Below are 66,615 nucleotides of genomic sequence, written 5' to 3' on the forward strand. Positions count from 1 at the left end.
AAAACATACACTATGCTGGTATCTAATGTATGAATATTGCATTTACAATGATAAAGCTGATTATTCAAAACGAGACCAGCAAGCTTCATGATAGCTGCAGTGACAATATTCTGCCTCTGCCTTTGCTGCTGTCATTTTACTGCAAAAGAAATATACCACGCAGTGTCTATAGTTCAGCCTACATAAACATATTTGCACAACAACTGCTCAGAGACAGTATAAATGTAGTTCTATGATTAATTAAATGGCTCATTGTCAATATTCTGTTTCAGCCTCATGAAGAAAAAAATGGCAAAGTATTGTCTTCTCCAATGAGGTACCATAGGTGATATGATAAATGCTGCCAATGGGTTTCTGGTTCACTGAAGTGCGTGGTCAACGTCAGCATTTGAAAATATGCTCATTTAAGAAATATCAGTGCCAGAGGAGCATTGGTCTGTTACAGCACCAGGTGTCGTAAAGGGGTGATTTCTTAAAATGACCCCTGAAACATTGAGATGAATGTACCCTTTTACCATTTCAAGTCTAAGGCTTGTTGACACTACTTTACGATATGTCTTAAAATCATGAACAGACACTATATTAAAAATGAGATAATTACATTGTTAAGTTAGTGTGTATTTATATATGTGATGGTTCTAGGTAAAAGAAAACTACTTTATCTATACAAAGTGCAAACAATACAACATTCCTATTCAGTGATGCATACAGTAGTAGACTACAATGTTTCCATGTCCAGTACTGAAAGGCGCTTAAGATAATTTTCATCTAGCTCATGGAAAGAAAAAAAAGGGCTATATACTATATATTTACCAATATCTGTACAGATATATATATATATATATATATATAAGTTTGTGTGTGTGTGTGTGTTAGTATTTCTATACTTTGATTTTAAAGGGTTTCATTCCAAAACACACCATCCTTTTGAGAAAAAAGTAGTTAAACTTCAATAAGCATTTGATAAAATACATTTCTATCTAAAAGCACTAGTATTAAACAAAAATAAAGTTTTAAAATATTGGAAAACTTGTCTCAATGTGTGTACCGATTCTAATCCTCTCTCATTTCAAATCCTTTTCTGTTTTGGTCCAGGGCCTGCCATCACCTCTGTGTTTCTATTCTTTTAATGTTCATAATCAGGAAGTTTAAAATCATTTCTTATTTGTCTTGTCAGCTACGTATCAATCCTCAATACTCTCAAGACATGAAACATGAAATTACTCATCAGTACATATAATTTATTAATGTCTTTTCCTCCACAAAAAAAACACTCATAGTACCCCTATTAACCAATGCATGAGGTGTAAGGAGAAAGTGTTTGAAAAACAGATTGCAGGTTTTACTTAAAACAATCAATGAAAATTTCTACGCTTAACGCTTAGCCACAATTATTTCGGAATGAAACTCTTTTGTATGTGTGTGTGTGTGTGTGAGCATATCAACTCAGTTTCAGTATTTGTCCAGAGACTATTTTTGATGTTAAGGTTCTGTTCTCACTGCTCTCCAAGGGAGGTTTAAGCAGCAACAGCCAGCTTATTTCCATCTTAATTGCAAGAATGTATGTGTGTATCTATATAAGTTCAAAATGTCACTCTATAAGACACATCATGTACTGTTGGTGCATACAAGGTGAAAATGTTTCTTACCCCCTTAATTTCTTGTAATGTATACGCTGCTGCATTTCAAATCAGGTTTTGCTGGCACAACATTTTGCAAGCAAACTAAACTTATTGTTTGCAATGATGCAAGGATGTAACAAGTCTCTTGCCTGAAGAAAAAAGATAATTGGATTTCATGATTCCAATAGGGAATTCTGTCAGCTGTCATATAGGCCTCCAGTACACACAATCAAATAGGTCCTGTTGTACAGCTGAATGCATATGGCACGTTCATGTACCCTCCATGCCAGAAAACATCTGTGTCAAGCGATCACCCTTCACTCCATTTCTCACTCGCATCAAAATCATACCTAATGCTCAAAGGTGTAACTGGAAACAATATACACTGCTTAAAAAAATATGTAGATGATGTTAAGAACTTTACTCTTTATCACGTACAGCTAAAAATACTCAAAGCTGGCTGCCAATATTCAAACCTCAACTCTGATGCCAGTGTACAAAACCATAACATCAAAAAATGTCTCTTTACAAATACATCTGGTGCTCACTGAAACTTAGGCACAAAGAAAATAGCTGCATTATCTAAGTTAAACATAACTACTATGGATATATCATTGAGGCCTCTGTGTTGTACGTGCAGGAGATTGCATGCTTGATGACAGCTTTCGGGAAGAAGCCAGCCTTTCAAGAGGCTTCTTCCCGTTTGTGGGAGACTTGAGACTTACTTCAGAAGTGGAAGACTTGGATTTGCCAACGTTTAATAGAGTGCGACTGAGAGAGCTGGGGGGCTTGGAAGACGTCTTTGTCTCTGACTTTGTCTCACCTGCATGATTCTCAATAGATTTCTGTGAAGAGACAGCATCTCCTGTCTTTCCATTGTCACCACTGATGTCCTTGGCTTGCCCATTCTGCTTGCATGTCCTCTCAGAGGCCTTTTTGGCAAGCATGGTGCTCTTTCCTAAATCAGCCGACCGGCGGCTTTCCCTTTGTCGGAGGGCGCTCTTGAAGAAAGACAACCCTTTTTCCTCAGGTTTGCTACTGCGCTGCAGGTCTCTGGTGGATACGCTGGGTGAGCGCAGGCTAGTGACAGAAGAGCTGCTGCTGGCGCTCCTCACAAATCTCCTCTCAGATCGGTTGTTTTCCCCACTCTTAGACAGTGAAGAGCGGGCTACCAAACTGCCTCGGAGATTGTCGGCCAGCGGGCTAGTGTGCATAGAATCTCTGCTGTAGCTTCTTTCTACCAGCTTTTTCCGACTACTCGTGGAGCTTTTCTCAGTGGCACTGGAATTCTTCTTTGCAGTTGGCGAGGGAGAAGCTGAAGACTGAGGTGTGGAGCGGACGCATGGCTTATGTTGTGGCGTTGCCTCTAGAGGTTGAGTTGCCTCCTTTGTTTTGGAGGGAGTTCCACTGGGTGTAGAGGTGCTTTTCTTGGCATTTACACTCTTTTCTTTAGTATTGCTTATTTTTTTGCCTTTCACAGGTGCGCTGGAAGACGTCTCAGAAGCAGAGGTCTTAAGGGTAGAGCACAAACGTTTTTTGGAGGTTTTCTCTTGCTCCACTTTGCTGGAACTCTTTGTGGAGCCTGTGCTTTCTGTCTTTGAGGCAAATCCTCCGATACTGCTCTTACGTTTCTGTTCTTTGGAGGGAGTAGTTTGGGTGGGTAGAATGTTTTGGTCTATAGCTGTTATCTGGTTGTTGTTTTCAGTTGGCTCATTTTTGGTGCTCTTTTTTTCCACTGGAGTGGGAGCCCTGCAGTACATCATGTCTAGGAACCTTTTATTGTTGTCCTGGTCACTCAAATTGCTCTCCATCATAGACAGGGGAGACCTGCTGCCAAAGTAGCGTTCGTGTCTACTGTAGCTGCCAAAACAGGAAGTGGAAACTTTGTCATCACAGGCCTCTCCTATCCTCTCTAGAGGAGGAGAGCATCGAGAGTCGAGGGAGAAACGTGAGGGTGAGTTGGATCGCATGTGCAGCTTTGCAGAAAGAGACCAAGAAGGCTTTATCCCACTGTCGCTGAAGGCTAAAGGGCTAGCGATGGAAGACCTAGAGGACAAGCTCTGACGCTGAATGCTCCTCACAAAAGGGCGGACCGAGAATCCTCCTAAAAACAAGGAAACATTTTAGAAATGTATTTTTTGTGAAGGACGCTCAACTGGACTTAAAGAGCTGGAAAACCTGTTATATGCCTCTTTTTTCCATAGATTGGATTTTGCTGATTAAAAAGGCGCATAAAACAGCCAAATCATGATACATGTCCAAGTCGTTGTGCTGTTCTAAATTCTACTTCTATTTATGTGTTAGCATTTTACTGTTGCATTGTGTTAATGTGTTGATGTACTCTCACTGACCACAGGAGATGAAAAGTACATTTACCAACTACATTTTGTAATTTGTACCAAAAGATATTTGAACAGCTTTAACTAACTTACTAAGTGTGTAAATAAATTCAATATATTTGTGAATGACCACAAACAACTTAATAATAAAATAATCACTAGTTTTATGATGAGTATTGAGTACTGAGTATAAGTATTGCCACAATTAAATGTTTAGGTACTCAAAGATGCAAGTAATAAAACATTGTTTGTTTAGAAAAATACATTACATCTTTGACATACATACATTATCCATAGTGAGATCTGTGAAAGTTGTAGTTAAATACCAGTTTGCCTGGTCAACATATTTGGGGACTATGCCAACCCTGTATTCTAGAGGGTTAAACAGAGCCTACATTTATATTAACCACAAACAGGAGTCCAAGCCAACATCTGTCTCAATTTGGATTCACTCTGTATGTGAGGTTTCCCACAGTACAGAGCTCTGTCAGGCATGTCGTCTTGCTCGCCCCAGTCAGATGTGACACATGTCAAGTCACTTTCTGCCTTGTCCCTACAATATTCTGCCTCTTTAAAAATGTAATAATGGAATTTTGGAGTTGGCGTTTATATGTTCAGGTGGGAGAGTTCCTGACTATACAGAACTCCGGGAAACCTTGGTGGTATCTTTGGTTTCCAACGGAAATATTGTCAGTGGAAGGAGTATGGCACACAGAAAGGTTTGTTTTGTTCATTTTAAAAGGTGGAATGCACTGAGACACAATGAAAGCAAAGCTGTCTCTTTGAAGCCATTTCCTTTCGTCATTTGGGTCTATAACTGATGGTTTGCCACATGTATTCTCTTTTATATTGGTTTTGGTCTTCTGAATTTAAAAAAGTCTAGTCTCATCTGGTGGGTGGATGGAGTTACAAATGGCATTATTCTAACATAGTTTTGCATCCAAAAATTTTAAAATAAAAAGCTAACTCTGTCCTTCTGTTAGAACTATGACCTGCAATTTAAAATGTGAGTCAGACAGCAGCAGTTGGGGATGGGCATGTCATGAAAATGTACATAAGGCAGCACCACAAACACCTACAATCTGACACCTGTAAAATCCAAAAAATTAAAACAAATATAAGCACTGTCTCACCATCATCTTCAATGCGTTCTCCTGGAAACTCTACTGACTCAGCCAATGATGCCAGAGAGGTGCGCCTGGATGAGGCTCCAGAGGCCAAGCTAGCAGGCCTACTGCCAGGTAACCTGTTGACCCAGTGGTCACACAGGGATGAACTGGTGGAACCTGCATAAAAGACAATAAAAACTCTAGTTTCTTTTAAAGGTTTAGAGCCACAGTGAAGCATATTATCTAGTTATTTTACTAAAGTAAAAGGATTTCCCAAAAAGGTCTGACTTGTGTGGTAGGGACATGCACATTAAAATCACAATAGCTATAAACCAGAGTAAGGCTTTACTCTAATTAAGATGTTTGCATTGGTTGCGTTTAGGACCATTACATGAGTAGTCCTGTTCCCATGGTTCAAAACACGCTTCCACTTTACAGTACATTATTAGTTTCTCTACAGTATTCAATCTCAAACCCACACCTTCTGTCACAATGGTACTGTGGTATACCTTTGTGGCTATGTTCCTGCAAATACTGCAATAAAACTACACTTTACTTTCACACCAGTCTTCATCAATATGAGTGGAATTCTATATACAGCAGATATTAGACAGATATAAATACTGACCAGCAAGAGAGCTGTTGGCCGACCAGGATGGAATAGCTGTCCTCCGCTGGTAGAAGAGTATATATGCCATCTGCTGACACACATCATCGTCAGCTACTGGTGAAACCTCACTGTCATCAAAGCAGTACCACTGACCATCAATGGAGTTCTTACAGTAGGCTGTGAGTGCAAAGCAAAGGGAATAATAGATCAAAATGGATGATGAACACAACTATACAGACTAATTCTATATTCTGATAATTCTCACATACAACCTTTGAACTAGAACAATTGTTTACAGCATTACCTGTGTAGTGGCCTCCATGCATGTTCCCATGGTGGTTGCACACAGCATACAGGTCATACAGGTAGTCATCTGGGTTTCTTCCCAGGCCATATGGCCGTCTCCATGGCGACCAATGGGAAGGTAAACTCCAGCTGCTCTGGCTTCTCTTAACCACATGAGGTGCCATGTCCATGCCCACCAGTGGGAACTTCACCATGTTCTGCATTTTTACCCTCCGGTCCCCCTCCTGAAACAGAGGCAAAGATCAAGATCAGATCAACATTTAAGGAAGGACTCCAGCCTACCTACTGGTTGCAGCCTATACCACTTGTGGTAGGGTGATATGTTATCCTGTTTTTTCGATATTGGTGCCAACATGATATCAGAGTTTCAAGTACTGATATCAAAATGAAAATTTTTCTATATGTTACAGTACTTTGAGAAATATAAACAAATGAAGCCATATATCTTAAATGGTAAAGGTTTTCTAAACATGAGCAACCGTACAAGAACTGCAGTTTTCGATAATTGGTGCAACAGACACATTTCAGTCAGTGCCAATAAAGTATTGACGTTGATACCAACCCTTACTCCAAATGCTTATCAATAACAGCAATTAATATTAAGTCCAGCACAAACTAAGATAAAGAAAAGCAACAACTGGATGCAAAATAAAAACAATAGTGATTCTTGCTCTTGATACTCAGAAAGTAGATCCAGTTTAACATCTCTATTTTCTATTTGAACAGTGTTTGGTTGAGCTGAAATACCTGTCTGAACCTCTTGAGATGCAGTATGAGCACATCCGGCAGCGTCCACAGGCTGAGCTTAATGCGGCCCTGCTGCAGCTGCTTGCAGTGGGGACAGCGCCAGGCATCGTCTGGGGCCAGCTGTAACACACACAGCCAAGGCAGCAACCATCAAGGACAAGTTACAACCACACTGCTTATAAAATAGGACTCACACAGGATGAGGCCCTGAGTTTTTCTCTCTATTCTCATTCAGAGCAATCGCAGGCAAGTCAAACCACAATGAATATATAGGTCTGTGCTCAGAACTCCAAACATAGCATTAGGAGCCAAATACACAGTAAAACCACAGAGAGTGAAAGACTTATTGAACTTTAGCAGAAGAATAATAAACCAGTAGGCAGGAGACAAATATGAGGCTATACTTCAAAATATACTTACCACTGACATGTGCGAAGGGAAATCTAAGATTTATTTTCTAATGTCAAACTACTCACAGTGGAGTAATCAACTGGGTGTGTGTATTGGTGTATGCATGAACCAGCTGTGTGTGCGGTCAAAATGTTACCTGCTCCTCCTTAGTGTAGAGCTGAAAGCACTGAGCGAGGGTGCAGGCCTGCGGCTGATGATGTTGTTCCCTGTGCAGATACACACTCTCAGCATCAGGAATGTACTCCTCCTCAGTGTGTCCAAACAGACTGTGGGAACATGAAGCACAGTCGTCCATTCATTCAACAGCAAAGTCATGTGAGGATCATACGATCTTCCTTAAGACTTTGGTCAAACTACTTCCTATATCAAAGTAAAATATTTCAAGACAGTTGATTAATTGTTCAACACATCAAAGTAATCAAATTTGTCCTTTTATATAATATCTTATATATGTATATGTATATCATATGTATACTTATGATGATCATAGTCCTACTGTATGTTTTTCTTACAGTAGTGGCTCTTGCCTAGGGGTGCAGCAGCATTGAAAATGGCTGAGAGAAGCTTCACAAACAATACCTGCACAAACATTAACTAAATACAGGTTTGAGAGTATTCATGTCTTGCAGGGATTTCCTGCCTGTTACTTTAGTGCCAAGCTAGAAAACCTGTCATCAACACAAAACTTCTGATGAGGACATGACTTCCATTTGACCGGTAAAGGGTGTGTGGGTGTGTGTGTGTTAACCACACAACATACTAATTAGCTTAGTGAGGAAATAAGAGCAGACATGTCGCTGATTGTGTAGGTGGAACTTCAGGCTCTGGTGTTTACTTGGTTTAAAACCACAACTGTTTCAAATTAAGCACATTTGTAAGTAGATTAAGCAAGTTTATTTTTCAAAAGCAAATAATATGATGAATAGCCTTTAGGGAAAAATAGTGGGAGGCACCTACATTCAAGGGCTCAAAATAGGTTAGTCCTGTAAAATAGCCGTTGTTAAGTTCGAGGTGTTGCTTAACTTGGCAGTTAGTCTTTTCAGAAATCCTGCACAATGCAACGACTGTCATTATCAATTTTACTGAAATGTTGCCTCACCTTCAACTGCAAAACTTTAAAACTGATTCTGTCATCTTAATTCTGCTTTCTACATAATCGTTTATACAAGCTTGTTAGCCTGCCTGTAAATGAATGGCCTTCAATAAAATTACAGTAAATTACAATAAATTACACATTCAATGTCATATGTACAAGGTAAGTCATTAAAATGAGTGGCTTAACCCGTTCTTCCAAATGAACACCATGGTTTAATCAAATGTAATTTGGTGAATGTATGTCTCCCAAACAGTTTTACAACAAACATTATAGCTTTTTGAAATCCAATATATGGTTCCCAATGAAGATTATAACAAACAAATGTCAAAACCTGGCTTCTTTTCATTCTGTGCTGAACAAACACACTGCAGATAAAACAGACCACAGAACTCTAGCAAATATTAATATTTTTTACTCACTATTCCTTGGTCTCTTTGTCCCACTCTACCACAATCTTCACATGTGGTGGCCCTCCTTGTCCACAGGACTTGTATGCTCTGTAGTGGAAACAATAATAGTGGGAAACAAATAAAGTCATTTAGGCAGGTGTCATTTATAAATGGGATTTTATACCCCTTCATTTATGTCACTGTAGGCTATAGTGAAAAGCTGGGAAAGTTCTGTGTTACATAATTCATATGAAATCACATGCAATTTAAAAATTTTCCTTTAAAAAGAAAAGGAATTTTCTTTCGAGGATGGGTTAATTCAATATAACCATAAAAATAATCATTCAGTTACTCTTAAAGAGCAGACATAAGTTAAAAGTTGAAATATATTTCTGAGAAATTCTAGTTGTCATGAAAGAAACTATTGATCAATCACTGTGATTGATGACAAAAACAACTTTGATTTGACTTTGATTCATGCACCTCTGCGGAGCAACAATGTTGTGGTTTTATTGCTGCGAACTTCGGGGCGAGCTGCGAGCAATAAGCCAAACTGGCATTTTAACAGTCAAAATCATGTTACGGCATGTCACCTAAGCAGGCCTATAAGAGGAACAGAATTGATGGGGCATGTGTGTAGAGAGAAGATTAAAGGACAAGATGGATGTAATTTTGATCTCAACCTTTGTTAACAAATGCACATACTGTGTTTGCTTGATTTCAGCCTAGCTCACTTTCACCTTTCACTGAAATGAATACTGAGAAAACACTCGGTTTCAAATAGCTGCATTTCCTTGGTTGCATTCCATTGGACAAAACGTCTGGCTGACTCTGACTGGTCTTGCTTTGCAGGAAGAGATTAAGACCATGATGGAAACAAGTAAAATCTCTTTCAAAAATTTGATTCAATTTGCCCAGTAGCATTCAAATCATATTGACTGTTTTTCTTCCTTTTCAACATGAATGGCTGTGAAAGCATTATGTCAGGAGATTTATAAAAGCATATATTGTATGCACAGTTACATGCTGCGTTAAAGACAGGTACATGTGTATAACTGCAATACATTTTTGGTTGTAACACCTAATTAAGCAGTAAACAGATATTGTATAAAACAGACACCAGAACTGACCTATCCACAGTTTGGTGACACAGTGGTCGTTCATCTTGAGGAAGGAGGTAGGTGATACCAACAACGCCAACCACCCGAAGACTGAAAGGTCCAACCTACACATAGAGACACCACTGTCAATACTTCTGTGAGACTAGTACATCTGGCTTACTAACAAGGAGTAATCAGAAAAACAACAGGGATACCTATTAATAATTTTACAATAATGTGACTTGTTTCACTCTTTTTGGAGGCTCAAAGTACAAATGTTCTTATTCATCGTCTGTCCAATTTTTAAACCAGCTTTCCATGTGCAGCATCAACTTATTTACTGTATATTCAATATATAAGGCAAACTGATTTCTCCTCTTCCTACCTGAATGTAGACCCCAGGCCTCAATAGATGACGCATTTTCTCCAGAATCTCTTTTTGTAGAGCATCCCAGGTCACAGTGCGCTCCATGTACAGTACAAAAGGGAGTCCGAACCTAAATCAACATAATGTGCGGAGCTTTGTTAGCTGTTATCATCTTCTTCAGGAAGCTGTGAACAATACCAATAGCCCATTTACCAATTACTACCATTTGTGGGAACTACGAAAAACTAACTGGATATTGTCTTAATGATAAACGAGTCTTTATTATTGACAAGAACATGAGAAAATGGCGTGCGTTTCACAGTCATAAGAAGGAGGACAAGTTAGCATCACAGAACAGAAAATATTCAGATTTTAGTACCTCTTTCCTTGGTGGCCGCTACAAGCTCTGTTACACACCAGAAGGATTATTTTTTCTGGTCCCAGGTTTTTATTGGGTGATGCAGTTAAAGGAGTCATGGCCCCCTGCATGAAAGATGGAGTCCTGCTGATTTCTGTCCCATACTTCAAGTTGTTATGATTCAGGTTTGCCAGAAGACTTCCTGTGAAAGATACAAACAAGTCTCCATAGATTCCCTTCTATTAAGGTGATGTGAAAAAAGCTGAATATTTGCAAAAATATTAAGTATGATTTACCTCTTTTTGTGCGTATGTTTTCCAGTTTGAAGGTCTCTGGTGTCTCAAAGGCAAATATGGAATCACTCTCTTGAATGATGTCAAGATCATCATCATCATCACAAAATGAACGATGAAAGCCATCATAGTACATTTCAGTCAAAACAAACTGAAAAAGAAAAAGGAGAACATTTAAAAACTAATGGTGTCATCACAATATCACTCCTTATCCTGCTTCAGCCCTCATTTACATTTACTCTTGTGGCATGTTCATCCTGCCAGCTTTAATTAATGTTATCACTCAGTTGTTGCAGCCCTAAGGACAACTGTGTTTAAAAATGTCTAACTCTCCAACTGTATATTGAATCCGCTTCATAAAAAACCTGGGATTTATGGCAAACTACTGTTCAGAGGTAGAACTGGCTTTAGGAACAGTGAGCTAACACTGTGTGACTGTAACGTAGTCTCACTGTATCAGACCCTGAGCTGATAAGAGACAGGAATAGCACCTGGTCCATTGGGATCTTGGTCTCACGTGACACAGCATCTCTGAGGCGATAGACAGTGCTGTTGAGGGGAACAGCAACTCCAATCCTCATGCAGTGAGAGTACTTCCCCTGGTAGACCACTGTCACATACAGGGGCCTGGCAAAAACAGTTAACACAAATAAAAATTCTGACATATAATCGTAACATACTTTACTATGCAAGCAGGATTTATCCTGCTTTAAAGTCATGGTTTACATTTATTACAGTGTAAAGACACTATACACACACACACTTCTTTAACACACACCAGGTTACATTCCTTCTTCTGTAACCACACACACTGATATTGGCTTCAGGTTCTCATAAACCTGACAACACACACACACACACACACACACACACACACACACACACACACACACACACACACTCCTTTAACACACACCAGGTTACATTCCTTCTTCTGTAACCACACACACTGATATTGGCTTCAGGTTCTCATAAACCTGACAACACACACACACACACACACACACACACACACACACACACACACAGTTTGACCTTCAATGAACATTGATTGCTTAAATGGTAGAAAATCAGGTAGAACAAACATACCGCAAGCTTTTTAAAAGCCTTACTGTGCCAATACATGTTTGCTTTAGTTATGCACAAGCGATTACTGTATAAACCTTGCAAACTAGTAATAATTCACCATGAACATGTAAAAACCTGTCAATTGAGCACTGTTAACTTTACACACCTCCTGCTGTAGCACAGCTCAAGAGAGTAACTCACCGCGTGTGTGGCAGTGGAATTGGTAAGGAGATGCAGAGGAAGGGATCAAAGGTATTGCTCTGCTTTTGGCAATGTGGACAGGTAAGAGAAGACCTTTTGGGAAAATATGAAATCTTTTAATATAGCAGAGAGATAATATGGCCATACTGGAAAAACATGAAACTGTAACTGGACATAAAGCCTACCTGTACTGAGCCTGAAACAGTTCTTGTACAAACGACCCAGCAGAGAGGGGAGGAGATGGCCCCTCTATGCTTTGGTCATCTTCTTCAATAGGTGGCTGAACAAACACAAACAAGTTTTATTAGTCAATTTATAAGTCATAAATAACACAACTATCTGGGTTCATAATAGGGATGGGACGATATACAATTTTATCGCAGCTCGGGATACAAAACACTCAAGATAAGTTGATCGTAGTAAATTTCCATTATAATTAATAATAATATAATATATATAATGACTTGAAAAGCCCAAAGTCAATGCCAAATGGACTTTATTTTTGTTAAAGAATTCCCGTATTTCTTAAGTCGGGTAAATTATATATACACTGAGGCAATTGAGGAAATTGTTGTCTGTACCATTTGACATTATACAGGACTTATCATGTAAGAAAGAAGACTCACACAATGTTGCTATTTTTTGTTATTTATTTATTCTTTATTTATGCAGGGGGACGTTATGATTTATTATTACCGTATTTATGCCTTAACGACTACCGCCTTGTAGCACTCACACTCATTGTTATGAAGTGCTTTGAGCAGCTGGTCCTGGCAGACCTAAAGGACTTCCTCCCATCCACACTGGACCCATACCAGTTTGCCTACTGCAGCAACAGGAGCACAGAGGATGCAGTCTCCATGGCACTGCACTCTGTACTCACACTTATGCACGAATGCTATTTGTTGACTTCAGCTCTGCATTCAACACTGTCATCCCTTCCAAGTTAATCACCAAACTTGGAAACCTGGGCATTAACACCTCCATTTGCAATTGGATTATGGACTTCCTGACAAACAGACCTCAGCTTGTTAGGTCAGGCCACAACTGCTCCACCACCATCACACTCAACACTGGCGTACCACAGGGCTGTGTGCTGAGCCCCTTCCTCTACTCCCTCTTCACACTCAACTGCAGCCCTGTGCATGGATCTAACGGCATCATCAAGTTTGCAGACAATACTACGGTGACTGGTCTTATCAGCAACAACGATGAGACTGCCTACAGGGATGAGGTCCAGCACCACAGCCACATGGTGCTCAGACAATAACTTGCTCCTTAACACCTCCAAGACAAAGGAGCTCATTGTGGACTTCAGGAAGGAGAGAGGAGGCACACGTGACCCCATCCACATAAACAAGATGGCTGTTGAGCGTGTCTCCAGCTTCAAGTTCCTGGGGACCCATATTTCGGAGAACCTGTCCTGGACAACCAACACCTCCTGCCTGGTCAAGAAGGCTCACCAGCACCTCTTCTTCCTGAGGACACTGAAGAAGAACCAACTGTCCTCAGCTATCCTGGTGAACTCCTATCGCTGCATAGTAGAGAGCATCCTAAACAACTGTGTCACAGTCTGGTATTTATGCACACACTTTATATCCTGCACTTGCTTATTGCACTTCTGGTTAGACCTAAACTGCATTTTGTTGCCTTCTACTTGTACATGTGTAATGACAATAAAGTTGAATCTAATCGAATTTAAGATTGTTTGATTGTTTGTTTTTCACTAAAAAGATGTTTCCTACCTGTGATGCAATAAAAATATTTGTTTCTTAACAAAATGTAAGGTAAAGAGATTCCAGTATGTTTTAGTGCCATTTTAAGAGTTTTAAGCATATTTTGATAATTATCGGGATAATATTGTGAATCGCAATTATTTTGGCCAGGATAATAGTGACATGAAATTTTCATATCGCCCCATGCCTAGTTCATAAGCTATTGTGAAAGCCATACAGCTTTATTGACTTGTTCCACTGAATAAAGAGGAAACAAGACCAGGCAAGCCTAGCTTAGCAGGACTGTAAATACAGCTCACTTGTAAGATACACTAAGTAACAGAATAATTTACATACCTGTGAGTTATAATGCAATGTAACAAAATAGGCCTGCAATAAAAACTGGAACAACTGTTTTCAGCTTTCCAGACATCAAGGACTGTATGGCTGAGCAATAAGGGGGAAATGTCCAGTTATCAATTAAACTTCAAGCTTGAATTGGTAGACCACATACATTTTTTTTTTTTTTTCAATAAAACACCAACCTATGCCCGTAACAACCCCCCACATGTCCTCTAAATTCACCTTTATAGCAGGCCTGCTGTTGGGGTTGACTGTGTTGAGGTCCTCGTGTACTCTGTCCAGCAGCCACAGTAGAAACTCTTGAGCATCGTGCTGAGCATTCCCTTTAAACTGGGTGGCGTTTTTTGACACAGCATTCTGCAACAAACAGCATGGCCCACAGGTTACAATGCATGCAAGGCTTCAATTTGTTGGTCGTGAAGTTTCATTAACTGCAGATCCTAAACATAATTTGTGTAGTCTTGTGGGTCAGTACTGGCATTTTCAGCATGTGTTGGCAAAGTACATTTTTCCACAGACAGTGCACCAGTAGGATCTGTAAAGATAATGATTTACCTTAAAATCCCTGCTGTGCTGGGGGGTATACTCAAACGTCCATAAAGCCCGCACAAGTCCTGACAATTGCTCTGTAACCTCTCCTTTGGCCAGAGGACCCTTCTTCTGTAGATGTATACCATTTGTCTTTGGTTTGTCTTCATCCAGCTCCTCATCTTTATAGTGCTCCAGAACGAGGTACTCCGCAAAGAGTTCAGTGTTACTGAGGCACTGCAGAATTGCATTCATGAAGCAGGTATTCCCGTGGTTTTTGAGACCTGACACTCCAGGAACTCTCTCTCCAGAGAGGAAAACCCCGAGGTCCCCATCATCCATGGGCACATCTTTACTTCCAGATTTAAAAGTGGAAAATCCTCCATCATCTTTGTCATCCTCTGTTTGCACTTCAGATCCAAAGTGGGATAACGCTGTCAGTGTCCTCAGGATTCTGCTCATAAAACTGCCCACAGAGCGCACAGAGCCTCGCCTGAACAGCTTCTTACTGAAGCTCGATTTCTTGTCCTTGGTTGCGGCTTTGCAAGACATGATTTCTCTTTCACAGACGTACAACTCAGACAGATGTGTTGCGAGGAACGAGAGCCATCTCACTGGCTGCTATCTGCTGCTCCATCTCAAAACATGTAACGTAAGACAGTTAACAACTAGTTAACGTTAATGCTTACTCTGCTGGTAACATTAGGCGTGTTAGCAAACCTTGACTAACAATAACATTTGAATTGAGGTGTCTTCTTCGGCAGATGTTAAATTTCACGTTAGTCAACGTTAGTTGTCAAATAAAGTTAGCATATCGTGCACTAACGTTACAACCTTGCCCAAAATACTGGCTAATGGCAATTACGTAATGAGTTAAGAAGCGTGACATAAACATTGGTCAGGTCACTAGTTTATGCCTGCAACTTGCTCCAGAGTTACCTTGTTTTTGCGGTTTACTGCCCCGCAGCAATGAATCAACCTCGGTTATACTGAGAGCGAAGACAGCAGTGTTAACTTTAGCTAACTTAGCTAACGCTAGCGCTAGCTACAATAACAACAAGAGCAACAAAAACAGCAACAGTCCTTTTCGGCTGAGATGTCCATGTACAGCGGAAACTGATAACCCGCCATGGTATGCAGGTGATGGCAGTTAAAGTAGAGAGTGTGTCCGAAATGTGGTTAACCTCACAATTTGTCACATATTTGGAGGCATAAGCTACCAAAAACCAGAATCGTTTTACTTCTTCTTCTTCTTTTTCTTCTTGTTTGTGTTAGCACCTGGTAAACTGCTTTACAACTACATTACCGCCACCTACTGGACTGGAGTTAGAGCAGCAGCCTGGCAGCAGTTTTCGCTGACCCTGTTTCTTAAGTAGTTTAAATATAGACCTAGCTATCCATTTTAATTGCCAATAATTCAATTGTACATACTGATAAATAAACAAATGCTCTCTTTTTAACAGCTACATTACTTTAAGGAAGGAAATGTGCAGCACTTGCTCACCAGAATCAGGACAATCAATGAATATGAATAGCATATCCACAAAGAGTTTCAAGTTTCATTTGTTGTCATATGCACAACAATTAAAGTGAAGCAGTTATTGGCAATGACATTTTTAATTCTCAGGCTCCCTCCAACAATGCTCAATCAATATGTATAAAAAGAAAATCATGCAAGTAAAAGGGAATCTAAGACATAAAATAGTGCAGAGGTTAAAGTTGAGGAGGAGCTCGAGACACGGCAGCTGTCCCCGGTCCCATCTTCCTAAACAAGAATTCATCAGTATAACTTTGAACTATTCTCCATGCAGATAGACTCAAATATCTCCTCTTATTTTCAGGTGCAGATATAGAAGGGGTTGATATCACAGATACTGATGGCAGTACTGTTGATTAATAATTGATTTATTAATCTAGCATGCCTGTTTTCTGCTTTTGCAGTGCATTACGAATCAATAGATGACTTCTAAAAATAGATCTATTATGCTCTCAATATTCTTGTGAGCTTGCCTTTGTGGGGTGTGTGTTGTAGTTCACCTGAAGGTTAACCCAGGACACAAACATTAGTCTGACTCTACTCATCATTTGTGTAATTTCCATCATTTCCATCTGTATTGGAGAAACTGAATTGATTTGAATGCACCACTACAAATTCAAAGTGCATGCACCTGTTCAATATACAACCTTTCAGGACAGTTGTTTCTGCTTTTCATAGGTCGGCTGTACAGTAATACGGCACCTAGCGACACAAGCAGCTGTGATCTTACAGCAGACATCACTTTTTGTAGATTTTATCAATGAGGTGATAAGGTGGCTTGATGAATTTACAAAAGATCTGAGGTTTAATTAAGGATGACCATATTAAAAGACCATTCATGTGTATCAAAACAAATAACAATGATTAAAAGCAAAAAAAGTAAGTATGTAAGAATAAATTCATTGTGTCACTGCTCTTTGTCAGTTCACTCTTCAGGCTGAGGGAGGCATAATTAGCATGGGAAGAGAAAAAGAGACATAGAGGGACGGGATGTGTCTATATGTGGAAATACATGCGTCTAAATATTGAGTACCTCACTGCAGTGATTTTAGAAGGTGATGTGTGTGTAAGTTTGCATATGTGTGGGGTTTTAATGGTCATGCTATAGTGATGTGTGTGTACAGTATGTATATATTTGTATGTGTCTTAAGAGAGTGATATGGTGATGAAGTGTAAATGCACTACTCTACTTGTATGTCCATGTTATTTTTTTTTTAAGTGTGAAACAAAATGGTCCAAATATTGCTGCCTTAATTGTAGGGTATGTGTGATTAATTAAAGTGGACTTGAGAATGTGAGAGTGGAAATGCTGTGAGTAAGTGTGCATTGTAAGTATTTTAATCAATATGAATCATCCTTTCGAACAGACAATATAATAAGTTTTCCTTTTCAGGTAAGTGGGTGGAGAAGTTGGATAACGATAGAAGAGAAGAGAATATACGCCCCCCAAATATCACAAAGACAGTTGGGTTTAATGATGCCAGATGAAGCTAATATGAAAAAATATACACTTGTCTTTTACAATCTACTCAAGCTAGAAAATCCTAGTGATGCTGTAATATTCATATCAGTTTTACAGTATAGCTGGTTTGGATTCAGCAATAGAAAACAAATGATCAAGTGAGTGATAATCTTAAACATTAAGGAAGAGTTGTGTCATGATGGGCTTGTTGCTCCACAGCACTGACTCACAATCTAGTTCAAATGCCTGCTAGTAGTTCAGATGCCTAAATTAATACAATCCTTCAAGTATCCAATTCAACATATCAGTTAATTCATTGGGAACTACAGTTCCAGTGACATTGTCCTTCTGTAATGTTAGAGGCAACATTTTGAAAATCTCTCAGAATGTGCATATCAATAAAAAAAATCTAGGCAAATTGTGATGAAGAGACAGTATATAACATATTTGAAATATGCCCATAATGTCAAGATTTTCAACATCATATGCTGCTGTTGTATTATTGTTAATTTCATCACTGTGTAGTAACTCAACTGAAACTAAAGTGCTGTTGTTATGCTCGTCATGTCAATAACTACACAGCACATTTTCTGGAGATAATACATTTTGATTCTTGAGTGACAATTGTTTTGTGTCAAGTGCTGATTAGCTGCGTGTTCTCACTGATGGAGTGAACTGTATACTGTAACACTAATTGTTTTGCTGTGTAAAAATGAACCTCTGTCAGATGTCAACAGTCTTGGCATGCGCACAGAGATCAATACAAGTAGAAGAAAATGTAATATTTGTCTTCAAAAGGAAAATATACTGTCTAGCAGCGATGCAGGTGGACGCCCCCCTTGTGTCCTGGATTGTGGACTACCTGACTGGCAGACCACAGCACGTGCGCCTGCAGCACTGTGTGTCAGACAGCGTGGTCAGCAACACTGGGGCCCCTCAGGGGACTGTCCTCTCTCCCTTCCTTTTCACCATCTACACCACAGACTTCAGCTACCACACAGAGTCCTGCCACCTTCAGAAGTTTTCTGATGACTCTGCTGTGGTGGGATGTATCAGCGGTGGTGATGAGACGGAGTACAGGGCTGTGGTGGGTAACTTTGTTTCATGGTGCGAGCAGAACCATCTGCAGCTCAATGCAACAAAGTCAAAGGAGCTGATTGTGGATGTACGGACGGCCAAGGCACCAGTGACCCCGGTTTCCATCCAGGGGGTCAGTGTGGACATTGTGGAGGACTACAAGTACCTGGGAGTACACTTAGATAACAAACTGGACTGGACCAAGAACACTCAGGCTGTTTACAGAAAGGGCCAGAGCCGCCTCTATTTTCCGAGGAGGCTGAGGTCCTTCAACATCTGCCGGACAATGCTGAGGATGTTTTATGAGTCTGTGGTGGCCAGTTCTATCCTGTATGCTGTTGCATGCTGGGGCAGCAGGTTGAGGGTAGCGGACGCCAACAGGCTCAACAAACTGATCCGTAAGGCCAGTGACATTGTGGGGGTGGAGCTGGACTCTCTGGCGGTGGTGTCAGAGAGGAGGATGCTGGCCAAACTACACGGCATCTTGGACAGTGTCTCCCACCCACTCCATGACGTGCTGGTCAAGCAAAGGAGCACCTTCAGCGGAAGACACATCCCCCCAAAAAGCACCACAGAGCGCCAAAGGAAGTCATTTCTGCCTGTGGCCATCAAACTATTTAACTCCTCCCTCTAAGGGTTAGTCTGTTTGACCCTAGGTCACTAAACTGGACATTGAGCATTACATCTCCGCCATAATTAATAATAACTGTGCAATGTTCTGTGTACTACTCCCGTGCAATATTAGTTTTCCCTTGTTAGTTTTCCTTATTTATTGTTACTGATACTATATACCTCAATTACTCTCGACAGTACATGCACCTCCGCTTATTACTATTATTTATTACATAATTAGTTACATTGTATTTAGACTGTACTTTCATCATCAACCAGTAAACCCACTTGGTACTCGACACTTAGTTTATCTTATACTTATACCGACATGATACTTAATTTATTTCTGATCTGTTTTATAGTGTTTATAGTGTATCATATCGTTTTCTAGTACTTTCTCCTGTGTGCACTGACGTAAACGTTTCCCTATGGGGATCAATAAAGTATTTCTGATTCTGATTCTGATTCTGATACCACCAAACTTCAAATGAGCTACTCATCTGTGGAGGCTCAGAATGGTCATGAGTGTGTGATGTAACCATGTAAATGATGTGTTTTACATGGTTAGTTTTAGGCATTGTTTTGGAAATATAGAAGTAACAATACTGTAGGATTAATGCATGACATTAATTTGTGTGCCCCAAAACGCATCCAGACGCATTTATTATGCACAGCTGTGTGCCAAACACTGAGGGTAAAGTACATACACACTACTCACCACTGGGTGGCTGTACATGCATTTCAAACCCCCTGTCTTTTTTGGTCATTTGTACTGCTGTTTTTGGAATATTTAGAAACAGCTTTGTGCTGCTTATCGCTGAACAAAGTGGGTCAAATTTGAGTGGGTGCATTTTTGTCAACAGTTCTCTGAATCCAGTTTACATGATCAGAACACTGAAAACGTGTCGCTACCATGTTGCAAGTTTGGGGCTGAGCTCAGATTCGAATGGCAGGATCAGCAGAATGCGTTGCTCTGTACTGAGGTGTAATGTGAGTGGTAAATACTGGTGAACATGCCATTTGGGAAGTATTCAGTGTGCACATGCTCATTCTGCCACTTCTACTTACAAGGAGTTATGGTTGGGACAAAATAACTATCTACTGTACTGCAAAATCATGCAATCAAAACATACATACATCATAATAAACACATATACATCTTATACTAGAGAGAAGAAAAGTATAGAAGAAAGACTGATTTCCATCTCCATAACTTTCTGCAGTAAGACCAATGAATACAGTAAGGGTCTGCATGACCTTTGAATGACTCAAAAATAAAAATTGAAGACATGAGTGTGATTTGAAGGTAACAAAGTGCATTGTGTTCTGACATTGATTGGTACTGCATTCTTTATAGGACTGGAGTCCATCAAAGTAGTGATAAATAATTTAAATAAATTAATTTAAAAAACTGAAGAAATAACACAACTACAAAAAATAAACTTACATAAATAAACATAGTATTAAAAAAGATCATTTCCAATAAATCTACTATAATTGTTCCATTATGTCACAGTATGACTTTAATTAGATTGAGTGTTGGACTTAGTTAGTTTTGCATTTGTCTTGGTTATAACTAAATCCTTCACTTGTTATTTGCCATCGACACTTCAGGCAGTTGGGGCCAGCTGGGGAAGTTCTCCAATGATGTGTCCATGGAAACAAGGCAAAGGATCACATGTGTCTTATCACTCACCACGGGAAAAGCCTTCTGTTCAATTTAGCTGAGATTTTGAGATGATGTCAAAACGTATCAAAATCAGAGAGATGTCTACCTTTTGTTTTTCCTCATTAGTGAATTAGAGAAGGTTTCTGATGTAATTCTCCAGACTCAACCTTTAGACTACTTGTGAGTCTGTTTCTGTGTTATTTTCCCCTTATTCACAGCTCAGGAGGCACTCACAATCAGTCATAAGGAAAAATCCCCTCTCTTAAAATGCATTGGTAAGAAAACACCAAACAAAGTCGAAAAACAAACATCACACAGCTCGAGCCCTAAACATTGGCGATAATCCAATCCAAACCCACCTAAGGATCAAGTATGAATTAGCGTTAGCTTTGAATTTACAAACAGTGGATGTAAGATTAATTTTGAACACTGAACTACAGCTATTGTCTTCTTGAATGCTGAAGTGTTTGCTCAGGGTACAGCTGAAGTGCTGTGGTATTGTTTTGACTTTCACAGGAATGTGAAGTAGCTCCAAAATGGTTTTTAAACCTATTGAGCAGTCAACGGAGATTTGCAATACCACGCTACATTATTTCCACATCAGATTTGATTTTATGTTATCTGTGCATTATAAACAAATTTCACTCTTAGTAATTGATTTCAATTGCTCATGACATAATGAAAGCTTTAGCATTGGCTCTTGTCGATTCTTGTAGGTAAACAGTGATAAAAACAACTCCCTAATCGCAGGATGTTGATAAGCTTTGACATTGTTGATGCTGATGAAGGGTTCCATTCATGAATTGTCAGTCCTGCACTATGAGATGATGCCCGACTGCAGCTTCTGTTTTAATGGCCATGTGTGAAATAATTTCTATGCTTAGAGAGAAGCACCTCTCCCCTACAAGCATATAATTAATGTTCCTGTGTCTATTTAAAGCATTTGTGCACATGCCCTTCCATTCATGTGTCCTAATGTGTATACAGACGAGTGAGAAAATGCCTGATGTGTCTTATGATACAAGGGCTTCCAAGCACTGTTTATCATCTGCTCAACCGTGTTTGCATGTGCTGCCAGTATTACTGTAAGAGTGTCATTCAACGAAGCACTGACACAGAACATATTGTTTAAACAGGTGTCAGTGTCATGAGTCAATATAGCAACAAGTAACATAAAGGAAGTTATGCTTTTTATTTCCATTATTTGGATTTTAATCCCATGCCTAATCCTCTGTCAATCAGAATTAAATTATGGTTGGAAATGTAATATTGCATAGCTCCAGTGGCCAATGTAATTATGAGGAGGATATTTGAAAAGAAATACTCAGTTTAATTTGAACATTTTTGGTTACCATGACATGCTTAGTACTGTAGTAACATGGAAACCCACATCCAAAGGCATTTACAATGATTGTATTGAGATCATACAGCTACATGTGTCAGCTGTGTAGTGCTGTAGAATACTGTATATTTGTGTCATCTTTTATGTTTTGTTGTTAACAACATCAAGCATAGCAAAAAAAAAAAAATGAATGTTTACTCTTGCTTTCAATATTTGTTAATTGTTAAAGAAAAAGAAGTAAGGAGGTTATATTTAATTGGCCAGCAGTTAATGTAGGCTGACATATTGTGAAAAATGAGAAATATTTTTTTGTTTGTTTATTTTTCTGTTAGACATAGACACTGAAACCTACTGTACTGTACAGTATGTGAACTTTGTGATGGCTTCTTGGTCTCCTGATAGCCCACTTACATATTTAGATCCTTACAGTGTTAACGAAATTAAAGCAGTGGATGAGCTCATTAGGCAGAACAAAGTAAAAGTACACGAATCCCAGCTGACTGACAGCTGAACCTGCCCTATTGCTCACTGAGAGGATTCTTCTCGGCGACATCCCTCAGCAACAGTCAAATGATGCCTTCAGGTGCACACCGTAAACTCCTATTTTTCATTTCATTCAAGTGTCTTTGGTCGGAAGTAGACTAATAATTAACTGTATCGAGCAACCAGGAGTTGAAAGAGAAATACCTTTACTGTTATTTTGATGAAACAGTCAAGTAAAATTATAGTTATAATATAGTTTATTTAAAATCAAGAACATTTGAATCTTTTACAAAATAGAAGATGTGTCTATCTTTTTTATTTACTTCTAATACGACAAAGGGACATATGAGGTGAACAAGTCTCTGAAAAATGAAAAATATAAAAGCCTCGATTGCTCTCATCTTCTCTTGGCCAGCTGGTCTAATTATTATTGATCAGCTCATGGACAGAATACAAAATCTGCAGTTTAATATTTTGACAAATTGCTTCACAATCAGTAGTCCTTACAGCTCCGCCATCTTCACGTCATAACAAAGGTTTGTCTTTATAAAAAAAATCACAATTTTTCCAGTTGCATTTGGTCTCCACCTTTTTGTGTCGCGCGGTCAACTCGTAGCCTAGTGGCGATATTTCCGGAAGTAGTCGAGGGCAGTGAAGTGTCGCTGCACTTCCTATGGCCATATTTGGGTGAGCATCAGTGGAGCGTGAGCTCAGGAAGGCATTTCGAAGGACCAAAATGAGCTTTTGTCTGTCGTCTATTGCAAGAACAATATCCAAACGTTGTTTCCACCTAAGTTGATTGCGCCACGTTCACAGAAGAAAACAACGTCCTGCTGCAGTGATCAGAGCTTTGATTCACAGGAACTCTGAAACACGCAGCAGCAAAAACATTTCACACTGGAAAACTGTCAGGAGACACAGGTAAACTGGATTTTTTGATATCATTTAACAGCATGAAAAATTACCTCTTTGCTTTAGAATAATTAATAAAGCAAAATTATGCAACAGCTGCACTGACTCATACTGCCATTATTCAGGTTGGTTGATTGGCACCTGTTGATCTGAATTTCCCTGTAGTTGAAAATAATTCGAAATTAGCCTTTTTTGACGGAGGATGAAGTTCTGTTGATGCCCAGATAACATTAATGTATGAATGAATATATGATTGACATATGGTGGAGCTCCTGAGGATTTATAACTCACCAATCCGATTTGTTCCACTTTTTGTGAGATGGAACATCATAAATGCTATACTGTGTCTGCCATATGGCCAAAAGTTCCACTTATGTTCATCATAAAGATCTTAAACACAATGCTGGAAACCTGTTCACTAGCTCAAGTTGTCTGTGAAACCAGATTTAGGCAGACAAGGCTGGCACACATTCTAGAAATCCATTTCAGTGAAATGTTAGATAATATTGGCTTCACCTAAACTTGAAAGGTGGGTAAGGTTGTACGGTTTTATGAGGTAGTTGATTTATTGTTTTACCATTTTTTGTGTGTTTTTCTAAATGTTCTCCCGCTATGTAACATAATACTCTGCATATTTCAAAAGCTAGAAACGCCCCACACCCATCAAGAATCAAAACGCACACACACATATATAGGTGCAACAGAGCAGCATCACATCAGATAAAGGTAAAGCATGACGCCGGCATTGAAGACACATTATTTTACTCATGAGCACTGGTTACAAACATCTTGAATGTACTTTCTGAAACATTTGTAGGCTTGTGTTAGAAGATGTGCTTTGCTCTGGTCTCCAGATTTCCCCCAAATAAAAAGTTATAGCTGTCATGAGAATAAAGGCAGGTGTAGACCTCTTGATCTTGATGTGCTTTTAACCCCTTTAGCAGCTTGCTGAGCTTTATACTGAGTATACATCAATCTTGTGCTTTGGAGATGCTTGTGGAGGGAGGTCTCGCTCTCTCTCACTCTCTCTCTCACACACACACAGAGACATCTCAGCTAGAATTATCTTTTCCCCCAGTGACAGCAGCAGGAATTCTGAGCCTGTAATTTACCTGTGCTTTTAATATTGGCAATGATTAAATGTGCAGCAGATTAAAAGGGTAATAAAAAGGATTATGTTCCGTTATTCATCAACTGCATGGAAATGTAGTCTAATAGAATGTAAGCTCTGGTTGGCATGTGTGGAACAAAATCATTGTGAATGTCTGATTTCTGCAGAAATGATCTTTACCAGTTTGGTTCATAGTTGAAATGATGTGTCGCTGCGTGGCTTTCTCTCCTCTTTTCTTAAGAAGCTGCCCACTGCAGATCATAACTCCACTTTAGACTCATCATTATGAATCTATTAGTCATTAATTAGTCATTACCTGATCAGTGGTCATTACTAAAAAACCTGTCTATGAAAAAACAGCTTCTTAAGTATGTTCCTTCTGCCACACATTCAACGAGACATCATAAAAAGGTTATGGTAATGCTGTACAAATATAGTAGTCAGTTGTTCTGTTCGGAAGTACGCCATTAATTATAGCATGTGTGAGCAGTTGTATGACTTCAGAGCATCACTTGTATTGTAGCACAGTGTCTTGTAGATGCAGATTGATGTTTTTGCATAAACAATGGAGGTGGCATTATTGCCTCTACATAAAGACTCAATGGCTGCTATTTTTGACAGCAGTGTTACTGCTGGAGTGAGTGTTTTTAGGGTGACAAAAGATGTATTATCTGTGGTATAATAAGCAAGGATTTGTGCCATTGTTTAAGTTTTATATTTTTTGCGTGGCTGTCAGTGGTTTCAGCTGCCTGGCTGTGGCGCCCTTTACAAAAGCTCACAACCATCAATTCCTGGGATTTTCTCCAGCAATCAATTTCCAAGCCAAAGTGCCCGTCATGTGCCTTGACAACACAGACTGGGAGCTTTTGGGAATAGATTGCTGGATGTACTGTGTTTCCTTTGGCCAGAGCCTGCTGGATTATAGATTATGTGTTATCTACAGGTGCACACAGTATTGATCACATTGATGTCTACACTTTTCCACATCCAATCCACTGGAAAGCTGGTTAAAGAACTGGCAGTTTGATCCATTTAGCCCATATGCCCCTAAGGGCCAGTCACATAATAACATCGATGGCCAATGACGAGGCTCCTGATTTTGTCTTAAAGGATATTATCGTCATGCTTTTTAACATCAACTCACAGTTATGATATGAATGTGTATCCCCTCAGGCTGGTTAAATTAAGTCCTGAGGAATATAGAGGTCAAAATGTGTACGTCTTGTTGGATGCTATCATAAAAGGAGAGGTTAAGATTTCCCTTTCATGCTCCTAATTACATTGATTGTAAGACAAAGAAATGTATAAAATCTTAATTCCCTCTCTGTCTCCCCCCATTTGAAACACTCAGCAACTCTCTAAAGGAGGAAGCTTTCACACTCAAACAGACACTTGGAGATGTTCTCAACGACAAAAGACTAATGACTTAGAAATGTGCGTTACTGAAAACCTCACTAAGACTAATCTTGAGGCATCTGTTTGAAGCTGCTAATGGCAGACTGGTGCAGAACACATTGTAAACCTTGTCACTTTATTGACCTGCTACTCTATCTCTTGCTGTCTTTTATCTGAGGTATACATTGAAAACATCAAACAGGAAAGGAATGAGAAGTAGGAACAGTAGGAACAATAGATAAAATGAACAAGCTCATTCTGGATTGATTTCCACTGTTGGGTTAAACATTGGCAGATTGAGATACTATGTTGGGGGGAAAGTGTTTTATTTGCACCTGGATTACACAGTTCTGTTAGGGGACAACATGGCAAGATTGTGGCCTGCTGTGACTGCTACACATGTCAATATGAACCGTGTTTATATATAATGCTCTCCATGTTTTGCTGCATCAAGGTGAACACATTATAACATCAAGGGTCTTTTTTTCAGCCTTTGTAGAATTCCATTTACCTGTATTTACTGGCTCCTTTTCCTCTGCTGTTACCATAGAGACACTCCATCCCTATCAGCAAGGCGCCTTTGGCTGCCGGGCTCATTGGCTCTCACAGGAGAGAGACACTGGTAAGCAAGTGTTTCCCTGGCACGACTTCGGCACCAATGTAGCAAGAAAGGCATTTACTTGGCTTTGACAGTGTTTCCTTGGCAGCCGGCGCCCCACCGACGGTGGCACGTCAACCCGTTTTGTCGCTATGGGTTGACGGCTGAGACAGAATGAAATCCAGTTGGGAGAGAGCTGCTCCTGTAATTGAAATGAGTTCACCTGGGAGACAGCTGCTCTGCGGTGCCTGTTTGCTGTCAACAGTCCGTGCTTACCAGCCTGCATGTGGTCGATATGATATTATGTGTGATATGATGATTATATGTGATTCCTGAGCAGGTTTTTCTGTCTATGACACCATTGTTTGAAGTTTCAGGTATCAGGTATGTCAGCTGCACGGCCATTTAAAGATGTCAAGAAGAGAGCATAACACTGCTAAATAGAAGTTACCCAGTAGAACGTAAACAGTGAACATCTTTACCGCAACGGCCCGGATTTTAATCCAGCCTGCAGTCCTTTGCTGCAAGTCGTCGTTCAACCCCCCCTAAAATCTATAGTATGAATAAGAAATAAAAGACCCAAATGTTAAAACACCCAATTTAAATCACCACCAAAATCTGATTAGCCTTTGTGATTCTTTGACATTTCCTCTGGCAGGAGTGGGGTATACTGTTCGTATAAAAATCACAATAATTGAAAAATCATCTAATTTCCTTTCCTTCTGACGTCATTAAAAGTTCTTCCCTTTTCCATAAACTGGACCTGCATATTTTCATACAAAACAGATGACAAAGATATGTCATTACACCAAATAAAGAACTATTAATTTTGTTTATGTTTTATGGGCTGTGCATGAACAAATATAATATATCTTTTGTTTTCCAAAAGTCATTCACAAACAAAGAAATGTACAGTATGTTATCCTACATAGAGATGTTACTTCCATAGACCCCAGAGAGGTTGAACTCTGGTTGACCTCTTAGGAACAAACTGCTAACTTCAATAACACAAATCCAAATATACTTATTTGGGATTTGGGATTTTGGGAGGGGTGGTGCTGTGTAAAAAGTACTATCAACATCAGTCACAGATATAGAGCATGATGAACATCCATCATATTTAACCATGTTTTACAGCTAAGACCCCAAACGGAAGAAACATCATGAAGCATCAAGCTGATAAAACAATGTTAAGTGTGTTTTTTAAGCTGGTAAAGAGCATTAAGGTTAACAAATCTGCTATGATTCTTTCATAACTGTGAGATGTTTTGCAAATCAGGAGACACAAAATCAGAAAGATCATGACTTTTAACCTGACCTCTTATTTAAATGGAAGGGTTGAAGTTACTCTTTGCAGTTTACCCTGCTGTTTCTTATTCCTGTGAATAAATATGTAAACTTAGCCATTATACTTATGCTGTTTCTTTATGACATATTTCCAGTTCAGCTATAGGAGATTAACAGCAAAAAGTATCAAGATCGCTGAGATTTAGTCAGACTCAAAGAGCAAGAGCTTTCTCAACACTTTCTGCAGTGACATTCAAAAAGCATACAAGAATAAATCCATCATACAAGAGGCAGCTACTCACAGCAGCTTCAATAGACCGTAATGCAGTACCACAAGACATGTTGCTATGTTGACAGCTAGTTGCCTAGCTGAATGTTTATATACACATCCACCACCTTTGATTGAAAATAGTAAGTTTACACCGTATCCGTGTCTGCCATTTTGGAAAATATAGAAAATCACTACCTGAAGTAAAAATTCAGGAAATTCAAACAGTTTCTCACTGGAGCACATTGGAAATGACACATTGATGATATCTGACAGAGAAGGAGTATCAGCACTTCAGTCTAATAGAGTAAAGTGTGGATACTCCAAGTGGATAACAGGTGTCAGCCTCCTGGATCAATAGCATACTGTCCTTTAACTCAGCCAATGATTTAACTTGTAGCATGAATTTCTGGCTTACTCCGAGCTGGAAAGCTGACTGCATGCTCTGTGCAATTGGCCTGGAGCACTGAATGATAGCGGTCATACAGGCAAATATGTTTCATTTTCTGGATCCATTTGGTGAAAGCACTTTTACAAGAGCACAATTCAAAAGAGGCAACCATCAATAGTGCCATCCAAAAAAAAAAAAATAAATAAATCAACATTGCTTGTAAAATGGGCAGCATCAGCTCAGAATCTCTGTCCACAAGCACACTCAGCTAATTGTCCTCTATTACAGTTTGGTAATAACAGTGACTATTGTGTCTTTTGCCGGCTGGAAAATCGGAACAAGCTCCCTGCCCACGGTTCATTGCTTCTTTTTCACATAGATGTGCAGACATTGGCTGTCAACTATTGAAAAGAGTGTCTGACTGTCTGAGTCTGTCTGTCTGTCTTCTGAAACAACTTCTCCATCAATCAAACCCTCTGTCTTGTGTCCTTGTCATTCCTATTTTTTTGCGTGTTCTGTCTCTTCCTTCTTTGCTGCCATTCATCGGCACGCTGACTGTTGGAGGCTCACAAAAGACTCCAGGTCATCCAGGTGGAGCGAGTATCACATTCCCAGTTATAAGAACCTCACATCACAGTTAAAATGCAATAAATTGAACAAGTAAGGCCAAGTAATTAGATGCTGTTCTTTGACAATCAGCTTCACTCTATTACTTGAAAAATGTGGCAGCTAATAATGTATTATGTTCCTGTGGGGGTTTAGTGATTGACTTAGTCGATTGTCAGGTATTTATAGACGCCCAACCTTCTGTCGAGATTAAAAGTACTGACTTTTGACAAAAGGTCAAAAGGGGCATTACACTAATAATAATGCTGATAATATTCATTCCACCACATTCATTACATGGCTCTTGAGTTGAAGTCAAATGGAATACAGTATATTCCCATTAAACCTTTTTTATTACACAAAACAGAAAGACAGTTTATATTTTTTCTTCCTGTGCCTGCACACTCAGACAGCAGACTCTGCTTTGGTTAAAGTTAATAGGCTAAACTGAGCTGATATTAAAGCAATTGATGTTGCTATTGCAAATAAACTATAAAGTTTGCTTACATTATGTGTCACAGCCTGTCATGTCCTCACCAGCCGGTAATCACATACACATCGCACTCCCTCACCTGAGTACTAATCCAAAACACCTGTCACCTATCACACACCTGCACTTAATCAGCACTCCACTCCCCTATAAAACACCATCCATCACCTCAGTCAGTGTCCGGTCTCATTCGAAAAAGGACAGATCCCAGTAGCAAGCCTAAATGACGTTACGGACTCCTACCTCACCTCATCAAGACGCCTTCTTGGTTCCTGAGCTCCCGAACCCTGCTCCGTGTATCTCCACCGCCCCAGATCTCCTGTCTTCCGTGGGTGTCTCTGCAGCCCCTAATCTCTAGTTCGACTAACCAAAGGACGGTATCATTAGCATTCCCTCTTTGCCTGTTTATCCTCGTGTACAATAAAGCCTCCTGTCTCATTCTGGTGTCTCCGGCCTGCTCTGTCCGTCACATTATGTTTTCTTTACCTTTTTTCTTTACTCTTTTACTTGGGGAAAATGCCAACACGTACAGTTTCATCAAATATCCCTAAACAGAACAGTTTATTTTATTCTTTAGCTCTTCTTCTGTGCGGAGCACTGACAGTGCACAATATTGTTATGAGGTCATATAATTCAGTTATACTTTAAAGACACCATGAAGCCTACATCAGAGTTCACTTTATGGCAAGTGGCTCTGAGAAAGACCCATTCGGCCTCAGCGAATTGCTTAGCAACACAGTGCAAATCTCTCTAAGGTCGCCAGATAGGCTCATTTTTCTAAATTCATATTCCACAGTCACGATAACCCCAGAATACCTTTCTCTACAAATGCTTAGATAACACTCCTGCTTCTGTTAAACCTTATCAAAGTGAAAAGCTGCCATATGTTAAAATGTGTAAGAAAGAAATGATTTTATACAATGTTTGTTTATTAAATATAATGCCTGTATTCCCATTTCTTCCTAGATTGCTTTCTATTTTAATATTTCTGGTTAATGCTATTAAAAATCGATAATTTATTAGTAAACGCATTCATTAATCAGTTTTTAGGCCAGGTGGGAAAAAAAAAAGTTAACATTCTGTCACTTTCAGCAGGTACAGTATTTCTGCCTCTGGAGCTGCAGAGACTGGATCTGTGAGCCACCTGCTGCCCCCCCCTTTTTTCTCTCTCCACCTCTCCCCTCCTTACCACATCTTCCAGTTTCATTGTCAGGAACTTGTGCCTCGCCAGCTTCTCAGTGTCTCTGTGCCACTAGATGTTCCTACTTATTTGGTGAAACATGGTAGCTTTGCAATTAATGCCAGTTAAATGTTTATTGTTTGCGCAAATGGTAAATGGACTGTACTTACATAGCGCCTTTCTAGTCTTTTCTTACTTCTCAAAAGTGCTTCAACTACATATCACATCAACCCCATTCACACACTGATGGTGGCAGGTGCCATGAGTTCAAAGAAAGTAAATCATTCACACACTCACACACACACCGCCAACCTTCCGCTTGGTGGACGACCCGCTCTACCACTAAGCCACAGTCGCCCCAGAGAGGATGGAGGTGTAAATTATACAATTAACAATTAATACAAGTATATATTATACTACGTATTAAGTAATTAAATATTTGTTGTTGTGCAGGTAGGTAAAGATGTTATTACTGAATGTGCTTCTCATTAAACCACTTTCTTCATTATTAGACTACTTCCCTGTAAACTTCTCAAGTAAAATTAGCCCAACATTTAGCCATCTGCAAGCCCACATTACAGTACACTTTTCCTACAAGCTCTTCTTTGGTTGACCCCTCAGTAAAAAATCTTAATATTCTCTGTTTTCACATCATCTGGCTTTGACTGAACTGTTTTTGCAACATATTCTGGGTACAGCCATTCGATCCTCTTATAGTTTTTACCCTGCAGATACTCCAGGTCTATTATTAACACATTTGGGAAACATTTCTAAACATAGCTTTTACTTAGCTCTATTTTCTTGCCATTTTATTTGAATGGTTTTTGTGACATTGCTATGATGGGGCTCTTGTGGCTCTCAGCTCTGCGAGGCTTCTTGATTTGCATATTTTGTGCAAAGTGTGGTCCCAAAAATAAAGGTCGCTTGACTGTGAACTGACCAGACTAAAAAGGTGGAAGATAAATTGCCCACCCTGCGGCATCAGACAGACTCACACATAAATAGAACTAACCTTCTGCTGAGGAAGAGTATAATTATGTTTAAAGAGCAATGGGGGGGCGATTATGCAGCTGATTAGCCCAAAATAATCCCCTGAAATAACCGGTTTTATAAATATGATCCCACAGCTGAAACTGAATGTATTTGGACTCACTTCCCTGGAACAGAGGTTGTGATTACAAATGCTGACAATCAGGGTTTGCACCAGAATCACAGTGTCTTGATGTTTGCTCTTTGTGTCTGTTCTGGCAGTGAAAGATCATGACGACGCTGCTGGACCTGAAGAGTAGTGTGCTGAGGCAGGTGCAGAGGAGCCAGTCGCTGAGGAGCCGAAGGGAGCCGCCAACAACCACCGCCAGCAGCCCCCTCACACACTGTCCTGACCCCTTATCTCGCAGGTGAGTCACTGGTGTGCACGCATACACACTTGTACATGACTTAGTAGTAGTCAGAAGTACTGTAGCTGGATTCTGGTTATTTTGAAGATTTTTCGTGGATGTGGCATTTGTGGAATTTTGCAGACACTTTGTGCTTGGGGCTGGGGTTTCATGTTTTTTAACTTTGCTGTCATTCAGAGTTTACCTGATGATAATTTAGTGATGCTGAAAATTTAAATCCTTCTGGACACACTGGATGGCAGAAGTATATAGCCTGAACTTTGTGTCTCATGATATTAGAAGTAGGGTTGTGATGCACTCTCTACTTTTGCTTTTAGATTACCTACTGCATTACTGTCAGACACAAATTTAGTCTTGCTTGAGTTTGTGCAAGAAGCAGCAGGTGGGCTGTTTATCAATATATTACTGTTTCTAGAAATATAGCTTCTAGCTACAGTTCATATTTGCTTGATTGCTGCCGTTTAGAACAAGTAATAGCTTTGATAATGAAAGTCTTTTTTTTAGGAAAATTGAATTGCAGTCAGTGTATTTCAGAAAGATAATAACAGCCTTTCGGAAATGGTGGCACAAGCTCATAAGCAATAATTCATCATGTCTGTTATTCATTTGTTTGGCTGTCCAGCTGAAGCCACAGGTCATCATTTCTTGCTGAGTGCTTTAATGTGGTTGGCATTTATTCCAGAGTTGTGACATGCTGTGAGCAGGCCATGCACAAGCTGCCCCCAAGGACACATCAACAACACTATTACATGCACAGTCAGGCTCTGACTGGGATCACAAATGCTGCTTTCTTGTATATCAGTTTACACCAAATGGTTCTGATGTCCACATGTCTCCTTCAACATATGACTGCACCACAGTACAGCACACCGCTGTTTTTCCTTTAGTGATAGACATCTCACTGCATCATAAATCAGGGGAGCAAATCATCTTGTATTTCTGTTTATGTATGTGTTTTGTGTGGGAAATCATTATACATGAAAGTTACATGTATATGGGTTTAGATGGGTGCACGTGTGTGTGCGTGTTTGTGTATGTACATGTCAATAAATATATTTTTAGTCAAATCAAAATACAACAAGCAATCATCTTCCAGTCCCTATATATACAAAGCCAATAAGAAAAACGATGTATATTGTGTATATAAAAAAAACTTTGTCTTTCACCCTCCGCGGGTGGTCTCGTCCTTCAAGCTCGGGTCCTCTACCAGAGGCCTGGGAGCTTGAGGGTTCTGCGCTGTATCTTTGCTGTTCCCAGTACTGCACTCTTCTGGACCGAGATGTCTGGTGTTCTTCCAGGGATCTGCTGTAGCCACTCCTCCAGTTTGGGGGTCACTGCCCCGAGTGCTCCGATGACCACGGGCACCACTGTTGCCTTCACCTTCCAGGCCTTCTCCAGCTCTTCTCTGAGCCCTTGGTACTTCTCTAATTTCTCACGTTCCTTTTTCCTGATGTTGCCATCACTTGGTATCGCCACGTCAACCACAACGGCTTTCCTCTGCTGTTTGTCAACCACCACGATGTCAGGCTGGTTCGCCATTACCAATCTGTCAGTCTGGATCTGGAAGTCCCACAGGATCTTGGCTCGGTCATTCTCTACCACCTTTGGAGGTGTTTCCCACTTTGACCTCGGGGTTTCCAGTCCATACTCAGTGCAGATGTTCCTGTACACTATGCCAGCTACTTAGTTATGGTGCTCCATGCATGCTTTTCCTGCCAGCATCTTACACCCTGCAGTTATGTGCTGGATTGTCTCAGGGGCCTCTTTGCACAGCCTACACCTTGGGTCTTGTCTGGTGTGGTAGATCTGGGCCTCTATTGCTCTGGTGCTCAGGGCCTGCTCCTGTGCAGCCATGATGAGTGCCTCTGTGCTGTCCTTCAATCCAGCCCACTCTAGCCATTGGTAGGACTTCTTGATATCAGCCACTTCAGTTATGTTCGGTGGTACATCCCATGTAGGGTTTGTCCTCCCATGATGGTCCCTCCTCCAGCACCTCTTCCTCTGTTCCCCATTGCCTGAGACATTCACTGAGCACGTCATCTGTTGGGGCCTTATCTTTGATGTACTTGTGGATCTTGGATGTTTCATCCTGGATAGTGGCTCTCACACTCACTAGTCCACGGCCGCCTTCCTTATGGCTAGTGTACAGTCTCAGGGTGCTGGATTTGGGATGGAACCCTCCATGCATGGTGAGGAGCTTTCGCGTCTTAACGTCTGTGGTCTGTATCTCTTCCTTTGGCCACCTTATTATTCCCGCAGGGTATCTGATCACTGGCAGGGCGTAGCTGTTTATTGCCTGGGCCTTGTTCTTGCCATTGAGCTGACTTCTTAGGACTTGCCTTACTCGTTGGAGGTATTTGGCCATTGCCGTCTTCCTTGTTGCCTCTTCGAGGTTGCCATTTGCCTGTGGTATTCCAAGGTACCTGTAACCATCCTTAATGTCTGCTATTGTTCCTTCTGGGAGTGAGACCCCTTCTGTGTGGACTACCTTCCCTCTCTTTGTCACCATTCGACTGCACTTCTCAAGCCCGAATGACATCCCAATGTCAGAGCTGTAGATCCTGGTGGTGTGGATCAGTGAGTCAATGTCCCGCTCGCTCTTAGCGTATAGCTTGATGTCATCCATGTAGAGGAGGTGACTGATGGTGGCCCCGTTCCTGAGTCGGTATCCATAGCCAGTCTTGTTGATTATCTGGCTGAGGGGGTTCAGTCCTATGCAGAACAGCAGTGGGGACAGAGCATCTCCTTGGTATATGCCACATTTGATGGATACTTGTGCAAGTGGCTTGCCATTGGCCTCAAGGGTGGTTTTCCACAGCCTCATTGAGTTCGCAATGAAGTCTATAGTCTATAGTGAAGTATATATATATATATATATATATATATATATGTACCAGCTAGCTGTAAAAAGAAAATGAATCTGCAACTATTTTGATAATCGATTAATCGTTTCAGCCACTTTTAAAAAAAAAATGCCAAATATGACGGTTTCAGCTCTATGCAAGGATTTGCTGCTTTTCCTTGTCTTAAATTATATTAAACTGAATATCTCTGAGTTTTGGACTGTTAGATGGACATAAGAGGCAATCTAAAGACGGTACCTTGGGCATTGGGAAATTGAGATGTCTATTTTTCAATATTTTCTGACATTTTATAGATTAAACGATTAATCAGTTAATCAAGAACATTGGACAAATTCACTTTTGATCTTCCAAACATTCCATCCAGATAGTAAAATAGATCTCAGCTGAGCATATAAAAATGTATACTTCGTAGATAAACACACAGCTATATCAGGCTTCTGCTACACACACAATACGTGTTATCAGGCTCAGTTCATTGATGGTTTCTGTCTTTTCATGGGATTTGTTGACAAAAAGAAAAATATATCAGACAATCCCTAACACATGCAGTTATGGTCATCATTTGCACACATGCTATACATTTAATCCCTGAGGAAGGAATACCCACAATACTGGTGTACCTTTCACTATACATAATACTGTCAGGAGTGATTTTCCTTTAGCTCAGCAATGCTTAAGCTATAGCACAATGATACTGTGCAGTACCACATTGTTTGATGAATAACATATAAGGAACATAAATCAGAAGTTCACTGCTCAGGCATTATATATCTTGTAGTCATGCAAGAGCTTTACCTTAGAGTTGCCTATTTGAAAATGGGTGAAATCCTCAGTCGGCTATTTACCTGCACAGTAGCAGTAAAACTGTCAAACACAATTGTAAAGCACCCAAGACGACCCAAGTAGAAAACAATTTCACACAAAGCTACTATTCTGTCTGTCAGCAGTTCTAGCTGGGAGACTGCTGTTACACAAGTTATTGAATAGAGAGATTCTATCAGAGCTGTTGTAATCATATCTCCACATTCGAGTCTTTTCACCTGCAATGTTTTGTTGCTTAATCAAATGTGTAATTAGAGTAAAACAAAGAGTCTTGTGTGTAGCATTGAGGGGGGATCCTTGTCATGGAGATCCTTGGTTATAATAGGAGCCTAGAGGCTGATCTTATGCACTGACAGCCGTGATGAATCAGATTAAAAAATCTTCGCATTTTATTAGAATGCATACAGACGTCACATTGGCTTTCATGCTGCAAACAACAGTGATGTCTGCACTATCAATTACTATGTATGCACTGCCATATTATATTGAAGTTTGAAGTGAGGGTTGCTGTCACCTCCAACCTCCCAATTAGTCACGTTTAAACGCATATTCTCGCACTTAGAAGAGGTTCAGAGTTTTCTGTCTTCTGATTTACTCTCCAGACAGGAGGTTGAATGAATTCTGGAAATAAATAATAATAAAATGACAACAAAAAAAGACTTGTTTCCTAGCAACATCAAATCAGTTTGTTTTTCTGATGGTGCATGTGTATACATGTGTTTGTGCATGTGTGTGTGTGAGAGAGAGAGAGAGAGAGAGAGAGAAAGGTTGAAAGATAGCAACGTCATTTTTCTTTTTTAGATGTCAAATCAGAATTGACTGGATTTGCATCGTTTGGGCATTATTTCTGCTCATAAACACGTCGTCCCAAAGCTCAAAACAAAAGATCCCAGACTGTCTGGGTAAACCCTCAAGCTGTTTGACTGACAGTAAATGGGAAAGATTTCTGGATACGAGAATGCCCTGGACGATTGAAGATGAATGTGGAGAGAATTGAGTGTCTCATTACATAACATGTATTACAATCAAATGAAGCTTATTTGTACTATATGTGCAAATGAAAACTGTAAGCTCCAAAAAGCAAAGCCTCCCATCTCTTGTCAGTGGAACATGCTTTGTTTGTGGAGTCATTCACAGATTGTAGACTCGGTTTGTGGTTTCAAGCTTTTAAACACTGACTGAAGGGTTTCATATTAGAATAACAACTCAGTTTTTGATCAGTATTTGGCAAAATCAACAAACACACCAGTGAGGCTGAAAACTAAAGGCCTGTCTTTGTTGCAAAACAGCTTTAATGCTAATAAATGAAAGGTTAAAGTCCATCCTCTTGTGAAAATAAAGGGAGTATCAAGTACAGCAGAAACAGTTACTCGAGAGAAAAGTTATCAGCAATTATTTAGATTATTAAATAATCACCTTTTAAGTCATTTTTTCAAGATTTAAAATGCTCAAAAGTCACTAGCTTTTTATGATAGTAAACTGAACATCTGGGTGCTGGTCACACAAACAAGCAATCATGACAATGATGTCAACTTCGGCTTTGCAAAGTTGTGATGGACATTTTGTACAATTTTCCGGATTTCTCTGGACCAAACGATTCATCGATTATTTGAGACAATAATCGACAGATGAAAGGGTAAGGAAAATAATCGTAAAAGAGGACCTTTTTTGAAGAGTATTCTGTATTTTACAGTTAGTCTGGCATTAATAAAAGATTTCATCCATTTAAACTGAATATAACCACACCTCAAGTTTGACTGGGTTTGACGCCAGTGGAAACCTGACCAACTCTCCCAGCATGGCTGCCATTAGTCCTCATCAATACCACAGGGGTTTGCCATCCGTTCCCCCACCAAGGCTAGAGTCAGTGGGTGCTGGGATGGTCTGCCACATGCCTGCTGTGATGCGATGACGCTAATGAAGGAGCGTGACAGGGCATCTGTGGACGGCTCTTCTGTATAAGAAGACAGAAGCTGGGAGGTGTGGGGGTGAGGAGTTCTAGGCAGACAGTGTGGCTGATCCTGGCAGCTCTGCTAGAGGGAGGAAGATGCCCAGTGAAAGATTTGGGAGGGGTGAGCATGGGAGTGAAGGTGGTGGTGGGGGGGGATTCCCAAGGTGTTGAGCCAGCTACTCCCTCCCTGAATGTGCCTGTATCACCATGACAACTGGGGCCAGTGGGAGTCCGGGGATTCACTCACACCTGGAGGAAACAGAAAACACCATTTGCATTTTGCACACATCCCTGCTCATTATAGTAGATTAACATGGTTCATGCAGAGTACAGACATGTTGGTTTCCTGAGAGCTTTGGTCCCGACCTGCTTTGGTTTTTAGAGCATAAGATAAGACGATGTTTGATAGCTAATAAGGAGCTGAACTGCAGGCGATGGAGTCCAGTAGTTCGACATAAAAAGGAAACTGATTATCTGTATTTGCAAACAGGATGCAGTGTGATCCCACCAATGTCACTGAATCCCACTTTGTTTTTTTAATTACGACTGATGAGGTGATGTATCTTTTTACCATGCAATGTATTTCACCTCACTTTTTCTCACAAATTAACATATTTTCCAAGATTTTCATGTCTATTTTTAGAGATGAATTGTCAATCTGCTACCACTTCTTGGCAGGATTTCCGAGGAGAGCGTGGAGTTCTTTGAGCGTGTGAATGCCATCCTTCAGAAACAGGAGAACATGCTGCGGGCTGCCCAGGCTGAGGTAACCCCAACTCAACTTCCACCTTTCCATCTGTAACACACTTGAAGCACGTAGCAAGTAGGCCTCCGTGCTGTCATTTAGCCCACCGTCGTAGCCAGTATGACGTTTGTAGACAGAAGGACCGGGTTGAGTTGGTTGCTCAGAAGACTGGAGGCTCAGCTGTGACAAGCTGCTCTAGATGGCAATGTTCAGCTCCTCCTGCTGCTACTGCTAACAAGGCACTGGTGCCGTATTAACATCTTTGCTGAGAGCAACTGATGTCTTCATTTCCAAATTGCTGTAAGACGGGAGTAAAAAAATAAGCAAAAAGCAAAACATCCACACTACATGTCATAACTGGCAAGTCATAATATTAACTTTTGAGGACTAAAATTTTGCCTGTTTTCTTTATTGTGGATGTCTAAATTTGGAATGAGTCTTGATAAAGTGGCTATGAATGCAGCAGTGGTGGAAAGATACGTGTACTTTACTTAAACGTAAACCCTTTTGTGCTACTTTATACTTACATTTCAGAGGAAAAAATTGCACATTTTACTCCACTACATTTATTTGACAGCTATAGTTACCAGTTACTTTTCAGATTAATATTTTACATAAAAAACATATGATAAGCTTATAAAATAAATAAAATAAAACTGGCTGGAAACTAATGGTTCTCTTTTTGGCAAATAAATCAGTGTCACGTTTGGAGCATTTGTCACGTTTTAAATGTCTAGTTGTTAGCAGGCTCATCAAAAAGTGATTTCCCCTCTGAACATCTCAGATGGTTTCATTCAAATAAGTATTTGAGGCCCAAAGTGGTAAAAAAAAAAAATCCAATATTTCACAAAAAGCAAAGATTAGAAAAAGGTAAAAAAAAAAGATGCAAATTTGTTATTTCTTCTTTCCTACCCCATTAATCATCTCACATATTAACAATCTAATAATGTTAGATATAATAGTATATCATGGGTCATTTTCTATTGAATGAGAACTTTTATTTTTGATACTTAAAGTATATTTTGCTGTTAATACTTTTGCAGTACATTTAACTTAAGTAAGATATTGAATGTAGGACTTTAACTTGTAATGGAGTATTTTTACATTGTTGTTGGGGTATGTTTGCTTAAGTAAAAACTCTAAATACTTCTTCCACCACTGGAAAGCAAACTAAAGGAAATAAGTGGAGAGGTCACTCCTTCTAAGTGATGATTGAGGGTCTACTGTCAATAATATCTTACTGTGACCTCAGCTTCTCCTCTCTCCAGTTCTTACTCAACACAGCCTTTAAAAAAGCTGATTTTGTTTTGGCTGAACTGTTTCCATCCCCTCACAGTGCCAAAGAGGGGCCTGCACAGTGCCGCCGCCCCAAGAGCATGTGGACCAGGCTTTTATCCCCGACAGAATCAGCAGGACAGAGGTGTGTCAGCTCAGCTTTTCTGTTTTCAGCGTATTTCAGCAGGGACTAAATGTAAAACGTCACAATAACTGCTTTTGATGTGCAGCAGAGCAGAAAGCATAATGGCAAGAGCATGAACTTTTATTTTTGAAGGGTTGTTATTAAGTGGAGTGTGTTTTCATGTAGCTGGACCTTCTTTATGAGGAAGCTGTGTACACGGTGGTCAACCGGGTGGGAGTGCCTTCACCAGAACATGTGAAAAGTGATGAAGAGCTGTTTGCTTATCTGCTAAAGGTAACTATCTATCTATCTATCTATCTATCTATCTATCTATCTATCTATCTATCTATCTATCTATCTATCTATCTATCTATCTATCTATCTATCTATCTATCTATCTATCTATCTATCTATCTATCTATCTATCTATCTATCTATCGCAGAAAAACTGATTCCATTTCCTGAGCTCCATTAAATCTTTGTTAGTAACACTGATGATAGCCACATAGAGAGTGTTATTTGTTGTGAGCAGGCTGTAAAAATCTGAACAGATGCTCTTGGCTCAAACCTGATTAAACATCAAAGCCCAGTCACACTGTGTACTGATTTTCTGCTGTGATATTACATCCACTCAGATGATGAGATGCTAAGGATTGTAGCCTGTCTTTTTTCAAGGTGTGCTCCTAGCTGGTCAGGTGCTGGCGGTGGCTCTGACTGAACCAAATATTTTATAAATTTTAAATTTTAAATATTTTAAATATGTTAAATTTTAAAATATTTTAAATATTTTAAATTTCAGTGGATTTTTTGTCAACTTTAGAAAGTACATGTTTCATCTGTTCAGTTCGTATTTCGAACTGTAACAAGAAGCAAGAAACTGAGTGTTTCTAGAATGTTTATTCAGGTTTCTGCTTCAAAAAAACGTTTTTTAATTGTCTGACCATCTCTCCAAGGTGTTTGATATGGGAGAAGAGGAACATGACATCATTCTCCAAAAAGTTCAAGAATCCACGGTGAGACACTCTGTACATGAGTCAATCTCCATTCAAATGTTGTCATAACAATATCCTTTAGATATACTGTGGCAGTAGAAGTTGACACTCGTTATTCATCAGTTTTCTATACTTAAAGGTAAGAATTGCCACTAATCATGTAAATTTCCAACCTGTGCTGACATAATATTATTACATTGTTGGCTATTTACAACAAACAGTTGAATGTTGAAGTTTTCATTTTCAAGTTTAAGTAGTTGCAATGTAAAATAGTTCCTATTTTGTGTCCAGTAGATTTCACACAAGCGTAAAACAAAGTGGAGGCATCATAGCTCATCAGTGTTTTGAAGATATAGAACAATGAATGCTGAAGGAGCATACAGTATTTGTGCAAGTTTTAGCTACTTAAGTTTATTTACACTTTGCAGAACATTTTTGAATGCATGCTGTACAATATTTATGTATTTTTCCTGCTGTTCCAGGTAGTCTTTGGTTCCTTTACAGTAATTTCAGGATGAAATTAGTTAACTCTTAAAACTTGTTTGAGTTGTGTAATCCAGCACACTGAACATCAAGTCTGCATTAGTTTTTGTTCATCTTTAAAGTTGTAATTATATTGTACATTATGTACAGAATGAACCGTGTGCTGTGCATTACCTTGTAACAATATGAGTACAGGATTCAAGCAAATTTAAAGAGTCTCCTAATATATTGTCATATTGTGTAATACAGAAGTAAATGGAGACCAATCGGTGCCTGCAACAATAGAAAACATACTTCAAAAACATACAACAACATGGTTCGTGGTAAATGTGCTAAAACATGCAAAACGTCTGGTACAGTCCTTTACTATAAGTCATTATCGTCTTAAGTTAGTAAAGCACATTATAGAATGAACTCATCAATGTTGCAGATTTAGAGGCATCACTAAACCTGAGCTGTGCAGCCAACGGTGGTGTTTTAGTGCATTTACTGATATTTTCTCATGCTCATAGTTTGAACAGATATTCAAATTCAAATATCTCTGTTAAGAACTGTGAGCCCTTATGATAGACTGCTGGAAATGTTGTGACCAGATTTAAAATATTTTTCCTTTTAAATATTCTCAAATCTCATATTCTCAGATATTCAGTTATTACCTTGTGACTCACAATATATAAGATACCTGATGAAGCATACAGGAATTGATTTTTTACATTCTTACACTACAATGCATGCTGCTGTTTATTTAAATGGAGATGCAGGAGAGTCAAGTTAAAGAAAATACATTGTAATGTTCCCTGAAATAACTTCTGATATGAAAATAAATTTGAATTGAATTGAATTAGAATTGATAATGTACTCAATGCATGACTTTAATTTGTTGCATTTACTGTTTATTATTGAACTGACATTTCTTTTTTCACAGCGAGCCAGTTTTTCTTTGAGGGTTTCTGTTATGAAAGCAAAGAATCTGATGGCCAAGGATGCAAATGGTGAGACATTTCAAGCATTAAATAACCTTTTTCTATTGGAAAACAAAACAGTCCTGTGAAATATGGCTTATCCAGCAACAATATGGAATTGGAAAGCTTTTCAGGGCGCTTGCCCAATAAATTACTAAATCAGCTGACATCATATAGTTGTCAGCACTTAATGGCAATAGGGTCATTTAAGATAAGCGAGGCTTACGCAGGTTTGACCAGCAGTGATGATACAATGCATGATGGGTATAATTCTGCCCAACCTGCTCATGACTTTTATGGCGTCATGATGAAATGAAAAAAATAGAATTTCAAAATATATAAATTTTTAGAGTCAGGAGCTGCAGTTGCTCTCCTCTGACAATAAAAACCTAAAAATGGGATGGCTGGGTTTGTCTCTCTATCGATTCATTTTCTGTGTATACGCATAGACTTACATTTTACTAGGTTTCATTTCTATATGAAAGTTTATTTCATTTCTATATGAAAGTTTATGAATTTTTCATATGTTCAGTATGCATGTAATTATTTTACAGCTGCATAATGTGAGGGTTTATTTTGAGATGGGAATAAGGTTGAGGTGGACAGGCTATTTACATGAAACTGCAATGAAAGAAATTAGTTAAAATATAAATCCTGCCATAGTGATCAAAATACTGTATATGCATATAATATGTTATATGTATAATATGTATACATGTTGTGTGTGTCCTCTCACACATACAACATCACATCAACCACTTTGATGAAATTATAATACCTGGTATCTAATTAAATATATTAAATATTTCATATATTAAATATATAAAAGATTAATAAAAAGCAGTCTCGCGATCTGTCAAGTACTGGACTTGTCTGTCCAAAATGGCTGGAGGATTTTGTCCCTTCCACCGACCGCAGACAACTACTCGTGTCCACTTTCCATGTGTGGTGAAATTTATCTCGAACAAGCCCATTGTCAACCAGTCGCACTCCTGACACTGACGAGAACTTTACCAAAACACAACACTGATTGTACTGTAATCGCAAATGAGCCCAAGGCTGCTGTAACAGCATCATCAGGGTGATATACATTGGTTGTAGATCTCCTTCACCTCACAGGGTGATATAAGGAGTTTCATGTGTGTGATAACCTTTTCTGCGTCACCCTGCGGCCTGCCAGGGTACAGCGACCCCTACTGCATGCTAGGAATCCTGGTGGGCCAGAGCCCGCGGGAGGTGGAGGAGAAGAAGGAGAGAAAGTTCAGCTTCAGGAAGAGAAAGGAGAAGCTGGAGAAACGCTCCAGCACCAAGGAAGTGTTACCTGCCAAGTGTATCCAGGTGACTGAGGTCAAACCAGAGACTCTCAACCCAGTGTGGGACGAGCACTTTGTGTTGTGAGTACAGCACTTAAATCTTCATCAGAGTACTGGACATGGTGATATGTGTGACGTGCAGGATTCACAGTTTCATTTGTTTCACACTAACACCAAAGCTGTTAGTTATGTGACCAGTGCAGCACATTGTCAACTCTGTGAAAGGATCGCTAAAGGATTGAGGTGTTTATTGTCAGTGTTTAGTCATGGAGATGACAATTCAATTAATGACTGCTGTATTTTTGGTTGCTTTTTTCACAGTGAAATAGATGATGTCCACAATGACCTCTTACATCTTGACATATGGTAAGATTAGTACACAGCAACACCTTGATTTCCTTGAATGTCACCTTGCCAGAGGGACAAAGGTTTTTTATAATGATTTTCATTATATTAGATTAGTCTAAATGTTTTTTCTTGCATCACAGATAACAAAAGACATACTGTATACGCAAACAGAAAACACACACGAAAGAGTCATCCAACAAATGTTTTTAGCAAACAGAAAAGGTCTTTTAGGTTGGATGAAAAAAAAAAGTGGTTTTGGTTGTGGTTAAAGTTGATAGTTTTATCCATTATGTCCTTGAGTGTGAATATTGGGCCACAGGTTGAAGAGTCATTATTTAGCTGTTATAGAAATGTATCCCTCCCCGAGGGCAGAGCTCTGTTAAGAGTTAACGCTTGACTCCAATAAAAGTTGAGTAGACTAATGTTTTTCTTGAACTACAATGGGTCTTGATTGTAGCTCTCCTTCACTTCTCAGTTCTATTAATCTTTGTGCAAAGATAATGAAACATGTTCTACAGGAGATGACAGGTTGTAATAACTTCTGAATTTACCTCTTTTCTTCAGGGATCATGACGATGACGTGTCTGTCGCTGAGGCCTGCAAAAAGCTCAATGAAGTCAGTGGACTTCGAGGAATGGGAAGGTAGAAGAAACTATGTTGTGTAATCCTGAATTACTATTAATGTAATGATGTAACTGTCTTAGATACATCTTTTTTACAAAATGCTGGATATTCCTTTAGCAGTGTTGTTCATTTTTTTGAAGGGATGAAATGCAAGTGAATCACTAATTGTGATTCTGTGCACAGTTATATAAGTTGGTATTTAGTTTATTCATCCAGTTGGCACTGCGGCAGTGGATAGATGAGTCATTCAAGCTGTCAATCAAAGGGTCATTTCCATCTGAATTAAGCCAAAAGTTGCAGTTCATGAGTGAAGGGGCCTAGGTTATCTACATTTGTTGAAAAATACTGACACCAACCTGTTTGTTAATTTAAGGGGATCATTTGGTATTTGTCCTTTAATCTTAAAGAAAGACTGACAAACAGGAAAGCCCAGTGCCAATAAAGCTGTGCACACAAAGAACACAGAGAGTTCAGCCGGGTCATGGAGAGACTTAATAATAATAATAGCAACAGACATGTCTAATGAAAATCTGGGAATGTCAATCTCAACCAAGGGACAAAGGGGTCATAAATGTGGTGGAAAATGCGCAATTTCCATTTGAACAAAAATCTGAGTAATAGCCAACTTTCATTAGGAAATGAAACTCATTCTGCCGATGCTCTAATTGTAGGTCACAGTGGATAAAAGCATTGGCTAAATGCCTAAAAATTAAACTGTTAGATTATAGTTCTCACAGTACAATTAAATGTGAATTCAACCTGTGACAAACAAGACTCCTTTTTCCTCGCACTCTGCTTTTTCTTGTCAGGTATTTTAAGCAGATAGCAAAGTCAGTGCGTGCCAATGGATCCGCATCATCAGGCTCTGAGGAGAATGCAGATGACTTCCTCGGATGCATCAACATCCCTTTGAATGTGAGTGTTCAAAGTGAACAATAGTTCAAAATAAACTCTCACTTGTCAGAGGTGTAGAGCTACTGTGACAAATCAAACACAATCATAAATAGATTCCCCGAAGGATATAATGTGAAGGATTTCCCTGAAATGCTGTTAATCTGGCTGGTTTCCTTCTTGCAGGAGATCCCAGTTGTTGGCTATGACACCTGGTTTAAGCTGGAGCCTCGATCGAGTACGTCTAAAGTTCAGGGAGAATGTCACCTGATACTGAAAGTCTTCACCTGCCAGGTCTGTAGGGTATAACAGTAATTCAGTATACAGTATACTCCTCTTCTTGCATGTGTAGGATATGAAGAATTACAACTTTTAATACTCTTTTTCTTCTGTCAGAGAGACACAGCTTTGTCTAAGAAAGACTCAAATGTCTCCATTCACAAGAAACTACTGTGTCAGATTGTGGAGTATGAGCACGCTCATGTTAAGGTGAGTTTCTTCCATGTTTATTCAAAGCAACCTTTATAATAAAACTATTTGTGATTTGTGGCAGTGACATACTCTCATGCAACAGCTTTTATTTCAATTACTTTTTAATTGTTTGTTGTCTGTTTTTAATCAATTAATCTCTTAGTTTGTTAGATTGGTTGCTTGCTTGGCCTGTCGGTTGGGACAAACCACCAACAGCATGGCCTCTAGGGGCCATTGAATGGGATTTATAATGATTAGGCTTTGTTCTGACTGATTGGAGTTGATTTATTGCAGTGTAAAAAAACAAAATAGTAAATTGCAGGATGCATTGAACAGCACAGCACATACTTTCTTGTACTTCAGAGCTCCTCGATCACACCTGACAACAGTTGCTGCTGAGGTGGTTGATGTACAAAGTCTATTTTGTGTTGCAGTCAGAGTAGCTGAACTCTGATAGTGTTTTGAAAGGAGTGTGGGTGAACTTTGGTTTTAAAAAATGTGTTTATCTGATACCAGTCTGTATAACAGAAATTTGATTTGGGCCTACTATTTTAACCTACTATAATTCAGAATCAGAAATACTTTATTGATCCCTGAGGGGAAACTCTTTTACGACAGCAGCTCACTATCACGTCAGTGCACACAGGAATAGAAGTACTAAGCAAAAAAAATATATAATACACTATAATACAGGTCAGAAAGTACCAAGTGGGTATAAGTACAAAATAAAATAAGTGTGAAGTACAAATTGGGTTTACCGGTTGATGATACGGTATAAGGTAATAGTGCATGAACTGCCAAGTGAAGTGTAGCTTATAAGATTATAATGGGACTGAGGATATTGCACAGCAGTAACAGAGGTATGAATAAATATCAATATCAATAAATAGAGAATTTTAAACTCAAAAGAGTATATTGCACAGGAGTATTAACACAGAATATTGCACAATTATGTCAAGTATTGCAGAGATGTAATGATCAATGTCCAGTTTAATGACTTAGGGTCATACAGACTAACACTTAGAGGGAGGAGTTAAAGAGTTTGATGGCCACAGGCAGGCTAATTATAGTTACATTTACTTAGTTTATTAGTAGTTCAGTAGTTTATATTAATGTTTATATTTTGTATTATTCATTGACAAATTGACATTTTTCTTACACTTGTCAAAGTATGATTGAAATTGCATGGATATATAATTCTAGAGAGAGCCCTACAACTGGAATGGGCAGGTTTGTCCCCCAGCATGGACTGTACTGACTCACCATGCTGTGCAAACTGATCTTTCACCTCTCCAACAGGCCATTATGTGAGTATTAATGGAGAAATAAAATTGATCAAATAAAATATGAAAGCTTTAGCATCAAGTAAAAGGTGCATGTTTTGTTTTTTAACACAGTCGTTGGCAGTGCTATAGCAGCCACCATCGGACCCAGAGGGTGTGCTACTCCCTGCTGCTGCGGCTCCTGAGAACCATTGATGCAGAGTGGGATCCCGCCGCTGTGAGGGGCGACCTGGTAGGTTCTCTGTCCTCTGCCTCTCAGTAGGAAAAAAACCTTTCATCATCTGGAAACATTCACCTCATTAGCTCAGCTCTTCACTGACATTCATCAAGGTTTTTGGTTAAGCCAAAAATGTCTCACTCAGTATACTTGAAGCTATAACTGAAGGCCCTTCCTGTGTCCAGGAAAGGCAGCTGTCAGACAGCTTCAGGCTGTACACAGAGCACTGCCTGTGCCTGATGAAGAACATGCGTCAGGTTTTCCCCTGCACCAGCACTGCTGCCATTACACGCTACGAGCTCATGCTGAGGTAAAGTCACACTGCCATCACATTACATCAGGCACTCGCCTGTGCTGCCATACCAGGAACACACTCAACATCTCACCCCAACAGACACAGAGAGACTTCAACCAGTCAGCCATACTCTGTGGAGGAAGCAGCAACAGAAATATCTTAATCATTGCTCATTGCTCATTTAAATAAAATTATTAAACATTTGTTCCTGATCACACGTTTTGTTGTATAAAACCTGAAAAATAGCTGTTATTTGTGCCAACATATTGTGGTCATAAGGAATAACTTACATATTTTTAAATCACGCAACATGTATTATTCCCTATATGATATTATGCATGAACATGCGCAGCAAATTGAAGATTTAGATTATAGATTTTAATATTGCATGTGTACATGTGGAACTTTTAGCCTGAGGAAATCACCAAATCATAAGCATTTATCCTTTTGAGAACATGAATATCCACAGTGAGTTTCATGGAAATCCATGCATTAATTTTTAGACACATTGTGATCGCACAATGTGTTGGCCAAAGGGTTTTCCATAAAATCATGAGAAACAATCCATGGAAGATCATAATGTAACTAAATTTGATGGAAATCTGGTCAGTATTACAGAGATATTCTGCTGAGTCAAAGTCTTTGAAAGATCGACTGAAATCACCCTCCTTTGGCCTTAGCCATGAGTTACCGTCGCACAAAAGAAGGAAGAAGGAGAGAGTTTTTTTTATAGAAATGTCCCCAGTCAGAAGTCCAGCTCTGCCCAGTGATCAACACCTCGAGGGAGATCTTTTCTACACCTCTCAGAAACACACACTCACACAAACACAGAGTGACTCACCTAACAGTTAAAGTTGCATCTATCCTCTCCTGCAGAGATAATGCAGGATCCTGCATATAATTAGAGTAGAAAGAATTATGTGAGATTGTAGCTTTTGTACTTATTTAATTCTCAGAACAATATGTTAGTCTATGATGTGAAACCAGCATTTACGTGACCTGAAAACAGTCTTGTATTGTAATTGGCTTTTCCCTATCTGTGTATGCCAGGGGGATTGGCTACATGCAAAACATGCGGGCGTTTAAGACTGTATGTCCTCTTCGAAATGAACTGCATTTGGATATCACTACTGCTGTCAAGGTAACAATGAAAGTGCAATAAAAAAACAATCATCTATTTTACAGTAAGTTCACTTAAAGGTACCCCGTGGAGTTTTTGACAACTAGAGGTGCAGTGCTGTAGATGAATGTCTTGACGAGCAGGTCCCCATATAGTTTGTAATGCATGAAAGCAACATGAACACAAGGACATGCATGTACATCATGAAAACAGGGCTGACATGTGGTTTCTGCCAATTACAGAGTGGAGTAATGTACTGTTTAGCTGTTGGTGTTATTGTTGGTGAAAAAGCAGTAAAGTACCAAGAAAAGAGGAAAAGAAGACCAGAAAGTTTTAATCGGTTTTAAATGAAGCATTTAATGTAGTAGTTAATATATTCAACACTATAAGCTTAAAGGATACATGCGTTGTGTATTAGAGAGAAAATCTGAAGGTAAACAACATTGAATACTCCACAGGGCACCTTTAATTAACCCACGTTTTCTCCTTAATTTGTGTAATTACTTCAACAGAAAGGGACTGCAGAGTGGTACGAGAGCTTAATTGCGCAATATAAACCAGAGGACGTGGTAAGTTTATACTGATTAATATACAGTAAGTCTTAATGATAGAAATCATTACATCTTGTAATTTTACTGACTGTGGCTTGAGAATTGATATCCATGATGTTGTTCATTGTGTATTGACAATGTAGACTCTGGAGGAGCAGCTGAAGAAGCTGGTTCAGGTGGTTGATGCTGTGTGTGCAGATGTACAGAGAGCCCAGAACATGTACAACAAACTCTTCTACAGGTGAATATCAATGCTGTACATCTCATCAATAAAAATACAGTGTAGAAATGTTATGCCAACTGGCATAGAAACATTAATCTGCATGAGTTATTATTGGACTGATTTCATTTCATCCTTTGTTTGTTCTCACAGTGCAGTGAAAGTAGATTTCTTCAGCATATCATACAGGCAGTTGGAGAAACAGGTATGTCATTGAAACGTAATTGTAAACAAGTCTTATAAAGTAATTTTTTAGTCATACAGTATTGTTGTTGTTGACACACAGGTACTTGAACACAGTCAAATTCTTTCTACCTTCAGGTAGCTGATGATGTAAATGTAGCGATGGAGCGGGTTTGTGGGACTCTGGAGCAGGAGAGCTCCAGACTGACTCAGACAATGGGAGAGACCATCTTTGAGCTCTTCATGTCCTTGAAAATCCTCAAAGGCTTTCGGGAGTTTCTTCCTCTCAAGTTGGTTATCAGTTTTACTCTAATGACTTCTCTAATAGCAGCGTAAAAGGCTCTGACTGGTGGTTATTTGTTTGAAATGTCAGCGAGAAGATGAGACTTCAACCTTTTCTTCAGCTTTGAATTTATTAAAAATGACTTGTGTTCTTCTCTAACAGGGATGCTAAAATGTTGGCCTTGACAGGCTTTCATAACTGGTTCAAGTCCTCGATTCATAAGTGGCTGCAGATCGTTCATGACAGATCCTGTGACAGAATTCATAAAGCCGTGGAAGCGGACAAGGTGAGAGGCTTCTGCCCTTGAAATTATGTAAATAATACAATGAAAATAATGTAATTTGCTCTGTGGTGGCATACAGCTATGATTAACTAATTATTAATAGTGCTCTACAGGAATGTCTACTGTAGTTAACATTTTCTTTCAACCTTTATTAAGCATTTGATGAGCAGTATATAAACATTTAATATATATTCATATCACACTGTAACACACTATAATATAGTTGTAAACAGATATGACGGCACTTTGTTGTTATTGTATTTGATGTTTGATTGCTTATAAATATATAAAAGATATCTATATACAGTAATTGCTTACTACAAATATATAGTGTGTAATAAAGCATGTATTAATACATTTATTTACCAACATATACACATACAAATCCTTTGTAGGTAGAATGTAATTTCATTTTTTCTTTATAATACCCCAATATGGGTTTTACATTTTTCTTGGTTTGTTTGTTTCTTTAAGAAATGTATGGATAACCAGTCATAAAGACATTTATATATTGGCTCATAACAGTTATACACTGTGTTTTAAAGGATTAACTGTAGTAAGGCATGTATTAACTTTTAATACAAGTCATTAAACAGGTAATAAATGCTTTATAACAACTCCACAGTGTGTTAAAACATGTTCCCTGTTTTATTCACACACTATACACTATGCATGTTGTTGCATGTTGTGTTTTTATGTGTTTTGTGAGCAGCTGGAGCCTGTGCAGCAGGCCAAAAACAGCTCCTCAGCAGTTGAAGTGACAACATGCTTCAGCCAGGTACGCGAGATCTGGCTCCAGTTGGCCTGGCCAGACTCTGCGGGAGCCTTCATCTTTATCACTCGTTTGACAGATGTGAGTGTGACTTCCAGTGTTGCCACACTCATGTACATCCTCCACACATAAGAACCATGACTCAGAGCAGACTCACATACATACGCACAGGATTAATAAAAGATTTTACCGGCAGTCAAAATCAAAAAGGAAACAGAGAATTTCACTTTAATAACAGAACTGGTATTTTATCTGTCACAGAATTTCTGCAGCGAGGCTGTGTGCTACTCAGAGATGATAACACGCAAGATTGAGAGGAACCAGCTGGGCCGAGACCACAAGAGCTTCACAGTGCAGGTAACGCCTGTAGCAAGACAGAACTAGGGGAGGGCACACAATGACGTGGGAAGTAAATGTCAGCAAGTGTTCTCCCTGGCAAGACAAAGGGCTCAGCAGGAGATCAGATATGTTCTACGTATACACAAAAAAAAGCAGTTGCCGCTTGTCGTCATCGTCAATCGTCGTTTACACTCGCACCCCGTCCCTCCACTTCTCTGTAGCCCTGCTTCTTTTCCTTCTTTGTTTCTCCACCTCCACCCTCTGTTTCTCCTCTTCTGCTCCTCCTTGCTTTTGGCTAGCTCTGCATCGCCCTGAACAACACAGAGCACGTGCGCATTTTCCTGGGTCATCTGCCCCGTGACCTGGACTGGCAAGGTGTGGAGCGGGCCATGGAGGAGTCCTGTGGGGTGGAGGGGAAGGAGCAGGTTTACAAGGCTCTCAATGGGCAGCTGTTTAACATGGACCTGGACCTGCAGAGAGAAGCCAAACGTCTCATCACACTGCTCACTGACAAGGTGCTGTACACAGAGCATGAATACCTGCAGATCAACTACACTTAAAAGTATGAGACATGGTACACATGAATAGTAATGTGTCACTGCCTGTGAAAACCTTGTAACTCCACAATTGATCATTTTTTATACTTTAAAGGGAATCGATTCACCTTGACAGGGTAAGGTTTCTATAAGCAGTGACTTTATGAAATAAGTTTAAAAAAAGATTGTACAAATTCTAAATTCTATGCATGTCCAAAGTCTGTTAAGCTATGCTAAATGCTAAATACAAGACTGCTTTGGAGTGCAGAGGATATGTTCTTGGGTGTTTTGCATGGGGCAAAAATACACTGCACAATTTCATATATGTAAACCTTTTCCAAAATTGTGTTGCTTTTTGTATCTGTATATGCATTATATACATGAGCACATACTTGTATACAAATGCACCTGCATGCACATGTACGAGAGAATATCTCTATACAGATGCTGCCTGAGCTGCGGAGGTACATCCAGCACATCAGCCTGTCTCCAGACTCCATCAACAATGACGACGTAAGGCCTAGAAGTGGTTTTCTACAGCATTCATTCTTGTATCAGTGGTGTTTGCAGCCACAGTACTTAGTAATGCATGTTAACGTGACATTCTTCCAGGCTGTGTCCCCTCTTATGAAGTACCTACAAGACACTATGGTCATCCTCACTGAAAACCTTGTAAAGGAGAATCTGACTAGGTAATTACTTTCTGCTCCTCGCTCTCATTATAAATACAATTTTCTGTTGACAGGGACAATGCAAATTAATTTTAATAACTATTCTGAGTTATAATTGTGCCACATTCTGCCTAATTGCTCATTTCCATCTGGTCTGTCTGTGCAGTTAATAATACAATTTTAAAGAAAACATTCAGTACAAAATTATGAAACACAAGCACGACAGTATTCACAACATAAACTCACAACAGGCACATGTAGCGTGCAAGATTATGTAAAGCAGGTACATATACAGCAAGTCTTTCAAACAAACCATTAAAGCCACTATGTGAAAAAAAAGGCAGCTTGAAATGTGCATTAACATAGGGCTCCTGTACAGTATGTTGCCTATTTTTTGCATACACATAATACACTGCATCATCAGCATACATTTGAATTGTAAACCAGTACGAAATGCCAGCACACCCGAAACTGTGCTGTGAAACTGTGAAATTGTGGAACTTAAACTTTATAACAGACATATCCTTATGTCAAGTTACATAACCACTGTTTCTTCTTCACTAAATAAGATTTCATTTATTTCATAGTACCAGGTGAAAACTGTGACAGCTCAGCAAATAAGATGCTGCGATTGTGTATGAATGTAGGCTTTGCAATAATAATAATAACACCCCTCAGACATGTTTTGTGTTCCAACTTATCATTATCAAGCTATTATCTGTGAAAACATACTTGAGGCTAAGTGAGGGTACAGGGGTGTAATTGGAAGAGCTGGCAAATGTGTGGGTGCCTGATTGTGTCTGCTGCCTTTTAGAGTTCTCCAGAGCATGTGGGAGCTGCTCCTGCGGATGATCCTGGATGCAGTCGCAGAAAACAGGGGTGTTCAGGTGGAGTTCTACAACCGCTTCCAGTATACAATGGAGGTCAGTGATTACTCTTTATAGCTATTTCCAGTCAGGCACTAAGAAGAGTAGTCAACTTAAAAAGACATGTGTCAAGATTATCATCTCTACTTATCATTATCATTTAATTAGCTTTGTATTCCTGCTGCCGTGCAATCATTAGCATATATTAGATATTTATGAAGTGTCTAGGTAGTAGTTCAGCACTAAAGTGAGTTCCCTCATGAATGACAATGTGGGAGCTACTGTATATTCTAATGCCAATTTAACCAGCTAGCAGGGAACGTGACAGAATTGCTTGAAAAGTCATGGCATTCTACACGCGAGTGAGTTTGGCGTTTTGGCAGACAGGTTTGCCTGCCACAGGTTTCATGCTGTTTGTGTGAACAACACGTCTCTCTACTGTGCTGAGACTGCTCAAAATTAGAGGGATGAATGTAATGACTCGCTCGCAAGTTATATATTTTTTAAATGTATTTATTTATTTTACTTGAATGCTTTAGACCCTGTTGCAGTTCTTCCATGCCAAGGGAGAGGGTCTTTCCCTGGAAGACATGAAAAGTGGAGACTACAAGGTAGGACATCTTGCCATTTTTTTTTAGGATTTATGTCCTCCTGGCTAAGGTGTCATTTATCTTTGTCCCCTTCTCATCGTACTTCTGCTGCTTTAGGTCGTGGATGAGGAGCTCAGGCTAAATAAATGTTCCTCCTTTGAGCTGATTGAACAGTACTATCTGGAGAAGATTTCCCAACAGGTATGTTTCAACTTACCAGCCTGACAATTTCATTTTAGTGGACACCTAAAGTGGACAGAGGTGTACTGATTGGACAACAGACTGTCTTCTGTTGTTTTACCTCTGATTGAAAATCTGCCATCTTCTGGACTCTTGAAAAACAAGATGCTGTCAAGTGATACAACATGTAGACTGATATATGCTGAAAATGTTTTGGGGGTTTTTTTGTTGTTTTTTTGGAGCAGTAATAAAAATCATTCTTTCAAGTAATAATTCCTTCACCTTTTTCGGCTGTGGAGAACTCAAAATGAGTTGCTTTTATGCTTTTACATCATATTGTAACGTTATGTCAATGTTACTGCACCTTTATATGCTGATTAAAATAATCCTCAGTGATAAAAAACTGTGTTTAATGTTTCAGAAAACACTCAAACATACCCGTTTTGGTCGGATCAGTGTGAAGTGCTACTACGATGCTCCAGAGCAGAGACTGACAGTTGAGATTCTGCACGCTGCAGATATCATTGCACTGGATGCCAATGGTAAAACTCTAACAGTTTAGAAAAAAATATAGGTTATTGTTTTAAAGTTGAGTTTTCACTCACTTTTTCTGGTCCTCCTCAGGTCTCAGTGACCCATTTGTCATAGTGGAGCTCTGTCCTCACCACCTGTTCCCTATGGCCAAGAGTCAACGCACGCAAGTGAAACTTAAGACACTGCACCCAGTATTTGACGAACTCTTTTACTTGTGAGTATTATTTCCCTCTCTTTCCCCCTCTCCCTCTTCTTACTTGTGCATATCCTAAGCCTCATTTGTTTGGTTCCTGTACCTTCCAGCCACGTCAGTCCTGAACAGTATAGACATAGGTTTGCCTGTTTGACCTTCACTGTGATGGACTACGACTGGCTTTCCACCAACGACTTCGCCGGTGAAGCCGTGGCTCCTCTCAGCGACTTCTGCTGGCCAGGGAGACCGAATGCCTCAGCAGCCGGCAAGAGCGTCCAGCCTGTCATTCTCCACCTCTCTCGCAGTAAACCAAGCGGTACATATAGCTCCGGGCTGTATCAAGTTTTTTGTTTTGCGCAAACATAATATTGGCTTCTTGGGGGACCAGAGGGTGTAGCTCTGGGTTTCCAATTACTTTTCCAATACAACATGAAAAGCCATTCAATCTAGAGATATTTGTGTCAAGTGTAGGAACTACTCTCATCTGTTTGCTTTCCCCTCCAGAGAAGCCAATCATGAGGATGCTGGACGCTCGCATCGGAGACAGGGAGGCTCAGGAGTTTGTCCGCAGGCTGAAGGAGATTGAGAAATCAATGGAGGAGGAGTAAAAGCTGTTAGCGCTGCCTGTATTGGTGTTTTCTGACCACGTCTTGCGATATGTGCTTTTGTACTGGTACAATGTTTACAATATTTGAATTTTTTCCAATGTTATTGTTTGTTCAGTAATTATACCAAAATGAAAAGAAAAAAAGGAAAACAGTGAAGCTTATCGCTGTTTTCTAACTGGGAGATGAACATCCTGTCACTGTGCAACCCTATGCTGTCTCAGTTAAACTATATTTTAGAATTTAATGGATAGTTGATCCTAAATGTCACTAGTCTATATTTTTTGTAATGAAGTAATTGTTATCTTTGTTATGAACTTTGATATGATAGATTTAACCTTTCAGAACTATTTTGTGGAAGTAGCTTACATATCCAATAGTATTCAGTCACAGTCTAAATCTATACCTCAGATATGCTTATTAGATGCAGGGGAGTTTAACAGGTAATCAAGCCTTTACACATTCTCCATGGGCATTGTGGAGATAAATTGCATGAAAGCCTATTTACGAAGCTTGAACCCACATTGATTTTCTGGATCAGACAGTGGCTTACTAACAAACAGAAAAACAAAAATACCAATGTCATGAAGGAAATTACGAAGATATAAGACATAGCTTTGGGGAATTGCACTTTCTGAGACTTGGTGTTTTAAGGCCAGTCAGACAGATCAGCAGCAGGGAGGCCTAACACTCCCCTGAGGCACACGCCACAGCTCGGGTTCGCTCGACTTTTCAGATTGCTCTTCACAAGGCTCATGATGGGTCACTGAAGAGGCCAAAAACCTTGTGGTGTGAAGACCAATTCTTTTAACTCACTTCCTTCTTGCTGTCTGACACTGGTTAGTCAACATCTCTGCAGAAATTTATGTGACAGTTTTGCTGGCAACAGCACACTAATTTAAAGTTGTACAAACTCAGCACATTGACAGAAACAATTTCATATGTCATATGTAAAAGAGGAAAATGTGTTGAACAATGAACAGGTTCATATAGAGAAATGGTGAGGAAATAATTGAAATCTGTACTGCTTCATTCAATCTGAATCAGTGTTGTTGACAGCAACTGAAACTTAATCATGCAGTATTGCAGGAGCACCTTAAAATAATAGGAATGTTTGGGTGTCATCATGAGAAGATCAATACCACTCTCATGTCTGTACAGTAAATAGGAAGTAATTGCCAGCGGCTGGTTAGCCTAGCTTAGCACAAAGACTGGAAACAGCTAGCCTGGCTCTGTCCAACAGTGAAAAAAAGCTCCTACCAGCCAAGAAATAGTCCTGTTCATAACCCCCTCCACAGGGAGCAGAAGCTATATTCAGAATCATTCATACTTTCAAGGTTGTGGGGATACACCAGGAGACCCTGATGCCTGATAATTGGAAGGGTGAAAATACACCCTGACGTCCCCAAAGATATCACAGTGTGTGCCACAGTGGGTGGCCTTATGTCCAGATGGAGAGTTTCAAAAACATTTATTAGGAGAAACCCAGCTAATTGCAGATAATGAGCTCATGTAGCGTTCAGAAAGTTCTGGAAATAGCCATTAAATATGGCAAAGCCTTTGTTATCCCAACTTTAAATCGATGCAGGCTCATCACAGGCTTTCTACAAGGACCCAATTTTGTGTTTATGTCTCAGTGTGGGGCCTAATCTCTGGAGGTAAAGAGAAAGGAAAAGCATAATGAACCTGTGCAGTGGCATAACTATATGCCTGCAGCAGCTCTCATTGGCCTGACGGGTATAATTTAACACCAGCTCTTGCCAGTCCTCCAAAGCTATGTGTGACTAAAAGGTTAGGATCTTAACATTTTGCAGAAAAAATAAGGATCAGACTACAACCTGGAATCCAACTATCATCTTGTGGAGAATATGAAATTGTTATGCAATTGAAACATTAATAAACAACTCAAAAAAGCACAGTAGCGACGACTTAGCAAGCTAATATCGTAGCAAGTCTAAAGGCCCAGTTTCCTGGACATGGTTTGAATTCAACCAGGATTTGGTTGAAATCTAGAATAATTAGTCATGTCTTAAGAGACTTAAATACAGTCCAGGACTAAGAAGCTTAATCTCAGTCAGCTGTGTTAATCCTCTAGTGAGAGTGCACTAATGTGGTTAATATCGATCACCTGTGTCCTCATTAGAGCTGGACTTAAGGTGCTCATGACAGCTGAAACTGGTCAAAAAAATCCCAATTCATAATTAATCTAAACTTCCAAACTAGAGGTTTAATTTAAGCCTGAGTCCATGTAGTCCTGGAGGAACTTTAATCTTCTTTCAGGAAATCGGTCTAGTTTAACAAGACTGAGTTAAATGTAGGACTAATCTGAACCACGTGTGGTTGAAAAGGACACTTTAGTATATGTAGGATATAATTTAGGCTTAATTCCTGTATAGGAAACTGATCCTTACTGTCACAAATGTAGCTTAAAGTTTGCAGTTGTTAAACATATAAGACGAGGCAGTTCTAGGCATTTGGAAAAATGCAGGTAAAGTACACCTCTCTATACCCTACTCAAAAAAAAACAACAGGTGTCATAATGTTGAGATCGGTTTGCATGTTAAAAAATTTTTTTTAAGGTATACACAAATCCTTTATCTTGATAATGTAGTTGATAATGAATGTTGCCAGTTTAAATTTGGCACTTTTATTGTAGAGGGACACCTTAATGTCAAGACAACAGGATCACAAAATAGTAACAGATGTGTAGTACAGAAATACAGAAGAACACTGTAGCAAATACCGAGCACCAAAATTCCACACCGACAGCATTTTGATAGTGTCGTAACTTAACAGTAGCTGCTTGTGTAGTGCTTTGTCGTTACCCTGTGGCGTTGTGAGGATGAAGCACGCAAAAACCATATCTATGCCTGGAGAGTGCGCTGCATTACAGGGATTGTTCAGGTGTTCAAGAAGCCTGCCTTACTTAACAGGAGTGAGGAATCCTTTCAGTGCATCTGAACAGCACTTGCCTTTATGTTTTATTTTTAAGATATTGCAGGCAGAATTTGTGTTAGCATTGTTACTGAACTCTTTCATAGTTAGTATATTAATCTAACCTGCCATTATAAAGATATAAAAAGTATGATATATAAATAGTTAATGGATCTATTGCCTGAATATTCTTCATTTTCAGTGTGGCAGTTATATTTTCTGTGCATTACTTTAAAACCAGGTATTCTGGCAAGATGTTTACTTAAAAAATTAAACTTCACTTTGAGATTAAGCAACCATTATAGCTTTGGTCAAATAAAGCTAATATTATATAATAACATTTCTAATAGGGTCACAATAAAACTTTCAGAAGTAATTTACATCTTTCTAACAGCACTGGAAGTTAAATATATGGGGGGTAGGGACAGTTTTAAATGAAATCAAATTCTCATGTGAGGAAACCACAGTGTCTTTTCCCATTAAATACAATTGTCTGTTCAGTCACAGTTAGATGTTGTAGATGTCCTTATGTTGCCCTTTGACAGGCAATCTGGTCAGTATTAACTGAGTAAATTGATTTATTCTGGTGATTTTCAAATTCAAAGAAAGTATTTTAATCTTCAAATGTTCAGTGCAGTCAATAGTATTATCATAGTATTCATGTTCTACAAACTGCATGTCATAAAAGACTGTTGTTTTGCTGGCCATAAAGGAAAAAAAGGCAAAGTTGAAAGGCCTCAGTTTCCAGTTTGGAAAACATGGCAAAGGATATCAGACTGTGAATTAACAGAGTATCATCACAATTTAGTTTCATGGCCATCAGTGCTGACGTGGACATGACATTAAGTACATTAAGGTACTAATATAGAAATATTGTTGAACTGAGTATTTGGTTTGTCGTCTGCCGTCCAAATTTAAAGGCAACAGCTGGTGAAACATAGCTTCAAGAGGCAAAACACCTTGGATTTGTTATTGTAAAAGTGAATTATTTGTCCTTGAATTGTAAATGCCTGTGTTGCTGTTTAATGGATTATACCTTTGGGAGATGTCTATGACCTTGAATAAAGATTGTATTTAAATTTGAACTTGGTACCTTCACTGACATGAGCATAAAGCATTTAAATATGTAGCATGGATATATGAATAATGGTAATATTTCTAAATTAACTAGTGGAACCATTCATGCACCTGTTGTTTCTAGGCAGGTGTGTTTAGTGTAAAGAAAGACCACTGGCTGAAACTGAGCTATTTGTCTACACTTCATCTTCCCTACAATTCCATCATCCGCCCGACCAATCTCCCATGATCCTACCCTCAGTACTATCTTTCTGTCTTTCTTTGACTTTGAATATATTGCCTCCCCTCTGCAGCAGCTACCTGGAGATCAAACACATCCTATCACACCAACGCAACACTGGAGAAGGACCATATACAAACAGTGAGAAACAGTTTACTATGTCCAGTGTGAGATCAGAGGGCCAGAGGACTCACCGTGACACAATCATTTTACTGTTTCCCAAAGAGCTGCTATGATAGCAGATTAGACGAAGGATTTCTCATAGCTGGAGGTCTGTGAGTGCTTGTACTCTACTGAATGCTAGTTGATACATTTTAAATTAGAAGCCCAGTGATGACTGAAGGGTATTGAGTTGTGTGCTGGCTCAGGTGTGGAGAGGACCTTGTCATCTAATGCAGACATCATGCCCTCTAGTCCGTGCCTGCCCATGCTACATCCATCGGTGCACCTGACAGCTCTCTGTGTGCAGCTGGGAGCCTCATGTAGGTTAATAATACTCTCACTGGTTCCCTCTCGTTCTCTATCATAAAGTACTTGCTGCATTCAGTGCATGTTGAGAGAAAAAACTTGGGTGTGTGAGAGAAGATCAACAGAGAGAGAAATTTTCATTTAGGACTTCTGATTCTGACCACTAGATGTCCTCGTAATTTTACAAATCCTATAATGAGCGTGAGTCAAGCTGGTAGTCCTAATAGTCCTCTGATTCATCACAACATTGCCAATCAGTCATGGCAGCACAGTGCAAGAAAATCAAGACTGTATCCCCAGACAGCCTCTTAAGGCTCATGGTCATCCTCCTCCTCCATAAAGGGCAGCACATCTGATTTTAGAGGTTATTTGCTGTCGTAGAAAGTATCTAAGCACATTTACTCAAGTAGGCCTTTCATAGCTTTGCAGAACTTTGCAGATTCAGATTAATAAAATAAAATATAACCAATAATCAACAAATACATTATAATGTATTATTATTGGTTACAATAAGAAAAGACTTTATTGATCCCAAGGGAGGAATTCACAAGCTACTCAGCAGTATACAGTATGAGGTAATTAAAATTAGCCCCATCTTTACCAGCGGTTGACATTAAAATATGTAGCCTACACATTAAAGCATCAATAATTATAATTCGATAATATAATATATATTATTCTGAAATGGGCCATTCTGCATAATGAGTACTTTTACTTTTGGTACTTTAAGTAAATTGTGATGCAAATTCTGTGAACTTTTACCTAAGTAAAATTTTGAATACAGGACTTTGACGTATTTCTACTACCAGTACTTCTTCCACCTCTGGTTATTTGGAGCCTTCAAATGGTCAGGTTGTGTTTCCTAATAGTCCTGACATGGTGATCTGAGGACAAATAGACATATCACATAAACTTCATTCTTTGAGCCACATCAAAATAAATCTATAACAACTATAAAATATATTGAACATATTGTGGCACTAAACTACATCTCTTATGGTGGAAATAGAGGAGTAACTAATCTTGTCATATATATGGACAAACTGCAATAATGCACTTTGAGATCCTAAGTTGAAATCATTTTCAAAACTGCTACAAAAAAGCTGCTTTTATTTTGGGGTTCTATCCTTCTCTGATTAATTAATTCCTACTCTGATAAATGCCTCAATTGAAAACGCAAACCATTCAGGAACAAAAAAGTATTCAATTTCTACATGGTTTAGTGGTGTGAGAGGCTGCAGCAAGTTTCCCTTATCAGATATTCTTTAAGTTTTGGCAGCAGGGCAGAGAGGTGGGTGTCTTTAGCTGGTGTTGATCCCCAGGAATGTTGGCCGAGTCTCTGTGTGGCTGCTGCTCTTGTGCTGGCTATGGCAGATACATTTAACAGCGCTGTGATCCGGCGGTCTCTTATCTCCCCTCAAACAACCCTAATCCTCCACACATGTTACACTGCAGAGCCCATCCCCTCCCACTGTTGCAGCTCACCCTGGAGCTCCCACGCAGAAACTCCTTCCACTTTTTTCATGTCAAAGATTTTAGATTACACACCTGCAGATTCCCTGACGTGGCGCCGCGTGGCTGTCCTGTTAAGACTAACACCACAGGTTTAGTCGTCCTTTAGTCCCCTGATGCATTTAATCTGCCAAGGGAGATCGTTAATTCAACCTAACCAAGCTATCGTGTGTTTAGAGTGCTTGTGTACCTGCATGTGCTTGCTTGCATGCATTCAAGTCATTTTACGTGTCTTCAGAGAAGGTTAAGGAATGGAAGGAATGAATACTTCTGATGCACTCCCACAGAAATGTCCTTTGGATTTTCAAGTGAAATGTGATTACAACAGGCGTACTGCATAATAAATGTCGGCTACTGCCAAGTCTTTTAGAATAAAGGAAGGTTCCTTGCAGACTAAAGACATAAACACCTGTTGTCTGCAGGTGCATCCTTTGCTGTGGCGTCAGCATAATTAGGCACTTCTGAAGTCGGCCTCCATCAAATGTGATGAGGCCAGGGTGAGGAGAGGCCAACACAGCAAGTCCTTTGTGGCTTCAGGGGCCTCAGTTGGAGTAGGCAGAGATAATATTGGACAGCTTGCCCCTGCGGAATGCAACTGGGACAATTCTTGGGCCAAATCCAGAGACTCCACTGAGCCTTTTAACAGAATCATCCCTTCAGCATCACACAGAGCAGTGTCAACTGGTCTCAATACAGTGAGTGACTGATTGAGCGGTTCAATAACAGTCCATCAAAATGGACACACAGGCTTTGACGTGTTCTGATTAGGTTTACCCCACTGTAAAACCTCCACACTTTCAACAAGTTTACAATCCAGCAGTGCTTGACAGAATTACCCACAGTTCATAGCATTGCTACATTAAAAAAGGGAATGAAAGGGGAAATCAAGACCCCTATTGAAAAGAGTTGGAAAAAACAAGTTTAGACCTACATGTACAATCATTGTGTGTGTTGTGCTTCCAATAATAACAATTTCCAAATGATTTCATATGATCTGAGCCAACAATATGATTTTCTTAATATATTTAGACTGAATAACAAACATTCATATTTAACTTATAAAATATGTCTCACTTTGGTGATGACAGAAATTCCTTTGCTCTGATCACTAAAAAGTGCTGTCCTGTGCCTCATACTGTGGTAGTTTAAGGTTTTTCATTTCCTGTTTTATTTTGTAGTATTCTCCTTCCCTTGTGTGTCTTCTGGATTTACTTCCTGACTTTGTTTTCCCTCCAGTTTAGATTGTTGGCCCTTCCTTAATAGTTTGCACCTGTGTCTCGTTGCCTCACCTCCCCCTAGGGTATTTAGTCCGTGTCTCTGTCTTTGTTCAGTGTTGGGCCTGCCTTGAGTGATTCCTGCCTTGAGTGATTCCTGCCTTGAGTGATTCCTGCCTTGAGTGATTCCTGCCTTGAGTGATTCCTGCCTTGAGTGATTCCTGCCTTGAGTGATTCCTGCCTTGAGTGATTCCTGCCTTGAGTGATTCCTGCCTTGAGTGATTCCTGCCTTGAGTGATTCCTGCCTTGAGTGATTCCTGCCTTGAGTGATTCCTGCCTTGAGTGATTCCTGCCTTGAGTGATTCCTGCCTTGAGTGATTCCTGCCTTGAGTGATTCCTGCCTAGTGAGTGTTCCTGACCTTTTTGTGTGTGATGCTGTTTGGTGCACCTTTTGTTGTACCTGGTTCCAGTGCCCAGTTCCCTGGCATTTTTACAGTGAGTTCTATTTTGGCTTCTTTGTCTCCTGTGGACCTTGGTTGGCTTCTGGATTTTTGTAATTTGCCTGCTCCATAGTGAACTGTTTGCCACTTTAGACTCACTTCTCTGCTTCCACTAGTAGCCGGTAACCGATCTGCCTTTTGTCTGTTTGTTTACCTGTCTGCCTACCGGTTTGCCTGTACCTGCCTGTAAACCACATCACCCTTAATAAACACTGTAGCCATCTGGCTACTTAACCCTGATCCGCTTCCTGGTCATCTGCTTTTGGGTCCACATGCCACAACACATACAGCTACAGTATAGTATTTTGAGTTGATGTCAGTTAGTCTACGAGGGTTCTGTGCTTACGGCAAAGGGTGAAAAGCGGCAACCACCATGGCTGACTGACTAGCTACTCTAGTCAATAGTTTTATATTGACTTATCAAATGACTATATGAAAGGAGTTGCCCAAAGTAACCCACAAAGAATTACCATCCAACTATGCAGCCCTTTAGCTCTTCAAAGTGTATTAGCATCTTTTAGCTTGTTTTGGTTTTATGGCCCATAATTTTACTGTTTTGATTCACTCTCGCTGCTCTCATCCACCTCATTTCTAGCAGCTACTAGCCTGTACTGTACTATAGCTGTAAGAGTTGCTTTCTGCGAAAAAGCTCTAAGCTGCTGCCTCGGCACCAAACAGCCAAAAGGTTAGCTAGTGTAGCATTTAGCAGCTAAAGAGCCAGATGTTTACATATTTTCAAATGGAAAAATGACTCCAAATGAATGCTAATCTGTAATTGCTGGATGTGAAGTCAAATTTTTGCTAACAAGTTCCCCATATCAAATGTCAGTTATATTCACAGCTTGTTTCCATTGGCCCCCAGTGGCCAAAAAATAAGTTATTGCATGAGACTATCCATACACAGCACTACTGCTTCACAGTGATACGTTCAAGTTTAACTAGGTTGCTTTTTGTAGTACAATCAAACACAATTCTTCCTTTCTCATATTTTTAGTTCTTTTCTCAGTCAACAATTACATCATAAAATAGCCCCTGGAAACTGCAGTAATTTTCCCTGGAAAGTGACAGTTGGTACTAGTTTCATGAACAAACCAATCAAACGGACACCCCACTGTTAAGCTCTTCCTCTGCTGGTGCACCTGCAAAGTCGATCTTTCTGTGCATGCTCTTGTTCAAATGTCTTCAGGGCGTCTACACAGTTAATTGTGCTGTGAAGAGGTCTATATAATTATGACAGATCATTTACAGCAAAAACATGCAATGCCTCAATACATAAACATTATGTGCTTGACAGACTTATAACCCAAGGGGTTATCACATGAGCAGTATCTGATATCCTTCCAGTCTTTGATTATATCTGTCAGAGCCCAGAGGAGATTCTTTAATTCCTCTTAAACCACTCATTTTTGGCAGTTAGCTCTCCACGGCAACTGTTTGTGAATTTACTCTCTTGCTGGTAGACAATGGACTAAAGACAAACACCTACAGTGGAGGCTAGCCAACACCATAGTTTGATGTCTGAGAATGATGTTCATTTTGGGACTTAAATGAAAACAGAACTGTTTCTTCACAGAGCCCTCTGTGAAGTCATTATTGTGGTAGGGCATGTCCACATGAATCCTCTGTTTATCCACTCAGTTCAGCAAGCACACTAACTGTGGTTCCCTGTTGGTCCCAAACACGCACATCTATCCCTGGCTATTTCTGCAACAGCACAAACGACTTACATACTTTCTTAGCAGTTGCACTCCCTCAAAGCTCTCAAATAAATCACAATGGCAGAAAAATCTGAGTAGAATTTTGGCACAAGTTTGTTTGCTTTATTTGGTTCTGATGACACCAGGGTCCATGCACTGGAACTTATCTTTATATGCATGTGTTTACGATTACAGGATTGGATCATTCAGCAGCTCTCCTGGTCCTTTGTCTATGGAAAGTATGTATGCACCTTTAAACTTTCTTCAGATTTTCTATTGGCAGTTTGTTTTGTGTGTAAGGGGAGACTAACTGTTTCTAATTTGGTTGATGGTGTTAAAGTGAACCTTTACCTTACCTAGAAACATCAGGCCTACACACTTTTGTTAGCTACTGTAGTTACTGTAAACAGTAATTTCATCTGAATGTATGTGATTATAATATCACATTCAGGAAGGATGATTTAAGGTTGTAAATGCATGAAAGAATTGATCTTATCGTGAGAACTTTCTTGAACTTAGTCACTGTATTTTATTAAAAACAAAGAGCAGTGACTATTTCAACACTGTAAAATTTGAGTATTACTAAATCTGCTGTGTCTTATTCCTGTACTTTTATGCACACTGTTTACTTTGGCACTGCAAGATGCAAAATGGCAGACTGTGAGGAAAACTGTATTTAGGGATCGTGCCAGTAATCTGGCCTTGATAAAACAGTTCAAACGGAATAATTTTCCTTCGGCAACTGAGTCTATTTTTCATCACATTAGTCATCAACTGTGACACAGTTTTACTTTTACTACCAATACACAAGCAAACGTAAACCTTCTCAGCTTTTGGCAAATGGTGACTGCAGTGATGGATGTAATAAAACTTTCTTCTCTCCCTAAAAGAAATACACAAACTGTATCCACTCTAATTACACCCAGAGGCTATGAAGGTCACAAAAGGTGAAGACTGTAGCAAAGGGA

The 66,615-nt window shown here is 39.5% G+C and overlaps 2 protein-coding genes across 3 annotated transcripts in view; one reads left to right on the plus strand and one right to left on the minus strand.

The window, feature by feature from the left end:
* The window catches only part of usp31 (ubiquitin specific peptidase 31), a 20,231-nt gene extending 4,299 nt beyond the window's left edge, over positions 1-15,932 (minus strand). The window contains exons 1-16 of the mRNA XM_044181696.1: positions 14,650-15,932; positions 14,317-14,451; positions 12,202-12,296; positions 12,017-12,109; positions 11,239-11,374; positions 10,751-10,898; positions 10,476-10,656; positions 10,115-10,226; positions 9,760-9,854; positions 8,660-8,737; positions 7,281-7,410; positions 6,734-6,853; positions 5,985-6,210; positions 5,699-5,857; positions 5,095-5,247; positions 1-3,726 (exon numbers count right to left, since the gene is read on the minus strand). The exon at positions 1-3,726 is cut by the window's left edge and continues 4,299 nt beyond it. Coding sequence (XP_044037631.1) covers positions 2,234-3,726; positions 5,095-5,247; positions 5,699-5,857; positions 5,985-6,210; positions 6,734-6,853; positions 7,281-7,410; positions 8,660-8,737; positions 9,760-9,854; positions 10,115-10,226; positions 10,476-10,656; positions 10,751-10,898; positions 11,239-11,374; positions 12,017-12,109; positions 12,202-12,296; positions 14,317-14,451; positions 14,650-15,174 — 3,879 coding nt within the window. The 5' untranslated portion in view covers positions 15,175-15,932 and the 3' untranslated portion in view covers positions 1-2,233. The remainder of the gene's footprint in view (positions 3,727-5,094; positions 5,248-5,698; positions 5,858-5,984; positions 6,211-6,733; positions 6,854-7,280; positions 7,411-8,659; positions 8,738-9,759; positions 9,855-10,114; positions 10,227-10,475; positions 10,657-10,750; positions 10,899-11,238; positions 11,375-12,016; positions 12,110-12,201; positions 12,297-14,316; positions 14,452-14,649) is intronic.
* Positions 15,933-23,456: 7,524 nt separating this feature from the next.
* Positions 23,457-60,044, plus strand: baiap3 (BAI1 associated protein 3). 2 transcript variants are annotated; one of them, XM_044182214.1, is made up of 34 exons: positions 23,457-23,725; positions 32,294-32,439; positions 38,755-38,842; positions 40,158-40,241; positions 40,407-40,514; positions 41,174-41,233; positions 42,621-42,687; positions 43,838-44,051; positions 44,292-44,336; positions 44,883-44,960; positions 45,752-45,857; positions 46,020-46,127; positions 46,230-46,322; positions 47,508-47,611; positions 47,702-47,819; positions 47,990-48,114; positions 49,150-49,240; positions 49,732-49,788; positions 49,914-50,011; positions 50,144-50,195; positions 50,312-50,463; positions 50,619-50,742; positions 51,452-51,592; positions 51,773-51,868; positions 52,150-52,365; positions 52,831-52,899; positions 52,999-53,078; positions 53,872-53,980; positions 54,463-54,534; positions 54,631-54,714; positions 55,115-55,235; positions 55,318-55,441; positions 55,531-55,736; positions 55,925-60,044. In XM_044182214.1, exons 2-34 carry the CDS (start codon positions 32,303-32,305, stop codon positions 56,026-56,028), a joined length of 3,531 nt encoding a protein of 1,176 aa, XP_044038149.1. In that variant the 5' UTR covers positions 23,457-23,725; positions 32,294-32,302; the 3' UTR covers positions 56,029-60,044. The 2 variants fall into 2 exon arrangements, with proteins under 2 accessions (XP_044038149.1, XP_044038150.1); XM_044182215.1 differs by lacking the exons at positions 23,457-23,725; positions 32,294-32,439 and adding an exon at positions 38,500-38,630.
* The last annotated feature ends 6,571 nt before the right edge of the window (positions 60,045-66,615 follow it).

The sequence above is a fragment of the Siniperca chuatsi genome, linkage group LG21 (assembly GCF_020085105.1).
Source record: "Siniperca chuatsi isolate FFG_IHB_CAS linkage group LG21, ASM2008510v1, whole genome shotgun sequence".
NCBI lineage: Eukaryota > Metazoa > Chordata > Actinopteri > Centrarchiformes > Sinipercidae > Siniperca > Siniperca chuatsi.

Excerpts from the sequence above, each read along its gene's own strand:
- baiap3 (XM_044182214.1), top strand. The coding sequence starts at position 32,303 with ATGACGACGCTGCTGGACCTGAAGAGTAGTGTGCTGAGGCAGGTGCAG. Across the intron at positions 49,789-49,913 it reads AATATAAACCAGAGGACGTG|ACTCTGGAGGAGCAGCTGAA; the intron begins GTAAGTTTATAC and ends TTGACAATGTAG. Across the intron at positions 54,715-55,114 it reads TGGAGAAGATTTCCCAACAG|AAAACACTCAAACATACCCG; the intron begins GTATGTTTCAAC and ends TTAATGTTTCAG.